Genomic DNA, 72,089 nt, shown 5'->3' with positions numbered 1-72,089 from the left:
AAATGCCCATTCACAGTTGAATGGATAAAGAAGATGTGGTATATATATACATACAATGAATATTACTCAGCCATAAAAAAGAATAAAATAATGCCTTTTGCAGCAACATAGATGGACCTAGAGATTATCATATTAAGTAACTCAGGCAAAGACAAATACAGTATAATATCACTTATATATAGAATCTAAGAAAATGATATAAATAAACTTATTTACAAAACAGAAATAGACTCACAGACAGAAAACAAACTTATGGCTACCAAAGTGGATAATGGGGGAGGGTGAACTAAATTAGCAGTTTGGGGAAAAAAATGCTTGGTTTCATATTTGCAGCTCATTGGAAAATACCCAATTCTTTGAAAAATACTTCTTATAGTTTGCTCAGAATATGTATCTTTGTGGAAAGTTAGAATTTACATTTTATAAAATTTTCATGTATTTTTTAAAATGTGTGACACTGTGTCAAAATGTTTCCAAAATACTAAGTGCATAGTTATCACTGCTTTGTGGAATGTTATAACATCTAAACTCTGTGCGTGTGTGTGTGTGTGTTATTTTTTTTTATTTTTTTTTATTTTTAGAAATTCACGTTCTTTTTATTTATTTATTTATGACTGTGTTGAGTCTTCGTTTCTGTGCGAGGGCTTTCTCTAGTTGCGGCAAGCAGGAGCCACTCTTCATCGCGGTGTGCAGGCCTCTCACTATCGCGGCCTCTCTTGTTGCGGAGCACAGGCTCCAGACGCGCAGGCTCAGTAATTGTGGCTCACGGGCCCAGTTGCTCCGTGGCATGTGGGATCTTCCCAGACCAGGGCTCGAACCCGTGTCCCCTGCATTGGCAGGCAGATTCTCAACCACTGCGCCACCAGGGAAGCCCTGTGTGTGTTATTTTTGTAAATATGTATTGATATATGATTTCTACAGAAATGTTAATATTTCGTATTTTTCTTTCATGCTTATCACTGAATTCTACACAAGGATTATGTGAGCAATAGATCATTCACTAGATTAGAGGAACATCATGTGTTTAGTAAAAGCATGTTCTTCTCTCAGCAGTGGTGGGCTTATAGCATCAACTTTGTGACTTTGAATTCATGAAAAGAATTCACAGTGTATTGTGTTACCAAGGGGATAATTTCTGGCATGGCTTATTTATGATTTAATATTTCATAAAAATTCCTTTCTGCAATAGAAATACAGAATGCTACTGCTAAGTAAAACAAAGCAATTGTCCTTTGCTGAGTTGCTCTGGCGTTAAATGTTTTACAATTTAAAGAAAAAAAAAAGAATAATTATAGGTTCACATGCATTTTAAGAAATAATAGATTTCAGATACCCTAAACTAGTTTTGCCCAATGGTAGCATCTCACTTAAGTACAATATAACAACCTGGAAATTGACGTTGATACATATTTTCAAACTTATTCAGATTTTGCAAGTTTTACGTGTGTGTGCATGTGCATATTTAGCTCTATGCAAATTTATCACTTTTAGGTTTGCATGACTACCAACACAGTTAAGATGCAAACAATTCCATCACCAGGATCCCTCTTGCTATTTTTATAACCATAGCCACCTCCCTTCTTTCCACACCTCCCTAACCACTGACAACTTCTAATCTGTTCTCCCTTTCTAGAACTTTTTAATTTCAAAACTGCTGTATAAATGGGATCCTACAATCATCTGAGATTGGCTTTTTTCATTCAGCATAATTCTCTTCGAGATCCATCAAAGTTGTTGCATATATAAATTTTTCCTTTTTATTGCTGAGTAGTATTCCATGGTATGGATGCACCATTATTTAATGATTCATCCTTTGAAGGGCATTGGATTGTTTCTAGTTTGGTGTTAATTACAAATATAGCTGTTATAAACATTTGTGTATAGGACTTTGTGTGAACATAAGTTTTCATTTTTCTGGGATAAATGAAGGGTTTTTTTTTGTCAGTAATGCAATTGTTGGGTCATATGGTAAGAACATGTTTATTACTATAAAAAGCATGGCAAGGAAATAACAACATAAAACAAATTAATTCCAAATAACCGTTGATGATTTTTATTAAATATAATAAAAGATGATTATACACTTATGTTTTCTTCTGATTTACTAATACTGAGAAAATATTAACAAATAGCTTTAATTTTTAATCTATTTTTCTTTTGAAATCTTGTAATTGAGTACTTAAGCAATGGATCTTCCACTGGAGCTGGGGAAACATAATTAAAAATAAGGTCTCTTCCCAACTCAGAAAACCTTTCCACAAAGTTAGAAGAGAAAGAAAATAATTTTATAATTGAATAAGAATTAAACTAGAATGTCGTGGGCATCACACATAACTTGCTAAAAGATATTGCAGACAGAAAGAAATCTCATCTTTTCATATGGCCAAGCAGATACAATCCATTACATACATGTTCTCAGGATGAATGATAAGTATCCCTGAAGTAAAAGGACTTGACAGCACCATTTGTCACACACAGTTCATCCTAAATTCACCTGGTAATTGGAGGTGACCATCCATGTTAACTAACAGGTTTTATTTGAAGGAAAAAATAAACTATCTTTATGATAGAAGGTAGTTTTGCAGCTAGGCACCAGAGAAATTTAGGCTCTTATTCTCCTAAGGGCACTGGGATATAGGGACACTATCTTCCCTACGATTACATTTCAAAGAGATGGTTCCCAGGTTCTTAAGAAAGGCAGTCCTGGGTTGTAAAGCTGGTAAGAGGTTTATTTAGCCTTTAAAAAGATTTACATACTTTTCAAATAAATGAAGACCTTACAATTACGAGTACTCTAAAGTAAATGATCTAGGAAAAGGGAAGGGATGGGGCATCTCTTCCCTTATTTTCAATAGGGAAAATTAAGCCTCTTAATTTTAGTTCATATCTACCCTTACAGGGAACATTTTTTAAGCTACTTCTCATGGGTTCTAATATACACTTGTTTGAGTATCATTGTTTTCTATATTCTCTGATATTTTAATTTTTATTTCCTTTTCAACCCAACTGTTATTTCAGAAATAAGTTTGATTTATAATCTATAAAAATAACATTTAATCTATTTATATTTATTAATATTATAGATATGTCTAGTCATAAAATTATTTTAGTATATCGAACAATGTTTTTGTTTTAATATTTCTTAATTTTTTTCTATATCTCACATATGATCTGGACTTTCATTTCACTTTAATCATTCTGTTAATTCAGGAGGTTTATAGTATGTATCAATTCTTTCAAATTTATTAACATTTATCTTTAGCTTTAAATTTAAGGTTTAATGCTTACAACCATGGAGATGTCATTCACAATTTTACTCACTGAGTAGTGTTTTTTTTTAATTTTAATTTTTAAATAATGAACTGAATTCTTGAATGTTGAGAATGTTTGGTTCCTTTATAATGATTTAAAATGTCTGAGTAATACTCAGAAAAATCATCGGTCTAGATAGTCATTCACAGTGTTATGCACTTAACATTGTTGTGATGAAGACTGAAGTGAGCATTTTTGCCACTTCACAACTTGTTTTTCCTGCAAAGTAAATTAACATTAAAACAAAAAGTAATTTCTGGTCATCTTTCTTTAATCTTGTAAGAAGATCTCATCCAGTGTAATCAAATTTTCCTGTGTGCGCTGCTCCTTCCTGTGATCTGAACTTCTTTTCTCTTCCTTTAAGATAGCAAGTTTTTAAGTCAGCCTTCTCCTTCAGCTATGTGTGTGTGTGTGTGTGTGTGTGTGTGTGTGTGTGTGTGTGTGTGTGTGTGTGTGTATTTCAGCCACACTCTTTGAAAGGACAATTTCTCTCCCATTTGTTCATTATCCTACAATAATCCTTAATATGGCTTCAATCCCATCACTTTATTAAAATGATACTTGGTAGCGCCATCAATAACCTTTAAAATTCTGGATCCAATTGTTTGATATTGCTGACCATGTCCTTCTGCCTAAAACACTCCCTTGGCATGAATGATAACAGTTTCTCCTGCATTCTTAACTGTTCTCCTTGAGCATTCTAAATCCTCTTCCTCCAGTCACCCTTTCAAAGCTTTCTTTTTTTCCTCCAAAATTTCTTTTCACACTGTACATGCTGTCATAAACATCCCTTAACATGATAATGTTGGTGGAATATGGAAACAAAGTTACTTAAGTAAAATTACTCATGGAAGATGTTTTAAGCTGTTACAATATTAACTCATGATAGATGTAAGATAAGGTTGCCAAAAATAATGCATAAGAATGATGATATAAAATATAATGAAAAGTGGAAATAGTTATTTATCAGTATGAGAATAGATAAGTAAAAATAGTATATGCACATGAAGGAGCAATATAATGTAATTAATGAATGAACTTAAATTATACATGTCGACATAGGGACTTCTCAGATACATATTAAATACAAAAAGCTGGTTATACAAAGAGACCAACAGTATGTTAAATTCACGTAAATTAAAAACAAATATTATTATATATTTAAACATACATAAACTGGGTAGAGGGTAAATACCAAATTCATAATAATGATTGCTTCTAATAAGGAGGGGAGTGATAATAAGTATAATAATAATTAAAGGAAATAATAATACATATTAATATTTAATAATTAATATTAATTATTATTAATATTTAATAATAATAAAAGGGAACTTCAGTTTTATCAATTATGTGTTATTTCCTTGAATTAAAAAAGATCTTAAGCAATATGACAAAATATTAACATTTGGTAATTCCAATTATGGTGTCACACAGCTGAATATTACATGAGTCACTGTACTCTTTGATAGTTTAAAACATTTTCCACATTTAAAAAATAGTGAATGACCGTGATAGTATAAACTAGAGATATTTGGCTGTGAAAGGCAGCAGAAAACATGGGTAGAAGCTGAAGTGAGATGTGGAGTTAGGGTAAAACACTTTTTAGAATGGGATTGCTTCCTGCGTGTTTATATGACTGCTGGAAACACCCAGTAGAAAGGGAGAGTGATGAGTAAGAAATAGAGAGCAATGACACAAATCTCTAATGACCCAAAGAGCCAAGTCCTTGAGAGGGCAGGAGGGAAGCGATAATGTTAGCACAGTAAGAACTGAGGAAATGAAAGTGAATAAATGAATAAATGACCCGTTTAATGCTCTTCAGCAATCCCTCTCAGTATGCCTTATTTAATTAACTTTTCAACTGTCCAAAACAATTTGACTTGGACCACTTTCCTCATGTTCACAAGTTCATCACGTTCTCTTGTTTTTAAACCAGAAAATATTCCTTCTTTCTCGTAAGAGACAATAAAGGCCATGGAATTCATTTTTCAGCTGCTGGTTTATATATTTATTGAGCACTTAGATTTCAGATGCTGTTGTATGCAATAAAGAAATAGCAATGAAAACTATAGACAAATAATCATATAGTATATTATTAGGTGATGACACAAAGAAAATCACACACCATTAAGATGACAGTGTGATGCAAGGTTAGCTGTGGTATTCAGGAAAATCCTCTTTAAAAGGTGTCATTTAAATAGTCATGAATGAAATGACTGAGGGGAGGCCATTTACCCAGAGAAGTTAACTTGAGAAATTTCTTCTGAAATGTATAAGGATACATTTCAGTCTTCACATGTCTGAAAAGGGATGGGATTATTAGATCTCGGTTCTTTTCTCTCACAATGTGGACATATTGTTCCTCTGTCTTTTCTTGTTTCCTGTGTTGCAGGCAGTGGAGCATTCTATTTCCCAGCTTATTTTCATTTACTTTTGTTACCTCTTTTATCTTTTCAAACTCTAAAATTTTTTTCCTTTTAATTTAAACACTTTACTGAGATTGTAGAAAATAGATATTTATCTTGTACTTTAAAGTTGCCTAACAGGTTAAGTCATTTTAGTTTGATGTTTTTCTTCAAAGCCCAGGGAGGTGTTCTACTATAATTTATTTCTTCTCTACTTTTCTCATATATTAAAGGAGTCTTGTCTCCTGATCAACAGTAAAATTTACACTTGGACCCAGGACTCAATTTCTTTTAAGATCCGGAGGACTTTTCTACCATCAGTTATCTCTTTTTCTCCTTTCTCCACTATCTCTACTTGCACTTTGTATCCATCATATGCACATGCTTATGATTCACACCATTTTAAAAGGCACTTTAATAGTATTTTATCATTTGCATACAGAAGTCAATAGTGTCATTTCTTCTATATTTCTTGATGCAATTCAATAGACCCCACTTTGGCTTTTAAAATTCCTCTCCCAAGTTTATCGAGTTTTTTTTTCCTTTCACATTTTTTTTTGTTTGTTTTTTAAAAATTTTTATTGGAGTATAGTTGATTTACAATGTTGTGTTAGTTTCAGGTGTACAGCAAGTGAATCAGTTATACATATATATATATATTCACTCTTTTTATAGATTCTTTTACCATATAGGTCATTACAGAGTATTGAGTAGAGTTCCCTGTGCTATACAGTAGGTCCTTAATAGTTATCTATTTTATACATAGTAGTGTGTATATGTCAATCCCAATCTCCCAATTTATCCCTCACCCCCTTTCCCCTGGTAACCATATGTTTGTTTTCTATATCTGTGATTCTATTTCTGTTTTGTAAATAAGTTCATTTCTACAATGGAATATTACTCAGCCATAAAAAAGAATGAAATAATGCCAGTTGCAGCAACATGGATGGACCTAGAGACTGTCATACTGAATGAAGTAACTCAGACAGAGAAAGACAAATATCATATGATATTGCTTATATATGGGATCTAAAAAAATGGTACAAATGAAATATCAATGAGTTTTTAGTTACTAAATCCAAGACATTTTCAATCATTTTATTATTTGATATGCCAAACTTCTAAGAGTTTTGAGCCTTCCCTTTTTCTTGAAATTCCTTCTGTTACTTGCTGTGAAACCACTGTCTTTGATTTTTCTAGAAATCAGAGGTAAATTTTTCTTAATTTTCTTTGCAGTTTGTTCTTTCTTCACTTCACTCAAATGTTGGTTTTCCCAGAGTATTATTTTTATTTTTTTCTTCTCTTCACTTCAAAGTTTCCCTAACTAGAGAAAGTCAACTAATATAGTCAACCACACAATGACTTCCAAATTTATAGTTCATTTAGAGTGACTCTGTTGGATGCCAACAGACTCTGTGTTCTAAAAGCAACTAAAAATAATAGGTAAAAATGGAAATGAATATCTATAATCTTTTCTTCCAACCAAATCTGCTTGCCTCTTTCTTTCTAAGCCTTGATGACTAATACTTATATGCAGCTAGTTTTCTGAACAAAACTATATTCTGGCCTGGGTCTATTCTAGTTTTCCCTGTTTCAATAGACCCAAATTCAAGCAACACTAAATTATGCTGATTTCTACCTAATTAATAGTGTTTGAAACCTTCTACTCTTTTCAAATCATATCTCCAGTGCTCTAGCTCACTTCGAATAAAGTAAGATAGTCTTTCAGTTTCCACTATTGATCTCTTCCAACCCACGCTACACATAGCCTTCTGTATAACCTTGTAAAACATAAAACTGATCATATCAATCTCTGCTAAACTTTGATCAACTCTATTTTCTTCAAGTTAAAAGCTGAATTATTTAAGATACTATACAAGTCCCTGCTGATTATGTTTACTGCCGGTCTCTACAGTCTCACCTCTTTCCACTCCACTTCTAAAAATCATTTCTATTCTTATTAAATGTCCCCAAACGTGTCATGTTTGCTCCTGTTTCCATGTCATTAAACATGGTGGTACAACAACCTGGAATTCTTTATCCTCTTCTTTGCCTGGACATCTTCCACTCACCCTTTACAACAGAGTTTGGCAATACCTTCTCCAGGAAGACTTGCCTGATACCTACCCACTTGCATTTCCTAAACTGTCGTCTGGGTTATCAATAACTAACTTGTGTTTCCATGGTGCCTTGAGGAAAACCACTATCAGAGCATTTTTGGCATGATGTTATTTTTTGTTGCTGTTTGCTGTTAATTTTTCTGTTTCTCTCTACTAGTTGCTCAGCTGTTTAATATCAAGAATATATACCTTTTAAACATTTTAGTTTGAAATGATTCTATGTTAACAGAAGTGTTGCAAAAATTGTTCACCCAGCTTCCCTTCATGCTAACATCTTACATAACATAGTATACTTAGCAAAACTAAGAAATTGACATTAGTATAATACTATTAATTAAAATAGGGACTTTATTAAGATTTCCCCAGTTGTTCCACTAATGGCTTTTCACTTTGCATCTCTCGATTGCAAACTCTAACCTCCTACTTAGTCACCAGATTGTAGCTTCTTCTGTCTCCTTAGTCATTCTTTCCCCCACGCTTGGTCTTCCAAATATGTTTTTACATTTCCACTCCACAGTTAATCTTTTCCTATTCTACTTCTCCTTCCTTATTTGTTCCTGTACAATATCTTATTTGGGTTCCTACAAGGAAGATAAATTGCCACATAGGATAGATCCACTCTGGACACCTAGTGGAGCAATTATGTAGAATATTACAGAATAAAAATGAGCTTGGTTTGGTGAAAAAAATAGATAAAGATGGGATAGACCTAATTCGCTGTACTTGGGTGAGCTACTGAAGAAACAAGGATCTGACAATGCCTAGGAGCATGAATTCATTGAAACGTAGAGTTGATTGGAAAATATTTATAAATCACATTGAAGATCCATATGGATAAATAATACCTATCTATCTATCAATTCATTACTACCACCCTCTTGAAGCTGAGGACATAGAAGAAGATAACTAAATCTATTGTTCACTTTCACATGTAACAGTCAATGGAAATACAGAAAGCCTTTCTGAGCCTGGCCCTTGTTTGGTAATATTATTTTCTACAGTGTTTAAACCAGAAAATAACAGATAATAGAGACAAAGCAAGGGAAGCACAAGGGAACCAACGTATAATCACTCAGCACAAGTGTTGGCAAACTTTTTCTATAAAAGCCTACGTAGTGAATACTTTAGATATTGCAGACTATGTGATATCTTTTACAATTATTCAACTTTGCCATGGCAGCAGGAAAGCAGCCAGATAATACCCAAACAGATGAGCATTACTCTGTTCCAATAAAACTTTATTTACAAAACTGGACAGAAGTATGGATTTGGCCCAAGGGTGGTAGTTTGCCAACTCATAATTTAGCACAAACAGGTTATATATAAGAGGAATCATTTCCAAAGTGCACAATAATTTCAGGACAACAGGCTGGATACTAGAAGCACTTAAAATCCAAGTTCTCTGTCTCTTAATTCACATTTGCCATTCCCTACGATAGAAATGAAAACAACTAGTCATCTACAAGCCATAGATTTCTGCAATAATTTTAGTGACATTAAGGAATCTTAAAATCTATAAGAAATACATTTGATATAATGATCTTGCTCTTTTAAGCAATCATTTAATTTTGTCCATTTCTCAATGAGCATATAAAAATAACGGAACATTTTTCTTGTTTTCTTTCCATTCTATTTGTTATCTAGCACTTGACTAGGAAGAGAGGGCCAAAGGGGATAATTTGTCCTCTTATTGTATATATATTTATGTTTGTGTGTGTGTGTATATATATATATATATCCATACATATGTATATATATTATATATATGGAATTCCTTACATATATTCCTTGCTCCTTAATCCTTCCAGCAAGAGGACATTGCCATGAAATTGCTCTTAAAGATAAAAAAAAATTAAAAGAAAATAAAACAACCTGGAAGTATCTTTTCATAGGTCACCATTATTCAGTATTGGCAAAGATGTTAACCATAGTAGTGGGTAGGTGGTAGGGCTGAGTTATTCTAATTTGTGTTTGTAGTAGAGTAGGAGAGATTAGTATATAGAAGAGATAAAATTGATCATGATATCTTTTTCTATCCTAATAATATAATGAAAATAACAGTACTATAATATAACATGTTGATTTTAGATGCTTTGAACAAAATTTATAACACGGAAGAGGTGAGTAATGTAGTATTATCCCTTAGAAGAAGCTCTGTAATTGCTAAGAATGAAACCATTCCAATTCTAAACACCTTCCTAACATTTCTTCTTGTGCCAAGCCTCTGGCTGTATGAGAGACTGAAAATGTTTTGAAATCAGGAAATTATGTGATTTATGGAATTAATTGTTGATAAACCCAGATTATTCCTCAAAATTATTCCCCAAAGTGAAGCATCCAGACGTTAACTAGTCTAGCCTAGTCCAACACATTATTTTCTGAAATTCACTCTTCAGTTCATTCTTATGTTTGGCAAGGTGTGAAAACTGATTGGGAGCCTCAGTCATACAAATATAAACACCATGAACTGAGTGGAACTCTTTAGTGATGGCAACAATAGAGGCACAGTAAGTAGCAAGACTAACTTGGAGTGAATTAGGGGAAGTCTTTAAAAGAAGAAAAGATGATTATATTATTAAATTATTGTTAAATACTTTTAAACAGACTTAGTACAGTTGAAGAACAGGTTTGTTTGCTTGTTTTGAGTTTTAATAGCATAAACAGACACAGGAATGTCATGCTGCTACAAAATGGATTTTTAAAAGATTTAAACTGAGACTCTGACCAGGAAATGACTTTTCCATCAACATGAATTTAAAGTACCCCTCGATTTATAGCAGCCAGCAGAGAGAATGCAAACACAGTTAGCACAGCCAGGAAAGGAAATTTCATAACTGAAGAGACAAAACATTGTAGAATTATGCAGCCATTTCCTTTAATGAACACTTTTTTGCACTCATTGGAAGAAAGCTGCTCTCCTTAGTAATAGCAATGATGAGTACTTAAATTAAAGGGAGTTTTAAATTGGTTACAATGAACATCTATACAAATAATAAAGAGTGAATAATAAATGGCTGAAAATGAAGGCCACAGCCAACAGCAATTCAGACATGGTGAATGAGCCACTTGAGACTGCCTAGAAAAGATCAGGGAAATCTAGAATTCAGATGAATTGGAAAAAAACTTTTTAATTAATTGTATTTGATGAGAGTTTCCAGCAATTTCTTAAAGAAGCATAGGGACTGTAAATCATAAAAATCATTAAAGCTATTAAATAACTATCTCACAAGAAAAAGAAAGGCAGAAAAAAATAACAACAACAATAACACAGTACACCCAGATAATTTCATAGGAAAATTCTATTAAACTTAAGAGATCAGATAATTTCAATGTTATATCCCAGATATAAAATAATGAAAAACTTTAAAATAAATTCTGTGAAAACAATATAAAATTGATAATTAAACCAGAAAATGAAACCACCAAAAACTGATAGAGTAGCCTCACTAAAAATATCCATGGAAAAATCCTGAAAATTTCTAAAGAAAATAAAAACAAACCAAATTCACTGTCTATATTAGCAAAATATGTATCTTGATTAAATGGAAAAGGATCCTGACAAGATCCAATGTCAATTTCTGATAAAAATGATTAGTGAAATAGGAATTGTTGGATGCTTACACACAGACACAGACACATTCACAATTATTTATTGGAGAAACACTAGAGACAATCCAACTAAGGTGAAGGAAATGGCAACATACTCATGATCTCAACTGCTATTGAACATTTTTTGGAGATATTAGCTGCTATAATTAAAGAGAAATCAGTAAAAGGTATAATAACTGGAAAAAGAGAGAAATTAGTTATATTTGCAGATGATACGATCATATAACTAAAACTTCCTGACTAGTTCATATACACAAAGAAAAAATAATTTGGTAATGTACCAGGATACAAAATAAACCTACAAAAATCAATAGGGGAGCAACAGGTAATCTCATTCATTGCTGTCTTCCACTTTGGGAGATAGTTTTGCAGTTTCTTCTGAAGTTAAACCTTAGCACGTGACCCAGCAATCACACAGTCACACTCCTAGTTGTTTACCCAAGTAAATTGTAAACTATGTCCACACGAAAGCCTGTATGCTAATGTTTGTTTCAGCTTTAGTCACTGTATGTATATATATGTATATGTGTGTGTGTGTGTGTGTATATATATATATATATGTATATATATATATACATACACATACCCCCAAAACAAAAAAAAAGAGAAAGCAACCAAGATGTCCTTCAACAGTTTCAACAGGGGAATGAATAAACAAACTGTGGTACATCCACACAATGGAATACTCTTCAACAATAAAAAGGAAGGGGCCATTGATTCATGCAGCACATAGATGAATCTTAAAGGTATTTTGCTAAGAGAAAGAAGCTAGACCAAAAGGCTACATATTGAGATTCCATTCATATGATGTTTCTGAACAAGCATATCTATAGGGACAGAAAATATCAGTAGTTGCCAGAGACTGGAGGAATACGTAGGGTGGTTGTCAACAAAGTGAATGAACAAGGGAATTTTAGGGTGAAGGAACTAATTTGTATGGTACTGTGGTAGTGAACACTGTACATTTGTCAAAACCCACTCTACGTTACAAAAGAATGAACTTTAATTTATGCAAACTAGAACAACAATAACAAATCAATCAGATGTCAAGGGATCCCTGAATGAAATGTCAAGTTTGACAAATAAATTTGACAATTTTACAAATGTATAACATAACTGCACTTAAGTGGTTGGGGTCAAAAAGGAGCTGACCTAATTAACTTTGTAAAATGGTGTTTTGACTACAAACTGTCAGTGTAAAAACTAAAGAAATTATACATAAACACTGTACACCAGTGGGCAAATTTGTTTCTTATGGGGGTAGGAGTTAACAATTCTGAACTGCTTTACAAGTATACGAGGGTTGAACAAATACGTAAATGAATGGTAAATGTTGGAAGCCAGATTTCTTACTGTCAGGGAAGTTACAGGAAAGCAAGAAGAGAGGCTAAAATAAAATTTGTGGTATTGATTAGAGTCAAAAATATCAGTATTCACTCATATTTAGCTTAGTAGCTATATACAAAAATGATCATATATATATGTATGTGTACATATAGGAATTAATATATGCTGAGAGGGCCTAGAGGCAATGACACCCAAGTAGCAACAAGCAAACCCAGAGCCCCAAAGCTTGGCTTCTAAAAATCGCTCTCAGGTAAAGTGAACCAGGTCCTTGGAGAAAAGGCTGATTCCAGGGTGGCGGCAGAAAAGGAAAAGTAAGCCTGGATTCTACTTTTATGTCATAAGTTTGGTATGCAACTTACTTCAGAAAGTAAGGAAACGCTTAAAAAACAGAGGTGGCAGCTTGAAGAACTTTCATTGGCTCAATGTGGGACAATTTTAGCATGAAAATGAATTATGATAATAATGGATTTTAACATAATGAATTAAAATGTGTACACTAGTCCACATGGGTAATTTGTTAAAAATAAATTAAACCATGAGGCAAGAAGGGAAAAATCTTTATGGAAGGTGGATAACTAATTAATATAGAAGGAATGGCAGATGGATACTGAAACCATTGGCTAAACTATACTGAGAATGGGATATTCACAAAGCCTTGGAGTATCACCCCACAGATTACACGTTAAATAGATTGGCAAAGATGCCTTTATAATGGAGAAATATGGTGTATATCACCTTAACCAAGTGATTAAACTTATAATCACTGATAATGGGATAAAATTGATATTAGGAGCATTTTTGCCAACATTTAAAAAAAATCTCAATCTAATCAGAAGGAAACAAAGAGTTCTGATTTGAGACTCATTCTGTGAAATGACTGGCCTGAATAATTTTTTAAAAAATGAATGTAATGAAAGACAGCCAAAAAAGGCTGAGGAATGGCTTCAGATATGACAGCTAAATACAATACAGTATTCTGAATTTTTGAATAAGACTTCAATGGACATTATTGAGAAAACTGAGAAAATTTTGAATACAGTCATTATAAATATAGATTACAATATGCTATCTATAAAATTTCTTAAATATGATCATTATATTGGGCTTAGGCTTATGTAGAAGAATGGTATTATATTGTTCTTGGGAGACAAATGCTGAAATATTTAGGGGATGAGTTGTTACAATGGTTCAGAAAGAGAGAAGATCCCTTTTATCTATCTATCATCTATCTAACTATCTATCTATTATCTATCTATTATCTATCTATCTATCTATCATCTACAGAAATAGAACAGAGGAAGAGAGACAGAAGCAGACTGAAATATAAAGAATATGTGACAAAATGTTAATAATTCATTAACCTAGATGAAGATATATGGGTGTTTATTATACTACTCTTTCAACCTTGCTGTAGGTATAAAGTGTTTCAAAGAAAAGTTTCAGGGAAAGAGTATATCAATATTTATTTGATTTTTTGTGCATTTTTGAGCAGCAGAAACCAATATTCTCAGAAAATCTTAGAAGTAACCCTCATATATAAGCAGCCATAACAACTGTACTGGGTTGAAGCATGTCTCCCATGCAATCACCCCCTTGCCCTTCCATTCATGATCTCTGAAACAACTTTAAGGAACCCTGCATTTTTAGGTCCTGTTTAAAGATAACATTTCCATTCTGTTACACACTTTAAAGTGTCAGAAAACTCTTCAGTCTTTGTAGAAAGATTTTCAATAAAATGTTTTAAAAATGTTAACATTTTGACCCTTAAACGGATGTCACTCCAACTTTGGGGAAAGAGTCATTTATAAACAACACTATTTTATTTGGCACCTAATGTGTGACTGCAACATCCTCATTACTTTGCATGAATAATCCATAAATCCAACAATAGCTCTGTTAAACAAATGTTTTATTTACTTTTAACCAAAAAAAAAAAAAAAACCAAACAGTTATATTGGTAGTAAATGACAGATCCAATATTCAACCAGTATCTGTTTCTTGCAAATCTTTTGCTCTTATCAATGCATACAAATGAAAAAATTCTAATTTTTCAAAAATAGGCTGCAGGGTAATAGAATATGATTTATTATTTAATAAACGAAGTATACGTATAGGAGACAAATTTAAATTGGGTTCTTTCGACTCCACCTACTAAATTTTGGTATTGTTCTTGAAAAGATCTGGTCTACTGAGGTATTGTCTATAGATATAAAAAACTTGACGGAAGTATTTGAATAAGAGATTTGATAGTCAGGTAGTTCTATAATTGGTCTTTAGGAAAGTTAATTTGTAAAAGCTAAGATCACAGAACTAGACAGGTTTCACTTTACAACACTCATATTTCACTCTTATCTTCCAGATCATCACTACCCTTCCCTCACTATTTCAAAATTAAAACATAAGACAGGGTGCTTTATTGATCTTTGTTGATAAATTAAATTCACTAGATACCACAGTGTGCATTATACAGGCATCACTAAAGTACTCAACTTAAATCCTTACTCTATTTTAGTCTTTATTTTATATATTACTTTAATAAACAGAAATTCCAAATAGAGTGAAATAAGTATCTCTCCACACACACACACACACACTGTGATTTTTTAACAAACATAAGGCTCAGTAGTACTTCTCTTTAATATTTTAGATTGTTGGTGATCATATCTTTACTGGTGTTTAATTCCCTAGGAAGGATGGGCTTTTTAATAAACAAACAAACAAACAAATAAATAAATAAAGCTGGTAAGATGAGTTTTATATGCATTTTATCCAAAATTAAAGATCATTTCATTTTCTACCCTAACCAACTCAATATAGAAGAGCAGTTTCTAACAACAAAGAAGTGGGGGTAATATAGCTAGCCAAAGGAAGTATTTACAAAGAGCACATGCTGGTAGAGCATCTGAAAAATATTGATCTTAGAAAGAAAATGGAACAACACATTGATCTGGGAAGAAAAAAGGGTCAGCGAGAGCCATAAAAAACAGCTCGAGAGGAGGCTTAGCAATAAAGAAGGGCACATCTTACTGACAGAATTGAAGGAAGACTGAAAATGTGAAAGTACAGAAATATTTTAAGGTGAAATTGCCAGGCAGTCTATATTTAAAAGTATAGGGCAAGGTCATCAGTAAATAATAAAGTATGAGTGTTTTAAGGAAAGCATTGACATGGAGAAAAGCACTAAACTGGGTGGATTTTAGTTCCAGATAAGCATCTAAACAGTGAGAATTTTAGAAATCACTATATACTACAGAAACACGGTTTTCTCATACTTAAAATAAAAAGCAGCGATAGCCACATTCCAGCAATAGGACTGTTGCAAAGATCCACTGGGGAGCTTGTTAAACAGCACATGCTCTTCAATGCTCCTCCCAGAAGGACTCGGTTTTAAGAAGCACCAGATTTGGGATCCACTGGATCAGACAACTGTTAAGGTCTAAATAGCCAGTATACTTCCTAAGATATGTTCTATTAAAAAAACTACAGAATCATGGAAAATTTCAAGTCACACTGAGAACAACAGAATATGGTAAGCTCTTATTAGAAAATAAATAAAACTGAACTGTGGCTCTCTTGTATACTGTATTTTTGTGAATCCCTCCTATATAGCAAACATGTTATCTAATCCATTGGTCTATAAAATACTCTTGAATCTTTTCTATCATTCCACCTCCCTCAGCAACACCAAACGTCCACACACAATCAGTGACCAAATCCTGCTAATTCTATCCACTTATCTCTCAAATCTTTCCTGCCCCCAATCCACAAGCTAATGCCCAGTTTCTGTACTCAAAATCTCTTGTTAGGACTAGGGTAATAATCTTCTAGCACTCTTCTCCACCTCCAGTCTCACATCTCTAATCCATTCTCTATACTACCAAAACAACAATCTTTCCAGTCATCACAAACGTTTGCTTAAAACATCTTAGTAGCTCCCAGTTTTCTACAGGGCAGAGCTTCCTCTGGGTAGAGTTTTCACACTGTGAAAAGTGATCCAGTGATGTGTCAGAAAAGTAATTTACTTGTTCAAAACCAGCATTTTAAATAAAATAAGATAAAATGAAATATACTAGAAAGAACAGGTTAAAATATAAAACATGTTAGTATGTATTACCTAGTAAGATGCAATATTTGGTGAAATTTTAATTTTTTGTGTTTATGCTTGTGTAATATAAAAAGTATTTTACTATGAATTGTGTTTTAAAAAGTTTGAAAAACACTTCTGTAGATCATACAGATCCCTTCATACTCTTGCTTTTGCCTATTTTTCTACCCTAAAACTCAAAAGTTTCAGCCAGTAAATGAATAAGCAGTAGAATGAATAAGCCATACTGTTTTTCACCTTGGGACAATATCATAATATTACCCAGATGAAATATTTCCCCTCACACTTGGAAAATTACTACTCATTTTTCAATATACATCTTCTGCTTCCATATACTCTCCTCTTTGTGATCCCTATTACTCCACCTCCCACTGGCTGCACTGAACTGGTCTGAAATAGTTTTGTGATGCAGATCTCCAAGAGTATGAGGTAGGCAATAGATGGTTATTTCCCAGTAACCTGAAACTAATTAGGCACAAGCAATCTCTCCCACCAAATTCCCCCAAGAATTCATCAGTCACATAACTTTTATGAGCTCAGAAAATCCTCTTTCCTTTCTTTTGCTTAGAGCAAATTCTACAATATTCAAATTGCATAAAAGGGAGACCAAGCCTCATCTGAACTGGTTTGTTTGCAATCAAGCCGAGAGAGCAATGCCTCAGTGTATAGAACATATATTAATTAGGCTGGCTAAATTCTTATGCCTATTAATGCAAATTAGAAGGATGTCTCCAAAAATCCTTTGTCCAGACAGTGTATTTCCAATATTATTAATTACACCAATGAGGACACATACCTAACAATAATTAGCTAATAAACCATTAATTTTACAAATGAAAACCAATTATAGTTATGCAAAAGAGCTAAACCTCTTGTGTTGATCAAGTTAAAGATAGCCAAGGCTTGTAGCTGTCTCTAGAGTGACATTTCAGATTAAAATGTATGTGACTACTCTGGACAGTGAATTTCAGATTGGAGAATTCCTAAATTCTAATTTGAACTGTTGTTTACCTGATATCACCCTGTCTATGATTGAAGTATTTTAAATGATAACCATTATTACACCAAAATAATTATAATTAATATGTCTTGGCTGTTGGGAGTCAATCATGATATATTTTAAAAATTAATTCAGTTTATAAGTACACTAGTAATGATGAGTATGAAAGTCCAGAGTAAGTGAGTGAGTGTGTGTGTGTGTGTGTGTGTGTGTGTGTGTGTGTATGAGAGAGAGATCTATTCATTTGAGTATGTTGCTACTAAAGAGAACACGGCATAAAGTTCACATAACAAACCAAGCAAAACAGTAAGAGAAAAATACTCCTCTGAAGAGAACTTAATACTATTAAAGCCTGTAGTCCATGTCCAGGCAAATTAAATAATTCTTTTTTCTATATTGCCTAAGCATCATGCATATTTTACTATTGCAGGTATTGTAATAGCAACAGAATGTTTGAATACAACACTTCTCTCCCCACATTTGAATAAGCTTTCCACAGTATAAATGTCAGAATACCAAAGTGACCGAATCCTTCACTTCCATGTACAGAATTAAGTTTCCAAGAAATTCTTTCCTGTATCCTGGTAGACCCATGAGACCAATGAAATTTGTAAGAAGGGGTCAGGAACCATGAAAAGAAGTGATTGGTGAATAAATTGCTTTAGAGGAAGTTGTTACCCTAATCACAGTTCCCATCCTTCCTTTTTAGGGAAGGGGAAGAGGAAGTAACCTATGGAACATGCCAAGGTTAGGTGCCTAAGTGAGGAAAAGAAAACAGACAGTGGACTGAGGACTTCCAGAGGCAAGGGGAGGATAGACTACCTGCTTTGGTGGTGGAGCCAGAGAATGAGGGCTGCTGGACTGTGTTAGGGAAATATAATTAAAAACAAAATATCCTCCCAGCCCAGAAATCCTTTCCACAAAAGAGAAAATAAAACAATTCTATTATTGAATAAGGATTAAACCAGAATTTAATGAAGCCCATTAAGGCAATCCACTAAAGAGACTGCAAAGACAGAAAGGAATCCCAACTTTTCACATAGCCAAGGAGATACAATGCATTGCATACATGATGTGAAGATAAACAATAACTAGTCCTCAAATGTGAGGACTTGACAGCAACATTCATCACACATAGTTCATCCTAGATTCACCTGATAATTGGGGTAACCCTCTGTGTTAGCTAGTTGGCTTTATCCAAAAGAAAAGTAAACTTTCATATCTTTACGACAGAAGTTAGTTTTGCAACTTGGTGCTAGGTGCACTATCCCGCCACTGGGAGATAGGGGTGCTATCTTCCTTGATTATGTATCAAAGAGATAGTCCCCAGGTCCTTGAGAAAGACATTTCTAGGTTCTAAAGCTGGCTTATTTAGTCTTTAAAAATAATTTGCATACATCTCAAAGGGACAGAAAAAGAATTTACAATTACAAGTTTTGTAAAAAAAATATTCTGAAAGAAAAAGAGGGAGGGTCTATTTCTCTTTTGGCACCAGGGAAAATTATTATTATTTCCTTCTGTTTAGATGTATATTTGCCCTTATAACTGAAATAAGCCTGCTTGCCTAAAATCTGTTGGGACAAGGGATGGGTGAATATTTCCTGCTGATCAGATGTCAAGAGAGAAAAATCCATGTGGGGTTGGTCAACTGTCCTGTCCTATAGGGTGTGAAATGACAATTACAATGGAGTCAGTATTGCTAAGAGAGCTAAAATGGAGCTGAGAAGCCAGGGAGAAAGTATGACTTATGTACATCTCAGCCCAGTGGAATGTGACCTTTGACCACGTTGTCTTAAAGCAGGCATTCAGAACACCTGCCAACATTTCAGAAACTCAAGATATTTATAAAACCCTCACACTAAAATAATTTGTGACAACCTATCCCTTAAGGACAAATATTTCCCTTCTTTGTCAGAATCAATCATAATTCTTGCCAGACAACTTTAACAACCTTGTGGTTCTTGCCTTTATAAGCCCCTAACTCATTCTCTTCCCTGGAACACTTTTTTTTTTTTTTTTTTTTTTTATTTATTTATTTTTGGCTGTGTTGGGTCTTTGTTTCTGTGCGAGGGCTTTCTCTAGTTGCGGCAAGCGGGGGCCACTCTTCATCGCGGTGCGCGGGCCTCTCACTATCATGGCCTCTCGTTGCGGAGCACAGGCTCCAGACGCGCAGGCTCAGTAGTTGTGGCTCACGGGCCTAGTTGCTCCGTGGCATGTGGGATCCTCCCAGACCAGGCTCGAACCCGTGTCCCCTGCATTGACAGGCAGATTCTCAACCACTGCACCACCAGGGAAGCCCTGGAACACTTTTAATTTTACCTGAATCTGTCTCCCAAATTGCAATTCTTAGGACCCCAAATAAAGCTCTTTGTTCTTTGCAGCCTTGATACTGATTACTGTTTAACAAGCGTCCAGTGGGGAGAGAGGGGCCTCAGCAAAAACGCCTGGAAGTCTCACACTTGATGCCCAGTAGCTGTGGAAGGAGCCCCCAAAGGCACCCAAATTAGAGGTGCTTCTGCCCACCTCAAGGAAGCATTGAAGAGAAGGCCCAACAAGAAATACATGAAGAGCATAAACAAATAATAGGCTTCTCTAACCTAACAGGCCCATCCAGGGAGGCCACTTAAAATATATGTAAGGCCCGAGGAAGTGAAACTAGCCAGCTACATAGGAGCATCCTATTCTCTTACTTCTCCTTCCTCCTTAGGTTCTGAACCTAGCAAGGAGCACACTGGTTGCTAATGACATGAGATGAGGTCTGAGAGAGAGGATAGAAAGCACCATCTCCCCTACTGCAAATGCCCAGCCTGAGGCAGGCCTGAAAAGAGAGGGAGATTTCCTGCTCCTAAGATGTATGGGAAACTCCTGTAGGGTACAACTACCTTTGCATATATGTTTGTTTTCCTGATTACAAATTTAATCTGTATTCATTACATAAAATACAAAAAAGTAGGAAGAGAGAAATGGGGGAAAAAGATAGCAGAAATTATGTATTATCCCCCTGTAATGAAGCATTTAGTATATAAAATGAAATTTTATCTCTATGGCCTGCTACCCTTCAACAGCCAAGACTATATGCATTGGGCCTTTAATACTAAGCTCAGTCATTTAATAGGTATGACATCGGACAAGTTATTTTACCTCTCTTTTCCTCAATTTTCTTAAATATAAAATGAGGCTAAAAATAACCTACATAATTGAGATGTGGTGAAGATTAGTAGCAGATATTTAACATAGACCATTTAACACAAGCCTGACATATAATATATAATTCAAATTGTAAGTTAGTGTTCTTAAAAAAACCACAGTTTTCCCAATACTTGAATAGTTATGGACTACTGAAAATTAAAAGTGCTTGCTAAGAAAGTAGATGTTAAATGTTCTCACAACACATACACACAATGATAGTTATGAGAGGTGATGGAGGTGTTAACTAACCTTACTATAGTAATCATTTCATATTATAAATATTTATCAAATCATCATGTTGTACACCTTAAATTTATACAATGTTGTATGTCAATTATATCTTAATAAAGCTGGAAAAATAAAAAAGAAAATGAAGAGTGTAAACCAGCCCCAATCCCTGAATGTGGATTTACTATAAATTTCAAATTGGCCTTTCCTGAAATTTCTGCCATAGTTTGTGTGCTGAATAACATTCATATATATATATACTTTGTGATCATCTCTGATTATTTCCTTTGGATAATTTATAATAAATAAAATTACTATGCCAAAGGATAACAGAATGATAATGGAATTTCCAAAAAATTAAAGAAACAATACTGTTTTTTATCTCTTTTTTCTTCCATTTTGCACAAGACCTGCCACATAATGGTCATTGATTAAAAGCTGAAAATATAATAATCTAAAACATGAATATAAGAATGAGTGAATTAATAAATGACTGTATGAATAAATGAGGTAGATATATAACTTAATTACTGTCTTTCTCGGGACACTGCTTTTTATGCAATGCCGTTTCGATTTTCTGATAGCTGGGATAAAGTAGTCTTATAGTATTTAGATATGAGCAGGTTTTAAGCAAAATTTTGCTAAAATCTTTAAATTAGACATAATACTTAGTAAACTATTCATATCATAATAAATATAAAGCTCTCTTATAAGGAATCTTTAACAGAGCAAGTCCATGCAACATTAAACCTTACTGTAGAGCTTTCTGGAAGTGGCCTGATAATTCTGTTTACAGAAAGGAATGGAGCTTTGGTTTTGTTTCATTACAGAATTAGCAGTTTCACTAATGACTAGGAAATTGTTCTTGCTGCATGTGAGTGCAAACATTATAAAATAAGAATGATTGCTTAGTTCAGAGGTTCCCAAAGTTTTTTGCACATTAGCATCACTTTGGAATCTTTTAAAAATTTCAAAGTTCAAGCCCCACCTCAGACCAATTAAATCACAATCTCTACCCTAAGCCAATTAAGTCATAATCTCTGGGGGTGAAACAGAGACATTCACTTGTTTCTTTTTTCTTTTCTTCTTCTTTTTTTTTTTTTTTTTGTATTTTACTTTTACTGAGGCATATAGGCAAGTTAGGGAACCAATGGCTTAGCATATGGTTCAAGTTTCTGGCTTACACTAGTAAGAGCAGGCACTCTGCAGTAATTTGAATACTCTACCATGCACCATTAAAGCTTTATTTTCATGTGTCCTAAATCTGCTATGGAGAAAAATATATCCTTGGAAATCCTAATGTGCATATTTATTATATTTTTACAATTGCTCTAGCAAGTGGCAAAAGTGTATTTATCTGTCATGGAAATAACCACATCTGACTAGACACGCAAATAGTATATTTACAACCGTTTAGCTTCATGTTATAATACTGTATAAATAAACCCCATGAATATTGTTAAGTAGTCCAGCTTACAAGGTTTTTTAATGTAACCTCAGATTACTTTTTAAGAAAACAGAAACTTTTACATCTCCTAAGACTTCAAATTATATTTGTAATAAAGAAGAACCTAAGCTTCTTTACCGTCATTCTCATAATACCTCTGTATCTCAAATTCTCACCACATCTTAAATGAAAAAATAACAATCATCAAAAAAATGATGTTCGGGCTTCCCTGGTGGTGCAGTGGTTGACAATCCGCCTGCCAATGCAGGGGACAGGGGTTCAAGCCCTGGTCTGGGAAGATCCCACATGCCGCGGAGCAACTAGGCCTGTGAGCCACAACTACTGAGCCTGCGTGTCTGGAGCCTGCGCTCCGCAACACGAGAGGCCGCGACAGTGAGAGGCCCGAGCACTGCGATGAAGAGTGGCCCCTGCTCACCGCAACTAGAGAAAGCCCACACACAGAAACGAAGACCCAACACAGCCAAAAATAAATAAATTAATTAATTTTTTAAAAAATGATGTTCTTACTCCATAGATATATTCTTAGATTAACAAATATCTCAAGGGAACATAAAGAAAAGACAAATACAATTATGCTTATTTGTTTACACAGGAAACATTTTCTGAGAATCATCTTCCTCCATTTGCTGGAGGCAATTTCATTTCCCCCCAGAATCTAAACAGAGAAAAGTGGAGAGGTAGGGGAGATAGGGCAATTCTGTCTTGGGTATGGTTTCTTTTTCTCTTGTTTGGCAGATGCTAGAGCTCACATCCCTGGGTGGGTCTAGAAGGTGGTTAAAGCTGATACCCTGCCTTTCAGGGCACTATTGGTGGTTATTCAGGGTTCCCTGCTGGACCCCTCTCTTCTCAGTTGCAATGATGTAAGTGGAAGTATTTGGTGACTCCTTTTTCAATCCACAGACAATCGTCTTTATGTTGAGGACCACTATCAATTACTAGGGGTCCTAAGAGATGAGAGCCAAGATTACCACACACTCATTCTGTCCCATATGGATGTGTCTGGTCCATGGGAAACAAGTCCCACGAGTTAATAATCTCCAGGAATTTTGGTCAGTGTCAACACAGCATCCACTCTCAACGCTCTTACCACAAAAGCTAGTTAGCCAACACTTTTCTTACCCTCTAAGTTTCCATGGGCCACATCCCAGGCCTGTTTCTTGATAGAGATGCAAAGAACAATTTCTCTGAACTTTTTTCTTTGTAAAATTTGTGTATGCAGAGAAGTGATTTTCATATACTCACTTAGGTACCTTGCATTTATTTTCTGATGCTTCAGTCAAAACTGAGTTCCATTCTAATATCTTGCTAGTTATATTGCTGTGATTGTATGTTCTCTCCCTAAGTCTTTTATGGAACAAGTTATCAAAAAATGCAAATCTACATACTTACGCTACATGTAAATAATCAAATTTGGAGCTGCAAAGCCTATTATGACTTTATTGATCTGTGCTCTTGAGGTCAGGAAGGTAGATATGTAGTAAAGAGCTATTAAGTGTTAATAAAAACAAAAGGAGAATGTACAGAACGTACAATATGTTCATCTCCCAATTGCTGGAAACATATTCTGCTCTCTTGATGTTCTCAGTCACATACTTTTACTTGGAACCTATTTATTGTAATAGCTCCACATAAGTCAACACAAGCGTTAAAAACAAATAATTAAAATGCCATTTCAAGATAAAATAACTCCTGGTATTCTAGGGGTTATCTTTATTCTCCTTAGACATTTTCTAATGGAAATGTAATTATAATACATGGAAAGCAAAGAAGTAAATCTCCATGGTCAGTCACTTATATTGAAATCAATAACTACAACATCTTGTCTTCTAAAAAATGTTCCTTTAGGTCTAATTTAATTGGCCATTTGCCATTTCATAACATATATCTATTTGACATATGATGGTCATATTTCCTGATCCTTAAAATGCTAAGGTTCAATATCTGTGTATTCAGTAATAACTAAACAAAAAGTTTTGGAGGTTGCTAAGTCAATAAATTTTTATATTTATGAATTTGTTATAACAATAATGGCTAACATTTGCCAAGGATTTACTCTAGGCCAGGTACTATGCTAAAGGATTTGCTTGCATGTTGACTTTCAATGTTACATAACCCTACAGAGCTAGTTATAATAATCATCCCCATTATGCAAGTTAACAGACAAAGGCCCAGAAGCTTCATAATTTCCCAAGGTCACAGCCAGTAAATACCTGGGTTCTATCCCTGGTAGGGTAAGTTCAGAACCATGTTCTTAGCCACCACAACTTACCACTCACTCTTATTTCCACTGTAGCACAGGCATCCCCATTCAAACTGGAATTTTTATCTAATTAAATGTTACATCTGTATTCAATACTTTCATTTGCATATTACTGTTACTTATTGTGGAATCAGATTTGGAAAAATTTTGTACTGTTGGACTACCTACAATATTGTTCCATAGACTATATATCTTTTGGTTAAAAATAAAAAGTGATATTCATCTATATGTGCTATCTAGATGGTATTTACCTGTGTATACCCTCATGACACATGCCAATGAGTGAAAATATCATTTAATGGAAAGGGCATGTGTTCAACTTGGTTAAAAGCGCCCAACATACCACCTGCACTATAAATGTATAATGCATGTTGAAGGGATGGGTGAACGAATGAATGAATGCATGAAGGTCTTGGGCTACATAAGAGTCAACTAATACAATTAATAAATGTATATATGAGATTGTGTTTGTTTGTGTGTGTATTTTGATATTTCAACAATTATATACAATCTTAAATTTGTTTTTCATTACTCCTTTAATGGAAAGATGCTCATTTGACTTTAAAGGAAATAAATGTGGACATAGTTCATAATTCCTTTCTTTAGCACCCAGAGAACAGATTTCCCACTGGCTAGAATGCAAATTATCAACAGGATTAGAGCTGTCCCTAATGCAAGAAAATAATCATGGTGTATACTAACATTAACGAGTAGAAAACTTAAAAAAAAACAAACAGCTGAAGTGGGGTAGGGAGATAAGAAACTTTAGTGTCAAAAAATGCTTCTTTCTGTATTGTTTAAAATATTCCCAGTTTATATTCAATCTATGATTGATTCTGTTTCACTTGAAAGAAATTTACCATACCCAAAGGGAGAACTGTAAGATTACCACTCTCACTACAATCAAAACATCAGGAATGAAAATCCCATCCACTGGCATAATAAATATTTCAATAATATATAATATATCCATATCAGTAATGCTGCTGTAAGTTGTCATTGATAACAGAGCTATTTCAAAGTTTAATTTCAACACTGCTTATGGCCTAGCATTTCAAATCAGACATCTAAGGATCCCTGACTCCTGCGTCATTAAATACAGATTCAATTCCAGAAAGTACATTGATATTATCTTACTATTCTGAACGTATTTTAGTCCGAGTGTGACATTATTGGCATGGGTTTTATAGTTTCTTATCCCTCTCATATGTTCTGTAAGAAGAATAGTATATTATGAGGATGACTACAAAGAATGGATTTGGTATTCGTTTATAAATCTCTAACAAAATTATTGTTTTATTGGTACAATTAGTGGTTCTATTAAGAAATAAAATAGATTCATTTATTTTTCTAGGGAAAAAAATAAATAATTACAGAAGTAAGATGAAGATAGCAGGAGTAGGGGTCTACTAAAAGATTTAGAAAACTTGAAATATGAGTGATTTACCAAAACATTTAACAACAATCCCTTAAAGGCCACATTGAACATCGGTAAGCCAGTGGGCTTTAGAAATGCTGTTCAGGAGAAACACAAGTTTAAGAATGTCATTTACATCATCATTTACTTGAATACTTTTTCATTGTCCTCAGAAAAACATCTGACAAGTGTTATGTTCACAGAGCAAGTCAACATCTACTAACATTTACTGATGTTAGAATTGTGGAATGGTGAAACTACTTCTTGTGTCAAAAAAGGACAACTGGGGCGAAGACAAAGGCTTCTCATCAAAATTATATTAGATTCATATAAGCCAGCAGCTGACTGCAGTACTTTGAATATGCTTTTCTGGTTGCTGAAGGTGTGAAAATGAGCCAGAGTGTGAAAAGTGCAACTTTTAGCCGGGACTTTTCAATAGCAAAGATTCTGAAATGTAAGAGCAGAAGTGCGTATTCCATTGCTGGTGTTGATAATGTTGAATATTCTCTACACATGAATGAAGCAGTAAAGAGCTGGTCCCCTAAATCTATTTTAATTCCTTCTCCCATAAGCTAACATTTAACTTGAACCTGGCAAAGTAAACCATTCCAAAATCAAATGTCCCTCTCCACTTTGCATAGGCACACAGAGATGGAGTAGCAACTAATGTTCATTTTGAGAATAGAATTGGGCACAGCTGTTCCAGTCAGACTTTTTGCAAGAAGATAAAATAAACTGTACATAAAGAGATGGGCTGAATTTTACTGTTATGCCCAAGAAATTAACATCTGGCTCAGAGCCTAAAACAATCATTTACGGATTACGGAAAATGACATTTCACGTTGCATCAGCTAAAATGTCATAAACATTTTAAATTACCAAGAGCAGAAAAATGAAACAAATAAAATTGTAGAAATAAAACAACTCCATTGAGGAGAGACAAATACTGCTCAAATAATGCTCTAGGATTCTTTTCTCGAATGGATACTTTTCCAGCTTCAGTAAGTAACCTGATATATGGTGGCACGTGTTTCAGATGGTTTAGCAATGACACATGCAAATTTAACAAACCCAGTCTATCTGATGAGCCAACAGTCTAATGTATATAGGCATCAACTATCAGTTATGAGAAGTAAGAAATATGTATAAAGAAAATATTAAACCATACACCTTCATAGTTGAATCAGCATGAAGAGTAATTATGTTGACTTTCTCATGTTAACATATTTTTAAGAATCTCTATCTTTGGCATTCAGATAGAGTGAATCATTTCACTCTATCAAGAGCATATAGAATAGCCTTATTCAGTTAAGGAATTGTGTACAAGGTAGAGGAGGAAACACAAGATGACTCCAACTATCACCACTGATATTTAACCTTTTAAATAATACAGAACTTCCTGAATGAAGCGTATATTAAATACTTACCTTCAACCACTAATGCTTGATCAAATCTCACTAACTGCAATAGTATTTACTTGACAATTTTAATGACTCAGACTAAACTTTGAGATCAGGGAAGAACTTCTAAATAGCCAAACTGATATTTTTAAGTTTGCTTCATTTTAACTGCTTCCTATAAAAGAATGACACCAGTGTTTCCAAATTAAGAGTACATTACAAACGGAGTTCTATTCTTAAAAGGAGGTTTCCTAACAGCAGATTAAGAAGAAAAAAAAAAAAAAGGACAAATTACACTCTGACACTAAGAATAAAGACATAAATAAAGAGTTACTTATTTGGGGGGGGGGGGTGTCTGGCGCAGCTGCACTGTTCAGACCTCGGAGCTTGGCTCCAAATCGCAGTGCCAGGCGATTTAAAATAAAATCAATAAGTAACTAACTAAAATTAATTTTAAAATATTAGCCCTTTGTGGTACACTAATGTTCTGGCTACCTGCCTCAAGAGCCCTTGAGTGTGTTTATAAAGAAGAGTATATTAGATATACAGATTGGAAATTAATTACAGATGAATTCATTTATTTAACAATCTTTTCTTAAGAGGCTATCATGTGACAGGCACTGTAAAAAGGGCCAGAACAATACAATGACTAAGCCCAAACAGACCTAATGCATATCCTTGAGGAATCAAAATTAAGAAATTACAATGGATTTCCACCACGTGTAGGAAAACAGAAGTCAGACTCCTCAACTGGTGGTTTAGAAAGTAGAATCTCAGGATGGGGAAAGGCTCCTGGTCAGTGACTCTAATTCAGTCTCTCAAATTTTATCTCCTTGTGTTTCTCACAATCTGCCTCCGCCACAAAATGCTTCCAGAATACAGCTCTGGCTCAAGTAGGTAAAAAAAGCCCCCCTCACTTGGTCTCTTGGTACAGCTGAGACCAATTGGGGTTTTAAAAAGTCTTTTCTAAATATTAATTAAGAACTACTTGGGAAAGAACATGAAGAATAAACACAAATATTTAGTCCAAAAGACATTCCTAGGACAAAACTTGTCGTTTGGTGGAGTGAGGAGCTATAAATCAGAGATTACCACGATCCTCTCCTCAGGTTTGATCACTTTGCCACTGGCAAAGCCCATTAACAATTCCCAGGAAACAGAAATGGAAAGTGAGTAATAAAATAAAGTCTAACCTTTTTTTTTTTCTCTTCTTCTGTGTTTGGTCTAGTTTCACTTGCTCATAGGGTTCCTGCTATGTGCAGAGGGCTCGCACCCGGCACTCCTCACCAAAGCTCCCATGCGAAAAGGCTGTGCTGACGGCTGTGCGCCGAAGCCGCGCGCCGGACGCTGTGATTCAAGATGGCGGCGGTGGGCCGTGTGCAGAGACGCTGCGCTCGGCACTGCGATTTGAAGCCATCCCCCCGAGCTGTGAACGGTGCACCTGCGCCAGTCCCCAGAGATCACTCCCCCCTCCTTCCCCCATCCCCCAGGAGAACCCAATAAAGCGGCCCCGCCCACGGCCTGCTGGGGAGAGCACGTTCTCTAGAGCTGAGCTCATAGGTCTCCATTCTATGATTCAAAGAATAAAGCTTTCCTTTGCTTCTGAACCGAGCTCGGTCTTGTTCTACTAGTTCGAATGACACTGGGCAGAGTGAAAAAGTATTCGTATTTTTCGGCAAGACAAGAAAAATTTAAACATAAATTTTCTCTGTCCTTTAGCCTCCTCTCTCCTCTCTACTGTGCATTGTGTATCTGCATTATACATAGACCAAACCTCCCCATCAGCAGAAATACTTGCTCAACCATAAAGAGCAACTTTCTCCTAGCATCAAGACAACCCCTTGAAAGATAACATACCTTCTTGATCTTGTAAGGAGTCACGATGACCCACTACTTTGTATTTGCAGATATGGATTGTGTAAACTGTCATTTAATGTACTGCCCTCTGTCTCAAAAAACTTATATAACTGTGCTTTGACTTCTAAAGGGTGGAATAGTTCTGGGAGATTTCTGAGAGATAGAGAGATTTTCTAATAAATTGGACTTCATAAAAATTATAAACACTTGTACTTCAACAAATACCATGAAGAAAAAAAAGGAGAGAGAGAGAGAAGACAAGACCAGGGTGGGAGAACATATTTTTATATCATATGTCTTGTAAGCGTCTTTTATGCAGGGTATACAAAGAATTCTTTGCTGTGGGATTTCAGAGGAGGGAGCTGAGCAAAACAGTGGACAGTAATACTGGGTCATAAAAATCACGTGGGAGTTGCCCAGTGTGTGAGTGGTGGAAAAAAGCATTCTGAGCTGTGAAAAATTTAAAAACAGAAACCTCAAATAAAGTTGGGAGACCAGAATGGGGAGCTTTCACACCCTGTGACCACAGCAGAGCCCAACATAAAGGAGAAAAACTTGTCTTCTTCCTGGCAAGGACTCAGCCAGTGAAAAGCCATGGACTCTGTTTATATGGCCCTACCAACTTCCTCTTCCTCTCTATAAGAGTTCTTCTTCCTTTGCCATGTCAGGTACTTGTACATGGGTCACCATTGTTGCAGACCCCAAGTACAATTCTCTGTTGATGCCAAATAAATCCATCTTTGCTGAAGAAATATCTGGCAGTCTATTTGTATCAGGTCAACAAAGCAAAGTAGATGGGACGTTTAAAAGGTTAGTGGAGTTGCTTCTTTTTTTTAAAACAAATGTTCAATAAATATTTGCCATAATGAAATGCATTTAGTAAACTGAGGCATTTAATGTGGCTAGGATCTGAGGCATCATTGAAAGACTAATTGAAAATAAAAATTGAGAGGTTGGAGTTAGACTCTTAAGGGTCTTGCACATCTTATAAGAAATGTGGACTTTATTCTTTAGTCAATGTTAAAAAATAAGAGATTTAATTTTTGTTTTGTTTTGTTTTAAACGGATAAATGGCAAATTGATTTCATGAACAATCACTTTAGGGTTCTATAAATAAATTTTGGCATGGGGAGAAACACAGCAGACTAAAGACTTAGGAGGCTGGTGATACAATGCTGCTGAGGCACCCTGTATTATTAACAAATAGAGTTAATTAAGAGAAGTACAGATCAATAGCCACTATTTTTTTTAAAGTACACTGCCTTCAGAATGCATTATTTAAGAAAGCAAAAGTACCTATAATGTATTTGAGATATTTCCATAATATTTTTATAATAATTTTCTATGAAAAATAGCTTTTACAATCTTACATTTTTATACCCATTGGCAAGAAAGTGAGAATCCTTATTACTTCGCATTCAAAACATGACATTAAACAGAATTTACATACACAACACATGTATATACACAAACATGGAAATGATAGATAAATCTATGGAAACATAGAAATAAAAGTAAAGTAATATGCAAGAGAGTTAAACAATAAATTATGAATATCCTTACACAGGTTGATTTGCAAAATATAGAATTTGTGTGTTTCTGAACAAGGTTATAATTAATATTTAGTAATTATTATGTTTTGACATGTTTTGATCTATTACGTATATGTCCTCCAGGAGCTTACAATATATTGCTTGAGGCCAGAAAGAAAGGGGTCACATAGAGATAGAGAGTCAGCGCCACCTCCAAAGTCACTTTCTAGTTTCATGCAAGCCATTTCAACACTCAATGATTCTTAGAGTGGCCATGGACTGTTGCCTGCTTTGTGAATTTTTAGCAACTTACATTGCTTTTATTTTTTTATTTTTTATTTTTTTTTTTAAATTATTTATTTATTTTTGGCTGTGTTGGGTCTTCGTTTCTGTGCGAGGGCTTTTCTTTCTAGTTGCGGCAAGCGGGGGCCACTCTTCATCGCGGTGCGCGGGCCTCTCACTATCGCGGCCTCTCTTGTTGCGGAGCACAGGCTCCAGACGCGCAGGCTCAGTAGTTCTGGCTCACGGGCCTAGTTGCTCTGCGGCATGTGGGATCTTCCCAGACCAGGGCTCGAACCCGTGTCCCCTGCATTGGCAGGCAGATTCTCAACCACTGCGCCACCAAGGAAGCCCCTACATTGCTTTTAAATTAAATGATAGCAGCGGGAGCATTCATATGATTTGGATTATTGTTTCCAACAAGATGAGCCTATCTTAAGTCTTCATCAGTAAGAGATCTTCCCTTCTCTCCTTGTGGGTCTTTTTAGAACTATAATCTAGTTGAAGTTGATTGTTGGTATACCATAAATGCCTAAACATAATTCCTTCTATTGACCAAAGAATATCCATCTTCTCTGGCCATGTCCTATTTTTTGACCAAAGCTATAGGTTTGTCAGTCAGCAATCTTAAAAAGTCACAGCATTAGTCAAAATATAATGAGACCAGAGAAGATGGACAATTCAATACGTTTATTTAGTCAAATTTATTAGGAAATGTTCAGAGTGCACGTCTCCCTAACAATGTGTTCCTTGAGGCAACAGTCAATGCCTTTTTGCTGTTTGTTTTTCCCAACTTAGTATGCCCAGCACCAAACACATACATGGTGTATAGAAAGCCCTCCCCTGAAAGAAAGAATGAAAGAACCATTTTTATATAAAAGCATACCATATGTCTTATGCAAAAGGAGTCAGTTCTTTATACAAAATTTCAATGCACTACTTTGATACTATATAAATATTTAAATATGATTTTGTGTGCAATGTGGTGATAGAAAATAGGAACTAAAGATCCTATTTCTCTTTGTTCTCCTGATTTTTTAGCTAAGGGCAAAGTTCTACAAATAAAGATAATTTATTGATGCAGTTGGGTTAGTGTCTTAAAATCAGAAACAAAATAGGTTTTTTCCATGGAAATGAAGTGCTCCAAAACATAAAATAGTCCTTCTGATGTGGTTTACAAAGAGGCTTTAATGATTTCCTTCCAATGAGATTTCTGAGTTTATGCTGAAGTAGGTCATATATAAGTTCTCCGATGCACATGGACTGTGAATACAGTGTTATGGGTAGTTATTTTAATAAAAGTTAGAATCCGAGTATAACTTCTATGGTTCTCACCATTTCACTATGCAATTGTGCTATAAATTGCTCAGTCTTATTCCAGCTTCCTTTGGTTTCCTTTTTACTTTTTGCCCCTATGTAATTCTTAGCTTGTGTAAGAAATTCATATAGATATTTTCTTGTCTGAGATGGCATATATCTTTATTTTGTTTGAAGTTCCAAGTAATGCTGGCTTCTGGATTTGAATTATGAGCAAAGGCATTGTTCTTAACTTTCAGTAAGAGAGTCCTGCAGCAGGGCAGCTCAGAACAAGAACATGGAGGTCTGCATTGTGCCTGTGCTTTTTACTGACTAGTTCATTATGTATGAGGACATGTCCCACCTTTGTTAACCAGTCTGCTTACTCTTGCTAAATATCACATTCTTGAAAGGCTTTTGGAATTGAAAGCAACCTAAAACTCTGTTGAGATCTGTGAATGTCATCCTTCTGGTTAGAACTGCATATAGATCGGGCGAGAGTAGCAAAGATGCATCCATAATAGCTGTCAGCTAGGATGGTCATTAAGCTTTGTCTGTAGTCAGGATGCCTGTGCCAGATGGCATCTCAGGAACACTAGACAGAGCATGAGAAGCTGCCAAGATTCGTACTGTGCCCTTTTAAGTTAGGGCTGGTGGAGGAATAAAATAAGAAGAGGACCCGTGAGAATAAAACTCCTAGCAGTAGCTTTCTAGCTCCAGGCTCTTTAGCTTATATACAAAGACAAATCAGTCTTATATTTAGAAATGTATATTGCTTGTCAGTATTATCAAAATTATTCAAATTTCCAAAATGTATTTCTCATGACACTGTACTTCAAATGGTGATTTTTTCTGACTTTTGTGTCATGTTTAGAAGGTATTTCAAACAACATTTCTGATCAATGTTTTCTTTAAAAGTTTTTCCTTTCTATTATATCTTTATATTTGGAAATTGTATAGGCATGAGTTTGCAATCGAATTTTCTTTCAATAGCTAGCTAATGATTTTAGGACAATTTATTGTAATCCAATTTTCATGCTATTGAAATTTCATGTTTATTACACTAGGTTGTCATACATATTAGGTTCTTTTCTGGGATATTAATTGTGAATCAGAGTATAATATGTTCTTTTGCAGGCTAGTACCACACTGTTTTAAACATTATCTTTATGAAGTACAGTACATTTTAAAATTAGGAAGAAAAAAATCCCTTTTTCTCTTTTTTTAAAAAAAATAATACTCATTTTAGCTTTACCTACCTTTGAATTCCTGCAAATACATTTTTGTATTACTTTGTCAGTTTCTTTTAAAAAAATAGCCTGTTTGAATAGTGATAGACATTACACCAAATGAGCATAATAATTTTGTGATGTTGGAAGGAAATGAAGAAACTTGCTATTTGAGGAAAGAATTATTTTTCCAACAAGTATTTAGATTGGAGTACTTGTGGAAATTAATTTCTCTTTTTGAAGATGTTCATATATTTAATTTTTAATAGATGCAATAGTTGAACATACAACTAAATTTACAAAGATAAAAATATCATAAAGGAAATCTAACCAAGAGGAATTCATCTGTTCCACTCTACTTCGGCCACCCTTCCCCAATAAAATACACATATTGCAAGATTCTGGCTGCACTGGCCTTACAAAATAGCTGTGAATCCTTAAGGGGATTCTATTTGGACTTAAAGGTACTTAGGATTTTCCATGGTGCACTTGGGAAGGTGGCAGGGAGGGTGGTTAAAATCATGGAGAATTAAATTGCTTGTGGGAGCTGTGATGATTTGGAGGGATGCTTAATAAAAAGTAGTTTTGAGGGGAGATAAAACCTGAAGGCCAAGGAAATGGGCTACATGTAGAACTCAAGGGTGACTATTTCCTTGTACAGAGTTGAGATACCTAGTAGCAATGTCTTTGAGACTCAAGGGAAATTCCAGATAATTAACAGTTATAGAACAAATTAATAAATGACAATGAACTTTTACTTGTCCTCCAGTTTCTTTCTAAAATAACCACAAAATCTCTTCATCTGTTTTATGTGGGTGGTAATTATGGAGCTACTGAAGAGATATCACAGCAAGGTAAAGGGACAATTGTCTTATTTCATTCATTAGCTCCAGAGTAGTGGAGTCTTACTCAAAGTTTCTGGTAGTGACTAATGGTAGTAAAGGGAACTCAGGAGGAAATTAGCAGAGTTTCCAGGCTTTCCATACAGTGAAGATACATTCAATACATTTTTCATCACACAGGAAATATTTTTAGACTTGCTATGTGCCAACTACTCTGAGTGCTGGGGATACAGCAGGGAGAAGTATTCACAAAAATATCTGTCCTCATGGAATTAATATACTAGAGTAGGAAAGACTGAAAATTAACAAAATTAATAAGCAGAGTATATAATGCATCACTTGAAAATTGATATGGAGAGAAACAAAACAGGGAAAAGGGATAAGAAATTCTAAGAAAGTAAGAGGAAGTGAGGTCAGAGAGAGAACAGGCTACTGGATCGGTTAGCAAACGACAATGACTTTTATTCTGAGTGAGTCATGAACCCACTGGAAAGTTTTGAGCAGGGAAGTGTGATGATCTGAATTTTGTTTTAAAATGATCCCTCCTACTGCTTGGTTAAAAATAGACAGTAGGGGACAGAGCTGGAATCAGAAAATTGGTCAGGAGGGAATATAGGAATTCAAGCAAGAGCTATTAGAGGCTCAGATAAGGCTGGAAGCAATGGAGTGGTGAGAAGTTGTCAGAATTTGAATGTTCTGAAAGTAGAGCTGACAGAATTTGGTGAAATACTGTACATGGGGTGTATAAATAAAAGGCTTTAAACTAGAGCAATGGAGTTGAAATTAACTGAGAGGGGGAAAACTTGAAAAGCAACAGGTTTGTTTGGAGAGAGTAGAAATCAGAAGATTGGTTTTGGACAAGTTATACTGCAGCTGCCTACTAGATATCCAAGTAGAGATTTTGTGCAGATGGTTTGGATATCTGAGTCTGATTTGTTAGGAGAGGTCCTGGATAGAATCATAAATCTGAAAGTTGTAATTATATAGATGGTATTTAAAGCCACAGACAGGATAAAATTATCAGAGGAGTAACTGCAGATAGAGATGAGGGCTGAGAAATGAACCAGTGACATTATATGATATGCAGCTGGAGGATAAAGTAGATCTAGCAGAAGAACATGAGAAGGAACATTAATGGGGTAGGAGAAAGACCAGGAGAGTGAAGTGTCAAGGAAACCAAGTGACTGAGTGAATGAATGAATATCCCTTGTATTAAGTGGCACTGATGGATGGGTAAGATGAAGACTGAAAATTTACCATCAGTGATGACAGTATGGGAAACATCTGCTAAGATTGCTGTTAGTAGAGTGATAAGTTTCAGAGAGAATGGGAGGAGAATAATTAGAAACAGTGATTATAAACAACTGTTTTGAAGAATTTTGCTATGGGCTAGTGCCTAGAAGGGAAAGTGGGGCTAAAAATACTTCTTGTTTTATCTGTTTTATTTTAAGATAGGAGAAATAAACATCTGTATGCTGATGGGACAATCCAGCATAGAAGAAAAAATAGATGATGTGACGAGTGGAGTGGAGCGATATACTGCTTGAGTAGTGTCCTGTGTAGGTTAGAGGAAATGGGATATAGTACAAAGGTGGGAATTTAGTAAACAACAGAAATTGTAAACCTATATATTGAAGCTGGTATTTGAGCTCTGAAAAGGGAAGGAAGAAATTTAATTGTTTCAAAGAGATTAATATTTTATTTTCTACTTTGCATTTTTGGTCATTGGAGGCATTTTACTGCATTTCATTTGTTTTGTGTTATTTTCATCAGATTTGATATCAAAGTGATGCTCAAACCATAAGCTCAGTTTGCAACCTATCCAAATTTTTTGTTTGTTGAAGAATTGTTTCCGTATCACAGCAACAGATGGAAAAGAGTTTATATGCAAGAGAGGAGAAAGCTTCATTTACCAGTGAAGTAGGATTCTCTCTTGAGAAATAGTGAGACTATGTGAAAAATTGAGATACAAATCTAGATAACTACTATATGCTCATTCAGTACTGATATGCTTAAATATATCTGTCTAGCTTCACCATCTGGAGATTGTCTTTTCATTCTCTGTGCAAACACAGTTTGAACACACAACTATATGTGCAAAATGATAGTCTATCTCACCCCAGTAATAATGATTAGACTAGAGGAAAATACTCAAACTGAATCAAAATTGTTTCCCTGGAATTTAGGAAATTATACTCATTCCAGTATAAGCCAGGTGCTTAAATTATAATGTAACAGCTCAGGAAATGTGGCATAGCCATGTGTTATGTTGTTTGGGCAGGCAAGCAAAAAAAAAAAAATCTTCCAGAAGTACTTGGGAAGTTACCTATTAGGAACTCAAAGATGAATGATATAGATTCATACGGCTGCCTGTTGCCATGTTTAAGTGCATTTCTCCAGCCTGATTTAATGTTCTACAAGATATTCTGTATCTTCATGGGACTAGGAAAGGAGTGGAATACCATGGCTACTGTGACAAAGCACCCATGTACAGGGGGAAATATTCAAAGGACTGTTCAATAACACTGACATGGGAGGTAGAGGAGTACTGTAGATGGGGAATCAAGTTTCAATTTTGCCCAGGGTTGAAAAGTTTTCAGTCGAGAATTTGAAGACATAAGAGGTTTCCAGAGAGTAGTTAGGAGCGTCCAAAAAGTGGCTAACAGTGGGGAATTAATCAGAGAGGGGAACCACAGAAAAGCATTGGTGATTCGTTACTAGACAGATGGAAGACTGGTTGGCATTTTGGTAGGTGATAAGTGATAATAGACCAGAAGAACATGGAGTTGCTAACCGTACAGTGGAATTGCAATAATTTTGTACTGTTGGCAAAATCTGACAAGGAGTTATTGTGATGTATAGTATTGTCAAAACTTGTCTCTGGTTGCCTAAAGAAATATCAGCCCTTTTAGCCCCTCTCACACTCACTCTGATTTCTGAAGGAATTAGCTTTGGAGGCAGGGACAAGTGAATCTTTGCCCAGGTTCCAAAGGATGGAAGGGCTGAGCTTTGGGCAGGGATTCTTCCCCTAATGTATGTGGCTCCTCTCTGAGGATTTCTCTATAAAGTCAAAGCCAAATACCTGAAAATGAGTCCAGTTCTATTCAATCCACACCCTGAAGATCTTTCACCTATGAACACTTAGGAAGTAGGAAAAACAGCAACTAGTGTCATTGGTGTTTACTTGTAAATTTACTATACCCAATAAAAAAAGCCTTTTTCTCTTTCCATTTTTACAGCCCAGTATCAAATAGTAGGATGAACCATGGGAATGAGCAAAGGAGAAATAAAATAGACTTCCTGTAAATTAAGTTATCCCTCTAAATCATCCTCCATAGTTACATTATGGCCATTTATTTAATATTTAATTAATCAATTTTTATTTCAAGATCGAGTTTTGGGCAATATAGTTTTGGAATAAAGAGAACTTGGGTCAACTTTCAACTCTGCCTCTTATGCTATGGTAGATCATAGGAGCCTCAGGGACTCGGTGCCATCATCTATTAAAGAAAGTCGTTCTCTATCTCACAGATACTTTTCTCTGCAATTAATTATTCAATACATAAAATACACCTGACGAGAAAATCAACCCAGATTAACATCTTATTAAATACTTGATTCCTTTTCTCACTTCTTAAGTCATAGGCACCACAGATACTTCCTCATGGATGGGGCCAGCTCCTGCCATACCCACACTATTTAATAGTGGCTGATCAGTTCGAGAAAAGACAGGTTCTTATGAACCCATTTATTTAAATTCTCAATATCTATAATGTTTGGGAGACATATGATATTGTGGAAAAGAAAATAATCATCTTCACTTTTTCATTACAGTTCAAAATGTTCCAAAAAATTTAGTCATTGCTCTTTTCTTTGAATAAGAACATGGTATTATGCCTATTTTTTAAAAAGATATTCTGAAGCTTAGGGATTCTCTTTCAGTGAGCACAATCCAACTAGTTAATTGTGTGCTTCTTGTTGTTGCAGTTATTTTGAATATTTTTCTAACATCTTACTATTCAAATATATCTGTCTCTTGGTACAGTTATTAAAAGAAAATAATTTGAGATTATGATCACAGATATATATGAACTATGAAAGGCATAGCAAATATAACTGGTAAGACGTTTGCCTCACCTTTTCACAAATCGAAAAAGCCATGGTGGCTGCTCTTAAATTGACTTAGTTCAATATGAAAATCAGAGAAAGTAACCAAGTCAGGGTTCCTTTTCATTATGCAATGCTCAACGATGTTTTACAAATCTGAAAGCTTTACCTTTTTGTTCATTTGCTATATGAATTAAACATTAACAAGAATAAAATGAGCTTAAAGCCTAGAAAAGGTCAATATATTCTCCAGGGAAAACTGAAGGTTATTCTTTTATTTTATATTTCTATAGCTCTCTAATTAACCACTTAAGCAATGCAGATGGAATATTGACACAGAGCCTTCACAGCCATGTGGGAAGAAGTCAAGAACAGTCCTACTTAATCTCTTAATATGAGCTCTCTCAATTCTAGTCTTACTGTCAGGATTTAGGCTCTTTCATAGCACATTGTACAAAGTATTCTTTAAGTTTTATATATTTTTTGAGCTTATAATTCCATTATTGGAAACCTGACCAATGTTTCACTCATTGATGAAAATTTTAACCACAGTTACCAATAACCAAGATGATAACTTCACTTTTGCATTCATAAATTGCACTAGATTAACTGTTGAATTTCTAAAGCCCAGGTTTGAAAGGTGAATATAAAATGATTCGTCTTAGCAATAATGGCTGAAAATGAGCTACAAAGAAGTAAAATAATTTTATTTTTTTTCTCAAAGAACATGTCTAGGAAGATCAGTTAAGAAAAACTAATGTATAAAAACTTAGTAAGTTTACAGTACTATTAGGTTAATGAGATGTTCCGATATTTGAATTCTAAAGCCAGTAGTATAAAAGAATGACACCTAGGTTTGAAAATGGCTTGTGACTCCATTCTACTCAGAATTGGCACCAAAATAAAGCTGCTAAAATTGTTAACATTTCAGGCTATTATGTCTTCAAAAGTCTTTGTAAAATTGACTCATGGGGGACAGATATCTTCTCTATAAGAGTTACTTAGCAATTTTTTTTGCTATTAAACATGATAGTGAGTATGGATAGTGATGACTACATAGTTACAATTTGGCTTATTACAAAATATTAGTAGCTGGTACTTTTTTCTGATACTTTCCTAATTCATTGTAACATTCAGAATGTAAAAAATGCATTAATAAATAAACTATTGGCAAACCAGATAACTTAATGAGAAGCTTATAATTAAATGATGTCTCCAAGTTTCCCCTAAAGGTCATGCCTCCCATATAGGTCATTAATAAGAAAATAACCTTAGTGGTAAGAAGAAGATATGTTTAATCACTTCAACTGAGTGGCTTTTTGAGAAAATGAACACACTGGAAAAATTTCTTAAAATGTACCAAAGAGACATTTTGCTTCAGAGACTATAGAATTTAATCCATGGGATAATAGAAAATCATGATTTAAAGGAAGAAATAGACTATATAATGAAATAATACCTAGGATTTCAAAGGGTTAGAGATTATTTCTAATAGATTATAGTCCATTTTTCCAAAAATATTAAATCACAAGAAAAGAAGAAAATATGGGTCCAGATCCTTTTTGTATTTATTGAATTGTGGATGTTAAGAGTAATTAGTATCAAGAAACCTGCTCAATATCTTGAATGTGAAGCTAACTAACCATAAGATAATTAGATTGGATTTCAAGCTTTCAAACAGAGGGAAATACATTTCTGAAGAACATTATACGAACTGAAATTAAAAAACAGTTGGATAAGTCAAAACATGAGACACTTATCACAGACACGCCAGACTGTTTTTTATTCATTTAAATCATACCTCTCTGGTTTACTAAATGTCGTACTTTTGAATTAACTGACTGATATAGATATAATCTCATGATGTTTAGCAGTCATGATTTACAATAAAGAATGATTAAAGTAATAAATGCAAATAAACTAATATTAAAGGAGCAATTCTGGTTCTATATCAGAGATTGAGCACAGGTATCTATCTCTAGTCAACCCCAAATTCCATTTGATATAAAATATGTTAATAAAAAACAAGAAAAAAGAAAGTTATGAGAGTACTAGAGGATTAAAAAAAGATGCATTCAGGAAATTTCAAATTTGGGGAAATTTCTATATGATAATAAGCAAATGGTATGATATCCTTGGGAAAAAAAGCAAAGGAAACAACATTTAATAAACCTAAGATATGTAGATTCACAGTCTTGATGGCTGTGAACATAGAGCTGGTTTACAGCTAGACTGGGAGAGCTCTATCTTTATATCTGGTGAAGACTGGGTTTCTGGTTTTTATTCTTGGCTAAAATAAGTGCAATGGATTTTGTGATGTGCTGTTTAAGATCTGAAATTCTCATGGGATACCAGGGGATGGTCTGCAACTGGCCTAATCTATTTGATAAGAATTGCTTGACTTGTTAAAGGACTTAAATACTGTGCGTCTTTTCGGGACTCTCCCAAAGGCAAAATTCTTCACAAGGAATTTGATGCCTTCAATTCAAAAAGGCTGTGTGGTCCTGTGTGTGCAAAAGAACTGGCCGTGTGTAGGTCACATTGTGGAATGTCTCTTGGAACTCCAATGCCTTCCATTATTGTCCATTTCTTGCTGCATCTTATCCTTTGCCTTTAAATGAAAGACATATATGAGTGTATTCTGTAGAGTCTGGTAAGTACTTTCAAATATCAGAATTAGAGAAAATAACTGAACTGAACATTGGAGCAACTGGAGGTTTTCTTTTTTTTTAACATTTTTATTGGAGTATAATTGCTTTGCAATGTTGTGTTAGTTTCTGCTGTATAACAAAGTGAATCAGCTATACGTATACATATATCCCCATATTGCCTCCCTCTTGCGTCTTCCTCCCAACCTCCCTATCCCACCCCTCTAGGTGGTCACAAAGCACCGAGCTGATCTCCCTGTGCTATGTGGCTGCTTCCCACTAGCTATCTATTTTACATCTGGTAGTGTATATATGTCCATGCCAATCTCTCACTTCGTCCCAGCTTACCCTTCCCCCTCTCCATGTCATCAAGTCCATTCTCTATGTCTGCGTCTTTATTCCTGTCCTGCCCCTAGGTTCTTCATGACCTTTTTTTTTTTTTTTTTAGATTCCATAAATATGTGTTAGCATACGGTATTTGTTTTTCTCTTTCTAACTTACTTCACTCTGTATGACAGTCTCTATGTCCACCCACCTCACTACAAATAACTCAATTTCATTTCTTTTTATGGCTGAGTAATATTCTGTCGTATATATGTGCCATGTCTTCTTTATCCATTCATCTATCAATAGACACTTAGGTTGCTTCCATGTCCTGGCTATTGTAAATAGAGCTGCAATGAACATTGTGGTACATGACTCTTTTGAATTATGGTTTTCTCAGGGTATATGCCCAGTAATGGGATTGCTGGGTCGAATGGTAGTTCTATTTTTAGTTTTTTAAGGAACCTCCATACTGTTCTCCATAGTGGCTGTATCAATTTATTGTTTGTAGATTTTTTGATGATGGCCATTCTGACCGGTGTGAGATGATATCTCATTGTAGTTTTGATTTGCATTTCTCTAATGATTAATGATGTTGAGCATACTTTCAATCTGTATATCTTCTTTGGAGAACTGTCTATTTAGATCTTCTGCCCATTTTTGGATTGGGTTGTTTGTTTTTTTGATATTGAGCTGCAAGAGCCACTTGTATATTTTGGTGATGAATCCTTTGTCAGTTGCTTCATTTGCAAATCTTTTCTCCCATTCTGAGGGTTGTCTTTTTGTCTTGTTTATGGTATCCTTTGCTGTGCAAAAGCTTTTAAGTTTCATTAGGTCCCATTTGTTTATTTTTGTTTTTATTTCCATTTCTCTAGGAAGTGGGTCAAAAAGGATCTTGCTGTGATTGATGTCATAGAGTGTTCTGCCTATGTTTTCCTCTAAGAGTTTGATAGTGTCTGGCCTGACATTTAGGTCTTTAATCCATTTTGAGTTTATTTTTGTGTCTGGTGTTAGGAAATGTTCTAATTTCATTCTTTTACTTGTAGCTGTCCAGTTTTCCCAGCGCCACTTACTGAAGAGGCTGTCTTTTCTCCATTGTATATTCTTGCCTCCTTTACCAAAAATAAGGTGACCATATGTGCGTGGGTTTATCCCTGGGCTTTCTATTCTGTTCCCTTTATCTATATTTCTGTTTTTGTGCCAGGACCATACTGTCTTGATTACTGTAACCTTGTAGTATAGTCTGAAGTCAGGGAGTCTTATTCCTCCAGCTCCGTTTTTCTTTCTCAAGATTGTTTTGGCTATTCGAGGTCTTTTGTGTTTCCATGCAAATTGTGAAATTTTTTGTTCTAGTTCTGTGAAAAGTGCCAGTGGTAGTTTGATAGGCATTGCATTGAATCTGTAGATTGCTTTGGGTAGTACAGTCATTTTCACAATGTTGATTCTTCCAATCCAAGAACATGGTATATCTCTCCATCTATTTGTATCATCTTTAATTTCTTTCATCAGTGTCTTACAATTTTCTGCATAGAGGTCTTTTGTCTCCTTAGGTAGGTTTATTCCTAGATATTTTATTCTTTTTGTTGCAATGGTAAATGGGAGTGGTTTCTTCATTTCACTTTCAGATTTTTCATCATTAGTGTATAGGAATGCAAGAGATTTCTGTGCATTAATCTTGTATCCTGCTATTTTACCAAATTCATTGATTAGCTCTAGTAGTTTTCTGGTAGCATCTTTAGGATTCTCTATGTATAGTGTCATGTCATCTGCAAACAGTGACAGCTTTACTTCTTCTTTTCCAATTTGGATTCCTTTTATTTCTTTTTCTTCTCTGATTGCTGTGACTAAAACTTCTAAAACTATGTTGAATAACAGTGGTGAGAGTGGGCAACCTTGTTTTGTTCTTGATCTTAGTGGAAATGGTTTCAGTTTTTCACCATTGAGGATGATGTTGGCTGTGGGTTTGTCATATATGGCCTTTATTATGTTGAGGAAAGTTCCCTCTATGCCTACTTTCTGGAGGGTTTTTCTCATAAATGTGTGTTGAAATTTGTCGAAAGCTTTCTCTGCATCTATTGAGATGATCATATGGTTTTTATTCTTCAGTCTGTTAATATGGTGTATCACATTGATTGATTTGCATATATTGAAGAATCCTTGCATTCATGGAATAAACGCCACTTGATCATGGTGTATGATCCTTTTAATGTGCTGTTGGATTCTGTTTGCTAGTATTTTGTTGAGGATTTTTGCATCTATGTTCATCAGTGATATTGGCCTGTAGTTTTCTTTCTTTGTGACATCTTTGTCAGGTTTTGGTATAGGGTGATGGTGGCCTTGTATACTGAGTTTGGGAGTGTTCCTCCCTCTGCTATATTTTGGAAGAGTTTGAGAAGGGTAAGTGTTAGCTCTTCTGTAAATGTTTGAGAGAATTCTCCTGTGAAGCCATCTGGTCCTGGGCTTTTGTTTGTTGGAAGATTTTTAATCACAGTTTCAATTTCAGGGTTTGTGAGTGGTCTGTTCATACTTTCCATTTCTTCCTGGTTCAGTCTCGGCAGGTTGTGCATTTCTAAGAATTTGTCCATTTCTTCCAGGTTGTCCATTGTATTGGCATAGAGTTGCTTGTAGTAATCTCTCATGATCCTTTGTATTTCTGCAGTGTCACTTGTTACTTCTCCTTTTTCATTTCTAATTCTGTTGATTTGATTCTTCTCCCTTTTTTTCTTGATGAGTTTGGCTAATGGTTTATCAATTTTGTTTATCTTCTCAAAGAACTAGCTTTTAGTTTTATTGATCTTTGCTATTGTTTCCTTCATTTCTTTTTCATTTATTTCTGATCTGATCTTTATGATTTCTTTCCTTTTGCTAACTTTGGGGTTTTTTTGTTCTTCTTTCTCTAATTGCTTTAGGTGTAAGGTTAGGTTGTTTATTTGAGATGTTTCTTGTTTCTTGAGGTAGGATTGTATTGCTATAAACTTCCCTCTGAGAATTGCTTTTGCTGCATCCCTTAGGTTTGGGGTTGTCGTGTTTTCATTGTCATTTATTTGTCAGTATTTTCTCATTTCCTCTTTGATTTCTTCAGTGATCTGTTGGTTATTTAGTAGCATACTGTTTAGCCTCCATGTGTTTGTATTATGTACAAATATTTTTCCTGTAATGGATATCTAGTCTCATAGCATTGTGGTCAGAAAAGATACTTGATATGATTTCAATTTTCTTAAATTTACCAGTGCTTGATATGTGACCCAAGATATGATCTATCCTAGAAAATGTTCCATGAGCACTTGAGAAGAAAGTGTATTCTGTTGTTTTTGGATGGAATGTCCTATAAATATCAATTAAGTCCATCTTGCTTAATGTGTCATTTTAAGCTTGTGTTTGCTTATTTATTTTCCTTTTGGATGATCTGTCCATTGGTGAAAGTGGGGTGTTAAAGTCCCCTACTATGATTGTGTTACTGTTGATTTCCCCTTTTATGGCTGTTAGCATTTGCCTTATGTATTGAGGTGCTCCTATATTGGGTGCATAAATATTTACAACTGTTATATCTTCTTCTTGTGTTGATCCCTTGATCATTATGTAGTGTCCTTCTTTGTCTCTTGTAATAGTCTTTATTTTAAAGTCTATTTTGTCTGATATGAGAATTGCTACTCAGCTTTCTTTTGTTTTCCATTTGCATGGAATATCTTTTTCCATCCCCTCACTTTCAGTCTGTATGTGTCCCTAGGTCTGAAGTGGGTATCTTGTAGGCAGTATATATACGGGTCTTGTTTTTGTATCCATTGAGCCTGTCTATGTCTTTTGGTGGGAGCATTTAATCCATTTACATTTAAGGTAGTTATTGATATGTATGCTCCTATTACCATTTTCTTAACTGTTTTGGGTTTGTTATTGTAGGTCTTTTCCTTCTCTTGTGTTTCCTGCCTAGAGAAGTTCCTTTAGCATTTGTTGTAAAGCTGGTTTGGTGGTGCTGAATTCTCTTAGCATTTGCTTGTCTGTAAAGGTTTTAATTTCTCCATCGAATCTGAATGAGATCCTTGCCGGGTAGGGTAATCTTGGTTGTAAGTTTTTCCCTTTCATCACTTTAAATACATCCTGCCACTGCCTTCTGGCTTGCAGAGTTTCTGCTGAAAGATCAGCTGTTAACCTTATAGGGTTATGCGGTTTCCCTTGTATGTTGTTACTTTTCTCTTGCTGCTTATTATATTTTTTCTTTGAATTTAATTTTTGATAGTTTGATTAATATGTGTCTTGGCATGTTTTTCCTTGGATTTATCCTGAATGGGACTCTCTGTGCTTCCTGGACTTGATTGACTATTTCCTTTCCCATGTTAGGGAAGTTTTCAACTATAATCTCTTCAAATATTTTCTCAGTGCCTTTCTTTTTTCTCTTCCTCTTCTGGGACCCATGTAGTTTGAATGTTGGTGCATTTAATGTTGTCCCAGAAGTCTCTGAGACTGTCCTCAATTCTTTTCATTCTTTTTTCTTTATTCTGCTCTGTGGTAGTTATTTCCACTATTTTATCTTTCAGGTCACTTATCCGTTCTTCTGTCTCAGTTATTCTGCTGTTGATTCCTCCTAGAGAATTCTTAATTTCAGTTATTGTTTTGTTCATCACTGTTTGTTTGGTCTTTAGTTCTGCTATGTCCTTGGTAAAATTTCTTTTATTTTCTCCATTCTATTGCCAAAATTTTGGATCATCTTTACTATCATTACTCTGAATTATTTTTCAGATATACTGCCTATTTCCTCTTCATTTGTTTAGTCTGGTGGGTTTTTACCTTGTTCCTTCCTCTGCTGTGTATTTCTCTGTCTTCTCATTTTGCTTAACTTACTGTGTTTGGGGTCTCCTTTCGCAAGCTGCAGGTCCTTAGTTCCCATTGTTTTTGGTGTCTGTCCCCAGTGGGTAAGGTTGCTTCAGTGGCTTGTGTAGGTTTCCTGGTTGAGGGGAGTGGTGCCTGTGTTCTGGTGGATGACTCTGGGTCTTGTCTTTCTGCTGGGCAGGACTGCATCTGGTGGTGTGTCTTGGAGTGTCTGTGAACTTATTATGATTTTTGGCAGCCTCTCTGCTAATGTGTGTGGTCGTGGTCCTGTCTTACTAGTTGTTTGGGATAGGGTGTCTAGCACTGGAGCTTGCTGGTCATTGAGTGGAGCTGGGTCTTAGCATTGAGTTGGAGATCTCTGGGAGAGCTCTTGCCGTTTGATATTACATGGGGCCAGGAGGTCTCTGGTTGACCACAGTCCTGAACTTGGCTCTCCCACTCAGCACTCAGGCCTGACACCCTGCTGGAGCACCAAGACTGTGTCAGCCACACGGCTCAGAAGAAAAGGGAGAAAAAAAAAAGAAAAAAAGAAAGAAAAAAAAAATAAAAAAAATAAAGTTATTAAAATAAAATATTATTGTTAAAAATAAAAAAGTAATAAGATAAAAAGAAGGAAAGAAGAGAGCAACCAAACCAAAAAACAAATCCACCAATGATAACAAGTGCTAAAAAGTATACAAAAAAAAAAGAAATGACAGAGAGAACCCTAGGACAAATGGTAAAAGCAAAGCTATACAGACAAAATCACACAAAGAAGCATACAGGTACACACTCACAAAAATAGCAAAAGGAAAAAGAACAAAAAATATATATATTAAAAAAAAAAGGAAGAGAGGAAACAAATCAATAAACAAACCCACCAGTGATAATAAGCTCTGAATGCTAAACTAATATAAACATAAAACCAGAAGCAAATTAGATGCAGAAAGCAAACCCCAAGTCTACAGTTTGCTCCCAAGTCCACCACCTCAATTTTGGGATGATTCGCTGTCTATTCAGGTATTCCACAGATGCAGGGTACATCAACTTGATTGTGGAGATTTAATCGGCTGCTCCTGAGGCTGCTAGGAGAGATTTCCCTTTCTCTTCTTTGTTTGCACAGCTCCTGGGGTTCAGCTTTGGATTTGGCCCCGCCTCTGCTTGTAGGTTCCCTGAGGGCATCTGTTCTTCACCCAGACAGGAGAGGGTTAAAGGAGCAGCTGATTAGGGGGCTCTGGCTCACTCAGGTTGGCGGGAGAAGGGTAGGGAAGGGTACGAAATGCAGGGAGAGCCTGTGGCAGCAGAGGCTGGTGCGACGTTGCAATAGCCTGAGGTGCGCCATGTGTTCTCCCAGGGAAGTTGTCCCTGGATCACGGGACCCTGGCAGTGGCAGGCTTCACAGGTTCCCATGAGGCGAGGTGTGGATAGTGACCTGTGCTTGCACACAGGCTTCTTGGTGGCTGCAGCAGCAGCCTTAGCATCTCATGCCTGTCTCTGGTGTCCATGCGGATAGCCCAGGCCCATCTCTGGAGCTCATTTAGGCAGTGCTCTGAATCCCCTTTCCTCGTGCAGAGAAAGAGACCAAACAATGGTCTCTTTCCACTTAGGCAGGTCCAGACATTTTCCTGTACTCCCTCCCGGCTAGCTGTGTTGCACTAGCTCCCTTCAGGCTGTGTTCACGCAGCCAACCCCAGTCCTCTCCCTGGGATCTGACCTCCAAAGCCCAAGCCCCAGCTCCCAGCCCTACTCGTCCCAGCAGGTGAGTAGACAAGCCTCTCAGGCTGGTGAGTGCAGGTCAGCACCGATCATCTGTGTGGGAATCTCTCCACTTTGCCCTCTGCACCGCTGTTGCTGCACTTTCCTCCATGGCTCTGAAGCTTCCCGCATGTCACCCCCCGTCTCCACCAGTGAAGGGGCTTCCTAGTGTGTGGAAACTTTTCCTCCTTCACTCTCCCTCCCAGAGGTGCAGGTCCTGTCCCTATTCTTTTGTCTCTGTTTTTTGTTTTTTCTTTTGCCCGACCCAGGTACGTGGGGAGTTTCTTACCTTTTGGGAGGTCTGAGGTCTTCTGCCAGCATTCAGTAGGTGTTCTGTCAGAGTTGTTCCTCATGTATATGTATTTCTGATGTATTTGTGAGGAGGAAGGTGATCTCCATGTCCGCCATCTTGAAGGTCCCCCTCTGTCTCGAAGTTTTAAAATTTAACTGATGCCTGGATCTAACTCCCAAGATTTTGCTTTAATTGATTTGGGGTATAGCTTGGATCTCAGGAGGTTTAGAAACTCCAGAAGTGATTCTAATATTGTGTTTATGGCTGAGAATCACTAGTCTGAACAAGGGTCAGGAGTGTTCACAAGGAGAACCTTCAGGGTAATAAATAAAGATAATTATTAAAGAATGGCATTTAGTGTAGCTGGGACATCAGACTCTTCCCTGTCCCAGTCTCTATAGAAAGGGGGAAATCTTGAGCCTCTGGGTCAAGTCACAGAGTACTCTAAGCAGTGTTTGTTTGTTTTTCACAGAATACACTGAGACAAATCCTGTTATTGGATATTATCAGTGGATGAATAACTGTTGGTGCCACAGAAAATTGTATTCCTGGAATCTGTTTTAGAATGTTTGGTCCATGAAAGATGCTGTTTTAGATGGAAAAGGATCCACAGACTAGCAGGTTTCATCAATGAAGTGCACAGCATCTCAAGACTGTTGGGGTAGATGGAATTAAAGAGATGGTCTATACAATTTTCTCATTTTAATTAATATCCCCAATAAAGAGACTCTTGCCTAAAGTGCCTAGGAATCAATTTTGCCAAATTAGATTGGTCTCACATGGAAGGCACTGAAAATTGGACTCAGACCTAAGACCAGAGCAGAATACAGTTGTATTTCTTTTTCTTATTTTTTGTATGTTTTTTCCTTTTCCACATACATTTAAATAGGAGTGTGTAGAGAAGATTATTACAAATTTCTAATATTTATCTGTTTCACAGAGATCAGAGGCACATATATTTTGGAGCATATTTTCTAGTTTTAAAAAATAACTGAAAACATAACTGTTTCCAATTATTTTTCATGACATGAAAATAATCAAAGATACAAAGATGTATCTGCTTTATATTCAGAGAATTTTCCACTCAGTAACAAATTTTACTTTAAAAACTTATTTTACAGAGCATCACTGTTATGGATGAATGTTTGCGTCCCCCCACATTCATATGTTGAAACCCTGTCCCCCCCCACCACAATGTGATGATATTGGGAGGTTGGACCTTTAGGAGATAATTAGGGTTAGATTAAGTCATAAGAGTAGAGGCCTCATGAGTGGGAGTAGTGCCCTTAAAAGAGTCAAGAGAGAGCTTGTTTCTCTTTGCTCTCTGCCATGTAAGGGTACAACAAGAAAACAACCTTCTATTAACAGGAAAATATGCTCTCACCAGAGAATTCATGGCACCCTGATCTCAGACTTCCAGCCTCGAGAACCGTGACAAAAATTTCTGTTGTTTATAAGGCACTTAGTCTTTAGTAATTTGTTATAGCAGCTGAACTAAGACAATTGTTATTTTTCCCTTTGCTCCCCCACTTTTTTCAGTGTGGATAATAAGTCCTTTTTTATATTAAAAAATATTGCTTCTGTTCCCTTTTACTGTATGGAGCAAGAATATGTTTAAATAAGTACCATTTAGGTAATTAGTTCTTAAAAAGAAGCAAAGAGAAAGGCAATAAACTGTACTTATAGGAAATCATGTCTATTTCTTCTATATATTATTTTTTAATCTTAAAAATCTTATATTTTAATAAAGTAAGAAAGCAAAACAGAAATGATTTTAAATATAAAATTCTATCTTCAGTTCCTGAAGTAGGAATAGTCAATAAATAAACAGATTTCATTAGGGGAAAAATTGTTTTTCAATAGGAAATCTTAGTTATTTAAGTTTTTAAAAAACTATGCAATACTATCCAGCTAGATATAAAATGTTACTATCAACAAGCAGCTCTTGTCTAATTTTCCAGAGGTATGTTTTTGGGGAGAGTGTTTAGTAATACACCAATCTGCAAAGGAAATGCCATATGCATTCCATGGGTACATTTCGGTATCTATAGCCTATAGCAAGCTCTTGGTCTATATCCATAATGAACAATGAAATCAGTAATTGATTTCTGTCACTAACTCTTAGATGACATATATAATTTGCTATTGCTTGTTGTAACATTTTCTAGTGTATATATCTCACCCTTCTAATTAGACTGTAAAATCCTTGAGGACAAGAAATGTCTTGTCCACTTTCCACTTCCCATAAATACCTAGAACACTGTCTGAGTCTGCCAAGCTAATTATGCATGTTGTATGAAGCTGCCTTAGAGTAGCTGGAGTCTAGCCAAAAGGTCACAGAATTTTGGTCATATATTACCTTAGGAAAAAACCTTAAGAGATACTCTTGTTCTTAAGCCTGCCTTTGGCATGCTTAATATTAATACTTCTTGTTTTCAGGCAGACGCTATTCGGGCTTACATACATTTCTGTTCTTACCTGAAGACTTGTAGTATGTCCTGTCTTACCGGGCAAAATATAACCCTGGTTAGACCTCATCCTCTGCCTTCCACAATTTGTTGCATTCCTCTCCTCCTTCTAAATTCACCTCTATTCCTATCAGTGGGTACATTTTCAGTGCTCAGGATGAATCAGTCAAATAAATAGAGAGGAATAATATTCAAAATATGTACTAGTTATGGTACAGGCCAAATCTTACCAAGTTGAGCACTAAACAAAGCAATGCCAGCCACACTTAACTGATACAGACATATTGGTGCACACTGAATAGATCTCACCCTTGAAAATATACAAGTTCATAGTAAAACAAAAGAACTAGAATCAATTTTGAAGACTGTATTAGTTTCCTATGGCTGTTGTAACAAATAACCAGAAACTAGACAGCATAAGGAACAGAAATTTGTTCTCTCACAGTCCACAGTCAAGGTGTTGACAGTATTGATACCTTCTTGAGGATCTGAGGGAGAATCCCTTCCAAACTTCTCTTCTAATTTGAGGTGGCCACCAGAAACCCCTGATGTTCCTCAGCTTGGGGCTTCATAATTACAATCTACACCTCCAACTTTATGTTCTTTATGGGGTGTTCTTCCCTGTGTGTGTCATATTTCCCTCTCTTTTCTCTTGTAAGTACACCGGTGATTGGATTTAGGTTCCACCCTAAATTCAGGATGATCTCATTCTGAGATCCTTAACTTAATTGCATTTGCCAACATTTTATTTGCAAATAAGATCACATTCACCAGTACTGGGGTTTAAGACTTGAACATATCTTTTGGGGGGACACAATTCTACCCAGTACAAAGACAAAATACTTTCCAGGTATTTTGCATACAGCCATATATTACATTTTAGTATCATTTTATAAGGGAATATTACTCTCCCTGCTTTCCATATGGGAATACTAAGGCATTTGAGTGCCCATCAAAATAGTAACTTAAAATTCTAGAATTAGAACTTAATTCATGGCTAAAAGTTCAAGCTTTCTCTCCTATACCAAGCACAGGAACTGAAATAATATAATAGATTCAGGGTAATCTTGTAAGTAGGAAAAAAGAGAGAAATATTCTTTTATTTTTAAAATTTCCATTTGATTTCAAAGATACACTGATTTGATTATAGATTTGGAAAATCTGTTACAAGCAGGTGTATGCTTTCTTTTTCCTTTTTATTCTTAGAGTAGGAGGTCTTGAAAGCAAAGAGGATCGTTATTGGAAACAGGCTGCAAGTAGACACCTGACTAGAGAAGGGGATCAACAGGAAGCCTGGCTGAGGGGAATGAAGAGAAGTGTGATGACAGAACAGCCCAAACTCAGTGTGACATTTCCATATCTGCAGAACTGTCCTCCTGCACATTTGCATTGGCCTTATCTCCGTATTATTCAGGGGCTCTCTCATTATTCCCAAGCCCTTTGGACTGTTTATGTATTAATGTTTCTAAGTATTTTATTCCATTGTCTAGTTTCTTCTTGCAACTTTTTGGTACTGTAAGCAAGATGTGCAAGCTTATATTAACATATATGAGTGCATTGTAAACACAACTTTCAATTGGCATACTGAATGTACTCTTAGTTTCTAGGATATGCATACTAATCTTAAAACATAAAAGACTCAAACAATTTCTAAATAACAGAAATATCTGAAATAAACTTTTGAAAACAAGGTTGAACTTACTAAAAGTAAAATTCATATGATAAAGGAGAATAATTTTAAAAGGCTTTCAAGTTAGCTATTCATTTTCTCTACAGAAAACAAGTTCAGTTTATAAAAATTAAAAAAATAATTGCAGAAACTACTGAAATTTGAGATTATTTGGAGCACTCTAAATCCTCTTAAGAAACTGTTGGGTAATAAAATGTGAACACAGACAAGTGGCAATATAAATAAACTTGGGTTAAGATTTGAATTTTTAACTACAAATTATTTTCAGAGTTGAGCATATTTTCATTTTTGAAACAAAATCTTATGTAATACAGTATTTGTGTTAGAAAAATATATTAAAATGTGCATGTGTATTTTCAAGACACTTTCTATTTACAGCCTGGAAGAGGTTAAGTTATGGAACTTTAGTGGTCTTGATTGAGTTCAGGTAGCAAAGAATTGTGTATAATGATAAATTAGTGTCCCACTGTTCAAATCTCATAAAATGTATTTAGGTGCATTTCAACATTACACATATTGCTATTATGTCTGATGTATCTGAACAGAATTATACTAGGTAACTGACTAGTTTGAGAGCCAGGCATGTCTTGTTTTACTCTGCAGGAATGAATGCTAAGCTCCAAATATGCTCCTCCTTTTCTAATTATACCGGGTAGTTCCACATTTTTTTCAAATAGTTGTGGGGATCATGCACTTAAGTTAGAGAAAAACAGTATTCTCACAAGTGTGATATCTCATATAAATGGAAGGGTATTTGTCCCATATTTTTTTATCTCTGCGTAAGACTCTGCCTTCAACCCTTAAACATGCAAACTCAGACATGAGCTGTGTGCGTAATCACTACACACACACACACACACACACTATGTAGAAGTGATGGATGGTTGGATTTTAGGTGATTGTGGTCACCTGACCTCTGTTCATTCTCCTTCCTCCTCCGCCTCCTCCTCCTCCTTCTCCTCTTCATCGTACTTCTCCTCCTCTCCTTCTCCATCTAAATCTAGACAGGACACTGAACCTGGAAAGGAAACACCAATAGTGTGTTCAGGACCTAGTTCTATTCATGTTCTCATTGCATGTTACATATTGAAAGGATTGAAACATGAGCCTCTTAACCTAAACAAAACATTCTTGTGCCTGAGCTTAATGCATTTGATTTTCCTTCAAAAGGAGGTATGGAATGAGTAAAAATTAAAGTTTCAGAACAAAAGGCATTAATAGGAGTTAATGTTTGATAAATAATGTCTATTGTAGGCAGCTGTTTATATTTTTACTCCATTTATCCTTATTAAATTATGTGACATAATAGCTTTTACATGATAAAATAGAGTTCAGCAATTATATATTTTATGAAGATCAAGACTCGGAGAATATCAGAAGTAATTTCAGGATCTGTATATTGGTCTTAGAAGGCAGTTGTTAATATAATAGCTTTCACAAATAGATTAGAAATCTAAAAGAGAAGAAAGAAATAATAGAAAATAGTTAATGAGTGCCATATGAACTTGGTCAAGTCTTTAAAGAAAAGTACAATATAGACCTTGTAGGTTAGCAGTGCAATTCCTCTTGCCTTAAAGTGCATTTTACTGAAATAAACTATTAACGAAGCTGTTTTGGAACATGATTAAGATTGCTATGTGGGGCTAATTGCCAGGGTGTGAGATTAAATTAATATGACAACAAACTTACAGTCCCATCCACTGTTCCAAACTGGAACAAGGCATTTTAGAATCAATCTAACAGAGTAGTGCTTAACTGAATCAGTATTTAATAACAGGAATCAGTGTTTAGAAACATCACAACACAGTAATTGCAAAATCACCTCCCAGACTTACAGATCTAGGCCAGCTGAATAATCACTTTATATACAATCTAAAATGTTAATATTATGCCTGTTGTTTATTGATTCTCTTACAGCTGAAGGGACAAAACAAATGAGAGTAATATCAGATACCATGTTTTAAAACATCAATGCAGACACTTTCTTTCACTGAATATAAAAAAATGAGATTCTTGTTATTGAATACAAATTAGGTGAATGCTGTGACAGTTAAGCCTCTTTTTCCTTACAGCTTGCAATAACTACTTTGCTTTTCAGGTGGGCAAAGCATTGTTTTTGTTTCTGGTTAAAATGAAGTTCTCACTTCTGTTTATGCCAAATTCATATTCTTGTTCACATAATGACTCTGAATAGAAAATGATGTCTTAGAGATAAATATTATTTTCACTAAATGAATTAAAACTGCAAGGACAAACATACAAAACAATCAATATTACCAAAAGAAAAGGTGAAGTAAACAAACTGAGAAATCATTCAATTTTGCATTTTCACAAAGCTTTTCAGAAATCCTCTTTTGCAAACTGCTAAAGCTGTAATAATTTAGAACCACTCTTCTTAATATTCACTTTATATCCTAAATTTTATTTTGCCTAGAAAGATGCTTGAGTGTATCTCTCAATATTATATAAGACAATGACAAAAGAAACATTGATTTCTGGGACCCCTGTGACTTACATCTAAAAAATAAAATATTAGGTATAGATCTATCATCTTTGGTAAACATTTTCTGAAAAAAAATCCATAACTTGTGCCCACAGAACTAGAGAGATGTAGCTAGATAGAAGACTTTCAGAAACTGATAAAGAAATTTGCATGTGATCTTCAGTAGTTAATTATCTTATATGAAGTATTTTGCTGTAATTAAAAGTAGGAAGAAACTGATACTACACTAAGCCTGTTATGTTAATACTTTACAAACCAAATTGACTTCAACAATTAATTTCCAAGCATTTTATTTTTCAAAGCATATTTTTATGTGAGTTGAACGTTCAAGTAGTAGTTTTTGAATTCCATCTGTCAAATGCTCTCCAGGTTGTCTGAGTGGCCTGTCCTATAGTACTTTTGTCATTTCTTTGATATTTTATTCAGCAAACATCAAGTGCCTGCTAGGCAATAAAGTAACCTGCGAAGAGAATGTGAATAACAAATGTCCTATGACTTCAAAGAGTTTACTTTGATGGAGAAGACAAACTTATGAAAAAGTAATCATGATATGACAAACACATGTTATGCTGGGAGTGTGAAGACATCAAAAGATAGGATCCAGAACTCAGATTTCTGAAACTTCGAATGTTATTCTTAATAAGCCACTTATTACTTATCTAGGGCCTCAAAGGAGATAAATGGACAAAGGATGTGGTTAACAAACAAAAAAAGAAAGAAACAAAAAAGAGTGTTTCTACTTGATGCTTTGTCTTAAAACCTCTATTTCGACACTGGCATGACTGGTCCACACAGAAACTTCTCTTTCTGATGACAGTGACTTGAGAATCAAAGTTAGTAAGATTTTTTTTTGACAGTTTCTTTCTGAACATACACCTGGACTTTAGCTCTTTATATTTCACAACTATGTTGGTGAGAAAAGATTTGTGAAAGAAGTGCTCACAATCCATAAAGACATTGTAACTGCAAAAACAGAAGAGTCAGCGAGGGTTTTGCTCCACACCTTGTGCAGAGCTGGTTTTTGGCATTTGTGCTAGACATTAGAGTTCTGAGGAAGGAGGCTGGGTCTCAGCTTGCTCACTTCTTGGACAGTGTAGAAGGAAGGAGCTCAACAGACAGACAAGAAAAATGCTGGGTCTTCCCAAGCCTTCCCATTGCTCTAGTCTTCTAGGAAAAGTGCAAGTCTCCTAAGAGACACGAAAGGCAAATCATAGTACTTGAATAATTGCGTGACATATTCCTATTTGGGGGTAGGACAAAGGAAGACTGGGAGAAGGAGAAAGGTGGGCTTCCCTATAGGCTAACAGATTATAATAGATATATATACATTACAATATCTATCTATACCTATATCTGTATCAATATTTATATATACACAAAGTGTTATTGTGCTTTGATTGGGAAGGAAGGGTTAAAGTGGTTTTCCTGGAGAAGTTAGTAAAGTCTTCAACTAAGAGGAGAATAGAGAGAACAGGTATCCCAAGTACTCCCAATGATATCCTGGATCAGATCTGAGCATCTCAGTAAACAGATCTGCTAACTAGAGACATTCTTTTGAATCTATATTTATAGCATTGTACATTTACCCTAGTATGTGATAACCACCCTATTACTAACACGTACTCTCTCTTTGGAAACTAAAGTTTATAAACCAACAATAAAAACCACAGCAACTTTGTCAAGATGACATTGACTTGTGGTTCTGCCTTTTCCTTGAATAAGCACTTATTAATTAGAGTTTTATTATGATATACCTTGAGAATAGTAATAAGTGCAGACTAATGTACAGGGAGACCCAAAATATTCAAAACTGCTTTGGCACTATTGTGAATGACTGTGAGACCATTAGATATACTTATCTCAATTCTGACCTCTGATCCTGCCACCTGGACATATCTGTATTTTGAAATGAAATACGGAATAGATTAAAGGCACTAGAGTTAGAACCAGAAAATCTCAGTTTATATTTCCAGGCTTACAGATCTGGAACTTGGGAAAACTGTCTCAATATTCTGTCAAGCTCAGTTTTCTGCTGTGATTATCTCTCACAAAGTCGTTATGATTAGCAAAGGAAAGAAACAAATGAAAGTTTATATCTGCATAAGAGTTTATTATTAATAGAATAGAATTCAAGATATTGTCATTTTCTTCCTGAGCTCATTTTTGGAATTATGTTTGTAAAGGTAATGGAAATTTTGCAAGTCAGATGAAAGATGGAATTAAGCAGAGCATTTGGATATAGGTGGATAAGATTATAAATATACTCTGCCTAAGACTTCTTTACTAGAATATTAAGTGTTGTCCTGTACTTTATTTCTAAAAATTGAATGCAAGAAGGAAAACAGAAAAGTACCAGTAATAATTACATTTTTACAATCTTAATAAAAATTATACATTTCCATGGGGTAAGTCATGACTTTGAATTTGACTGTATTTTGTTCATGGATTTTTAAAGATGTAATGTATATTAAAGAGGAACACTGTGCTTAAATATACTATAAATAGGTATCACAAATGAAATAAAGTGCTATAGACATGCAGTAGCCACAGAATTCTATATATCAAAGTATTAAGTGAATCTGTTTCTGTTCCTACATATAATAAAAAGGATAGTGTGTCTTTTCAGTCCTATTTTTGTTATAAAGAGGACAGCCTCCATAAGTTAAATAAAAATTAAAACGGAATTAAAAATTTAAATAGAATCACCCACTTAAGTGTAATCAACAATTTAATCCTCACTGCAAATATACAGAAAACATACTCAGGTTTTAATTATGGTACATATATCTGAGAGTCATCTGCTGCATAATTATGAGTGATTCTATTCTTTTTCACAAATTATAACTCATTAATAATACTCTCCCTTACTGACTTTCAGTTACATTTAATCTGAAGCACTAAAATATCTTAGACATGATAGCTTACAATCTATTTCTTATCTTAGGAAGGCATTTAATGGCATGTCCATCCAGAACATAGAGATTAGGAAGGATGAATATATACAAATATTAACTCCAGATTTGATATCTATAATACCAAAGTATTAGTAAATAACATGGCAAATGTCTAAATAAACCATCTATGACATTTTTAAGTTGTTCATTCTCAGCATTCTCAGATGTGTTCACTCTCTTTCTCTCTCTCCCTTTCTCTCCTTCTCTCTCTCTCCCCATTGATATACATATATTAAATATAATTAGTTATTATACTCACATAATAAATATATTGTAAATATGAATATACTGTGATTATAAGTAAATAAATATATTGTCTTTATCTTCCCCAGTTGTCAGGGGAAAATTGAAAGAAAAAGATGGTACCCTAAAAGTAAATCTTGTGAAATTATCTGAAGAAGTATAAAAGTGATGGCCAAAGTACTACCTTCAACTTTTAAGAGCTATCATTTTCATCCACAAGAAATCATAACTTATATTATGAACAAATTACAGGTCACCCTGTGGGATTTGGAATTACACCTCCCATAACTGACTGATGCAATATACCCAAGTTTATAATCAGAAGGCATAGCTGGCTTTTCCTAAAGAGAAATCACAGGAATCTCTCCATGATCTTCAGCCCAGAACGCTGTTTTACTTGAAGTGACACCAAAATGAGACTGGTCTTGAAATTTGTTGGAAACACTTCAGATATTATTAACTGCTGATACAGTAGGAAATTTACAAGGCATAGATCTCTGGATCCATGCTTCCTAATTCAAAAAATATATGCTCCCATAACAGGATGCCTGTCACTATCTGGAGATCTGAAGCTGAGAATCTCACACGATTTTTCCAAAGCCGAAGGGTTGAGGCAGGAGAAAGCTTTCCAGAATCTCACATCGAGCAGTAGATTTCCAGGTATAAATAGCTTTGGCCCAAGATTCCAGAACAAAGACCTCCACTTCTGGGAACTACTAATTGTCATACACTTCCTCTTTGGGTTACTATTATATTTTAAAATGTTTTCTTAGTTAATAGATTGTTAATTTTCAAAAATAAAAAGTTAAGATTTTTTCCCCTTAATACTAATGCCTTGATTTCCAGATTAATCTTTGATGTTTTCACAAAATCTGACTGACAAGATAAAACATACAACAGAAGAGATTTATTTTTAAGAAAATGGAGACCTGGCCTCTGTACCACTTTCTGGGTCATCCAGAGGCATGAAGAGGATTCAGATAGAATTTAGGATATGAGACTTTTTTTTCCTTAATAGAACTAGGGAAAATAGTTGGAGAGCTAAGCAGAGCATTTCATTGGTTATTAATGATTCTACTTATTTTCCATCCCAGCCCTATGTTTATTCTTTCCAGTCTTAAATGCTTCTGTGTAGCTGCCATCCCAAATGATAATCGAAATCACTATATAAAACAAAAGGTCAGAGGAGAAATTATTGAATGCACTCTAGACTCAATTATTTTTTATAAGAACAATGCTCATTAGTTCTTCAGACTCAGAAACATCAGCTAGTGGTGAAAATCTGACTCTGAAAATTGACCTCATATGTTTACCTTGAAGCCAAGTGCTGGCCTCAAGGAGGACTAAGAATGATCTTGAAAGCCAACCGTGACCCTTGTAGTTCCTACTATCCTCCACTTCCTCTCCTTCCATCCCTTACTGAAACTAAATTGTTCAAGCAATGTTTGCTAAACCATGACCTTAGTCATACTTTCCATCCCATGATCCATGCATAAGGACAGAAAGCATAAGATTCTCCATACTTTCTGAGAATATGAGCAGGGCCTAATTTTTAGAGCAAACTGAACTTTAACTGACTTTCCTCAATCTATCTTATGAAATCTTTGAGCTATTTGCTCCCTTCAGGACACAAATCTTGGACCTATTCTTGCGTTGCAACATTTTAATGAAGGCTTGAGCTAATGGGTTGTTGATTTTTCTCTTTCATAACATTAGATGTATGGAAAAGGTGAAGAGGCATACATGACTTTTCCAAGAGTAGAATAGACTGATGGAAACAGCTCAATGAGTTTGATTCACTGTTGTTGCTTAAAGCAGCTTGAATAGGAAATATCAAAGCTGCCATTGGATAAATCAAATCTTGAAAACATTCTAGAGTACAGTGAGTTGCACTTGCAGAATATTCTAGTTCTGACTTTAAATAGTGTCATTTATACTATCTCATTAATATTTTCATGTCATTTATACTATCTCATTAATATTTTCTTTAAAGAAATTCCATGTTCAAATATCATATATTGAGTAATTAAACATTATTAATATTAATTTCACCTGTTACTTTTTACCTTATTAATGGAGCTATTGAAATTTTCTTAATTGTATATGTGGCTCAAAATAAATATAAATTTTTATATATTTATATATATTGGATAGGGCTGCTACCCTAGGTAGTGCTACCTTGACTTTGTACATATTAAAGATAGCAATATGAAATGATACATAGCCTAAATGACTTTCAATAGCAGTCTATGGAAGCTGCTTCATGAATGAAGGGCCTATGAGACTCTGGATGGTGGCTGAAGCAAATCACCTTTTTAATTCTCTAAGTCCTTATGGTAACTCAAGTTATCTTGGGCTCTTTCTTAATAGATGAGTGATAAAAACAATTACAGGAAAGAAATAGTGTGTGAATGTTGGTAACAGCAAGCAAATCTGAGAAAAGATTACCTTCTTATATAGTTTGTCCTGACCTAAATATTAAAGGTAGGATACATTCAAAGGTGGGACATAACTTTACAGAAAGTGAGACTGAGCTGGGTTTAGTCCTGAAAGTTGTTAATATTTATTCAATATATTTTTATTGGTGCTTATTGTGTGCCTGGCCTTGTAAAGGTGCTAGAGTATCCTGAAAGGAATGAGAATAAGAAACGTCCCCAACCGGCATTAGAGACAAATAGAGACGATATATAAACTACAACTGCAAATATAGTGTTAATGGATCCGTAATAGGTACATGCACAAGTCATATTGGGTGATAGAAGCAGCAAATGACCATCTCTACTTGCAGTTGGGGCAGATGGTCAGCTAGGAATCACACAGTCTAGTACCTCTAGGGGTTCTGCTATCCTCCAATTGGAATAAGAAAGTAAATTTTTCTAGGCAACAACAAATCACAAGCAACATGTCCATTATTTTTGTAATGATGTTTTTGAGAGGAGTAGGCATCATTAGAAATGTTATCTGATAATATATATTCATGCACATTGTGAGTATTTTTATATGAACTTAAATATGGCTCATGGTTTTCAGCTTCCTGAGTGTTGAAACATGGCCTTTCACTTCCTGAGAATTTCCAGTTTGAAAGGAATTTGGGCACCAGGACTATGGTGTACACTTAACTACTAGCATTTTGGAAAGATTTGTTCTATTCTTTTAGTACCTGTTGACTGAAAACATGAAAAAAAAATTGTATTCTATTTTCTTCACCTTCCTATCATCACTTATTTTTACAAAGAAAATAACATTTCTTTCAAGTGTGGCCTCTTGGTTCAGTTTCTAGTGGATTCTCATAGATCTTTGTGCCTCCTAGTATTGAAAGAGCTCAAAAAATTCAATCAATGATTCAGAAATATAAGATTCCTTTAGAAGTCAAACCTCAGGTATATCAAAGGCATTTTATAGCACTGAACCATTTGAAAATTACCAACATGATTTGTTATACTGACATGTTATTTCATAAATTTAATAGTTTTAAAAAATTACATGGCCATGGTATTTCTAAGAAAATCTGTCTCCTTTCGTCTTCAAATTATTTTCTTTAGAGTTTTTCTTTAAGTTCCTTTAACCATTTTCTGACAACTTCCAAAGGAAAGATAGTTTTTCATTCTGACTAGGTCACTGATTTCTAAGAGTGATAAAAAAATCATTTAACTTTAAGTCTAATAGTAGATGATTCAAAAGCTTTATAAGCTTTATCTATTTTCTCTTATGAAGTTATCGTACATTTTAGACACCAAGGCATCATGACCAGAAGCTGATATGATTCAGAAAAATTAGAAATTCAAAAGGAAATTGCTATTAGCATTATAGTAAGCACTAAGGTTCAGGTGACCATATAGTTCAAGGGAAAACTATCATTGAGTATAATGAGGTAACTCTTAACATGTTCAACATGACTCAATTATATGTGAAAAATCAATGAACAAAAACAGTACAGTCCTTTAAAAAACAAAAGAGGTACAAATGAAATGAGATTTTACCTCAATTATATCCATTTTTGTCCAGCTAAACAGTTCTTAGAGTTCTTGGTGTCTTTCCCCCAAAGACCATTCCTCTAGAGTTGCATGCACGCACACACACACACACACACACATCCACAAACACACACTAATACTCAACCACACACATTTATGTGAAAAATTTATCTTTCTTTCCCCAACTCCAGGACTTTCCTCATCTGAGTGCTAATTGAACATTTGTTTATTTTAAATTATCATGCAACATATATTTACTAACAAGCTATTCTGTGCCCTTCTCTAAATTTGGCCCTATGGGGGTTATAAAAATATGAATACCATTGCTATCTCTCCTCTTCTCTCCCTTTCTTCATTCCTTCCTCATTTCCTTTTTCCTTCCCTTTCTTGTACTCTTGTCATCCTTCTGAGTATATAGTAGTACAGAGAAGTATAAATTCCCATTGGGAGATCATTTTCTCAGATGTTTTTAGGATACCATTATGTTTGGGTTTATAAACACAATTGACTTGGTAATTTAATTCATTCTTAGACAAACAATTTAAATTTCATCATTAAATTAATATTTAAAAGTAGCAGATTCAAGTTTGACATACTGATAAGCTGTTAATGAAAGAAATTGAGATAAAGTGCATCCTTTGAAGAAGTCTGCATTTTAGAGCAGTTTAAAGCCCAAGGGATGGTTTAAAAAGCAGTGTTATAATAATGAAACTAAGAATAAATATTTAAGTTGGATATTTTTAAGTATGTATATACCAATACTTAATGGGAAAATTAAGAACTCATGGAGACAGTTAATAATGACCTCAAAATATTTACTAGAAAATATGTGACCAGTTTATTTTATCTGGAGAGCTTGTTTCCCTTCGGGTATTGTTTTAGCTTTCTAAAGCTGCATAACAAATTACCACAAACTTTGAGGCTTGAAACACCTATTTGTTATCTTACTGTTTCCTATGTAGGAGCCCAGGTATAGGTTAACTGTGTCTTCTGCTCACAGTTAGTCTCACCTGGCTGAAAGTGTTGTCCAGGACTGGCATTTTGTCTGAGGTTCAGGGTTGGTCCTTTTCCAAGGTACTTGTTTGCAGCATTCACTTCCTCGTGATTGGAGCATGAGGTCCGCAGTTCCTAGAGGCTTCCCCTATTTCACATCACATGGCCTTCTCCACAACGTGGCAGTTTGTGTCTTCAAGGTTAACAGGAAATCTCTTTTCAATCTGCTAAGACAGAGTTTCATACAATGTGATACACTCAGAGGTGTAACTATCTGATCACTTTCACCATATTTCATTGGTAAGAAGCAAGTCAGTTTTACCTGCACCCAAGGGGAGGTGATGACACAAAGGTTTGGATAGCAGGGCCAGGAATGCTGCGGGCCATTTGAGAATTCTGTCTACCACAGGTACTTTACTATGGTATTCACAGTCTTTTCATCACAGTCTTCAGTTTCAGTTATGATGCTTTTAATTTCAAGAAAAATGATATGCATCTAAAAGTGGTTTTAAAATTAGGGCTTATTTTCTCACATAATTTCACTGTTGATTGATGGTGATTTTTGAATCAGGCTTTTGGTGTCATACTTAAGAATTTTTTTGCCAAATCAAGGTTTTAAAGATTTAGCCCTATGTTTTCTTCCAAGGGTTTTATAGTTTCACTTCTTCCATTTAGATATTTGATCAATTTTTAGCTAATGTTTTTATATTGTGTGAAATAAGGGTCTAAATTCATTCTTTTGCATGTTTCTATCCAGTTGTCCCAGTATGTTTGGTTTATTCTTCCCTGTGCTATGATCTGGAAAGTTCTACCAGGAAAAAGCTAAAGTAACTGTGGGGTTTACCTCTTATGTTTACCTTCTCTCAAAGATAATAGCCTTTTGCTGCCTGTTGTTCATTGTATGAGAAGAGGTGCTCCGTGTATTTTGTCCAGTTTTATATTTCTTAATTGTGGGAGAAAAGGTCCAAAACAAATACTTGGACATGATCCTCTCATACTACTTTTAAACATCAATACCTATACGATTTGTTTTTCCAGATTTTGGTTGGGAAAATGAGATAGTTTATACATGTTAAGACAGTTTTAGGGTAAAACCTGACATGTACCACCATTAGGATTTTGTGAGAATGGAAATATGATGATAAGGTTAGATGTCAGACAACATATAGTTAAATGAACATGTCTCCAATATCAGAAGAAAATTCACAAAATTTGGTGGTGTTCTCATCATTTCAGGAATCATTGATTAGAGCTCAGATTGGACATCAAAATTAAAGCTTGATTTTAAACAGAGAGATGTATAAGAAGAAGCTGGTATAGAGCCCACTTAGATGAATAAGAAAATACATTAAAAAAAAATAGGGAATAATGCCAAGACCCAGGATGAAAACTAGGAAATTATCTTCTTGGATAACTTTAAGGGAGACATGATTAGAAAACTAGCTTCACAATTGAGTTTTCATTTTGTTTGTTTATGTATTGTTCTGCCTCAGGTACAAACTGAGAACTGTAATGTAGCTAATAATTTGGGAAGTAGTTAAATCTACTCAAGATCATCAATCAGAAGAGTAGATAAGTTCATTTATTCAAGCTTGAACACTGGAAGAATGACAAACACAGCAAATTTGAGAAATAGGTAATAAGATTTTAAGTGAAGACACAAATAAATGGAAAGATATCTAATGCACATGAAATGGAAGAATTAATATCATTTCAATGTCCATACTACACCCAAAATATATAGATTCATGCAATCCCTATCAAAATCCCACTGGCATTTTTCACAGAAATAGAAAAAACAATGCTAAAATTTGTATGGAACCACAAAAGATCTTGAATAGCCAGAGCAATCTTGAGAAAGAAGAACAAAGCTGGAGACATCACATGCCCTGATTTCAAACTATATTACAAAGCTATAGTAATCAAAACAGTATGCTATTATCATAAAAACAGACATATAGATCAGTGGAACAGAATTGAAAGCCCAGAAATAAACTTGCACATATATGGTCAATTAACTTATGACAAAGGAGTCAAGAATATACAATAGGGAAAGAAGAGTCTCTTTAATAAATGGTGTTGGGAAAACTGGATAGCCAAATGCAAGGGAATGAAACTGGACCCCTTCTTACACTCTACACAAAAATCAACTCAAAATGGATTAAAGGCTTAAACATAAGAACTAAAACCATTAAACTGCTAGAAGAAAATATAGGGCATAAGTTCCTTAACATTGGTCTTGGAATGATTTTTGGATTTGATACCAAAAGCAAAGGTGTCAAAAGTGAAAATAAATAAGTAGGACTACACTAAACTAAAAAGCTTTTGCACAGCAAAGGAAACTAGAACCTACTGAATGCAAGAAAATATTTGCAAATCATATATCTGATAAGGGGTTAATATCCAAAATATATAAAGAACTCATACAACTCAATGGCAAAAACGAATCTGATTAAAAAAATGAGCAGAGGATCTGAATAGATATTTTTCCAAAGAAGACATACAAATGAGCCAAGAGGTACATGAAAAGGTGCTCAACATCACTAATCATCAGGAAAACGCAAAAGTGCACTATTAGTGGGAATGCAAATTGGTGCAACCACTATGGAAAACAGTGGTTCCTCAGAAAATTAAAAAATAGAACTACTATATGATCCAGCAATTACACTTCTGGGCATATATTCAAAGGAAATGAAATCACTATCTTGAAGAAATATCAGCATCCCCATTGCAACATTATTTACAGTGGCCAAGACATGGAAACAACCTAAGTGTCCATGGATGGATGAATGGATAAAGAGAATGTATTATATATATATATATATATATATATATATATATATATATATATATATATATATATATCCATAAAAAAGAAGGAACTCCTGTCATTTACAACAGCATGGATGGGCCTTGAAGGAATTATGCTAAGTGAAAAATATCAGACAAAAAAAGATCAAGATCTCACTTATATGTGGAATCTAAAAGAAAAAACAAAGTCATAGAAACAGAGAGAACAGATGGGTGGTTGCCAGAGTCGGGAGATGGGATGGGTGGGCGAAATGGGTGAAGGTTGTCAAAAAATACAAACTTTGTGTTATGAATAAGTTCTGGAGATGTAATGCACAGCATGGTGACTATAGTTAACAATATTTGAAAGTTGCTAAAAAAGTAGATCTTACAAGTTTTCATCACAAGAAAAAAATTTGTAACTATGTGAGGTAACAGATGTCAGCTAAACTTATTATGGTAATCATTTCACAATATATACACATATTAAATAATTATGTTGTACACCTTAAACAGATACAATGTTATATGTCATTTATATCTCAATGAAACTGGAAAAAAAAGAAAAGATATGCAAAAAAGATTTTATCTGGACACTGTGAGTTTGAGGTTCATCTGAAACATTACTGTAATATCCATCAGCAATTCTGAAACATGAGCCTCAATTTTAGAAAAGATATTGACTAGCACATGTAATTAACATGATTGTACATGATCTCCTCTGGTTGTGCTAAGTGTGCCAGTAATAGGTGTAGTTTTAAAAAAATTGCTGGGTTAATATAGGTTTAACAAGAGATGGATACCACAGAAAAGAGTTTTTAAAAAATTAAATCTAAAGTGAGAACAAAGTTCAAATGATTGACTATGGAGTCCACATGTGGTCAGGCACTCAAGGAAAAAAAGGACAGTAAGAAAGGATGATTGTTAATTATCAGGGTGAAGAGTTCTAGAAGAAAATGAAAGAGCATTTGTTGAATATTATCTATTTGGAGGGCAATTTCATGTATAATTTATTTTCTAATATTTACAAAAAATCTGAGAATCAATTTAAATTTATCCTCAGAGAAATTCTGTAATTTGTCCAAGGTGATGATTTATTATGACAGTCAGAATTTTAACCCCCATCTACCTGCCTCCAAAGCCCATAAGAATAAGATATTGGGGTCAGAAAGCGGAATTCATAATATGGGATCCTGGAAATAGGGCATCTCTCAGTGGTGCTGAGAGATCAGTTGTGCAACATCATCAAAAGCTGGCATGAAACCAGCTCAGATCTGTTTTCGTATGTTTGAGAACCAGAGCCAGCCAACTGTATCACTAGTTCTTTAGTGCCGTTTTGAAATTGTTGTATACTTTTCTGGGTAAATTATTTTTGAAAAAGTATCCGGAGCCTGCAACCTTCAATGGCCTTTGCACAGAACACCAACCAGCAGAATGCCATCATCTTTAGATTAAGGTGACTCTTCAATTTTTAAAGCCCATTTAAATGGCATTTCCAATACCATGAGGTGTTAAATAAGATTTAATTGTTTTAATACTTTCATAGTTTCATGGTTTATTTTTAGTAGTGTTAGAATTATTATTATAATTAATGTCATCACACTAAACTACGGGAATAACATCATTTAGTTCTAAATATATATCACACACATATATATATTTGTGTATATATACACACACATATATATAATTCATGATGAGGCAGTTCAATTAATCTTTTGCACATGCTATGTGTTGGTATCAGCAGCTTATTTATGCCATCTGCTTCATTTGCAGGATTTTATTCACTGATATTGTCAAAGAGAAGATCTGAATAAGCAAGACGGTGTTTGATTTACCTAGGTTTTGATAATAATCACGTGACAATGTGTGTGTGGTTGTATATGTATGTAATTTATAAGAGGAGAACATTGTGTGAGTATATCAATTTTATTTATGATGATATTTTAAAACAACACAGAAAATTCCCTCTTTAAAAACTGTTAAATGAGAATCCTGGTAGTTTTGCTTCTCTTAATAATATTTCTCAACTATTTTATAAAATAACCCTCTAACTGGAGGCAATGAATCCCTATTGATAGGATATGAGGGGAGATATATGTCAAAGTAATCCATTGAAAACTAGAATTTCTTTTGGTATTTCCTGTTTATGTGAACAAGTACAGAGATTTTGTATTTTAGTTTATACTAGATTCTTCTGTCAAGCTGCTAGTTATCCTGGTTTGAGAAGGCCTCAGTATCAAAATCTTCAGAAATGCATCACCAGCCCTTTGAATATATTTATCTGATTTATCTGATGTTGTGACTGTCTTGAGAGCTCTTTCTATATGTATAACATAATGATTATAAACCAAAGGCCTTTGAATTAATGAGATAAATATTATCAAGACTGAATTAGGAAACATTATACCTGGTTAGACTCTGCAGTAGCAAAACAAAACAAATGCTATTAACTGTTTTCAGTCTTTTGAAAATGTGGATATTTAAAGTCTCATTTGATCAACCAGTATTGGAAATGCTAGTTTGAATACATCCTAATAAATACTTCATTTGTTCTTTTCCCCAACCCAATATCAATTTCCTTTCACACTGCATCTTTATTAGGTTGTCTTTCTTAGAGGCTGATGTAGATTAATTTATCTGTCTGGCAGAATGCATAAGGAGGATTTTCTTAGACGTGTTGATGCTGAGCACATGGATACATTTTCTCATCCTGTTATCCTGACACCTTTGGAGAAATTTTCTTCCTAGCTTATCTCATATTCAGTTAATGCTTTTATATAAAGTGATACTTATTACCCACATATACATGTTTAAATATATAATTTTAAAATTTCCAAATTTTAGAGTAATGTCCAAATCAGACTCTCAAATGATAAAAACTGTAATCTGTAAAAATATAAAATAGTTAGATTTTGACTAAATCTTTAGACAACTGAAGAGTGTGCCCATGGAGAGTTAATATGTTTGTAATAGCTATTCCAATAATTTAGAACCTAGAAGGTAATTAGACCACAGTATCTATTAAGTCATTATGACTTTATTTTTACTTTAAGCAATTGATTATTATAAGAGGTATCATCATCTGTAGAAGTCATAATATCTGGAGTTGGTTCCTGGTTATTATAAAAGGAATTCAAGATAAAATTCATCTGAACTCATATTAATGCTCTATCTGCGTTGTGCCCTTCAGAATAATTTAACAAAGTGACTGGAAATTTTTTAGTTTGCATTAGAGAGCACAGAATTTATTGATTTTAGATACATTTAATAATAAATTATTTAATAATAAAATTAAATTGTGTATTTCCTGGACCTCAGGGGACTTTATGAGTGTAAAATAAACAAACATTGCTCATGGATCTATCATGACCCAGAAGATACATTTCCTGCACTCTACAGCATGCGTTTTGCAAATGTTCCAAAGCGCCTGGTGCCTGTGGCAGTAAATGTACTAAGCCATCAGCTGGTAAATGACTTTGGAAATTAGTTGGAGGTTAATTCTCTGCCTCATTGGCCCCCCAGAGTGGACAAACTCTAATTGATTTTGATAGCTTTTATGAAGCACTTTTTTTGTGGTGAATAATGGAGAAGTAGTCACGGAGACATCCTCTGGATATAGAAAAAATTAAATGGGTACCAATGAGATGTCATTAAGAGTTTATGTTTCTATGCTTAATAAACTCTCCCTACCTTTAACAGTTTTGCTGCTTAAAAAACAAACAAACTACAAATTCTAAACTGTCAAATGATTTATTTTTTTGCCAACTATATTTTATTTAACTCAATATTTTGAACTAGCACTAATATTTTGTTTCAATACATATTGTTGTAGAAAAGAAGCAGCTATGGCCATGTACATTAATTTGTACCTATAACCTCATGGAGAAAAGAATGCAGAGTGATCATCCTCTGGGGAAGTGATATCCTCAAATGCATCTTGAACAAAAGGAGTACAACATGACTAGTACATGTTCACTGTCATGGATCTTGTTCAAAAGTTACTTGAAAAAATTGTCTATGTTTTTCCATTTAAATAAATTTCTCTAATATCTCACTAACAAATCAATTATAATCTGTATCTTTTAGCCTTGTATTTTGCATAATCTAAACCTTTTAAAATCTAAGCTGGAATCTTAGGATAAAGAGTTCTGTTTGATCCTTAAAATGTACCAAAATAGTTGTCCTGATTAGTTTGATGAGTGGATGAATGTAAAATATCTAATTGTATCAAATGTATGTTTATGATGCTGTGCATCTTGAAAGAACTAAATCCAATTGTCAAATCCACTTGTGGGCGCTCTGATTTGAGAAATTCTAGGATATAACCACAATGACATAGTAAAACAAACGATATTGAGTAATAAATATTTACTAAGCCCTGTGCTAAACAACTTTTATACATTATTTAAATATTATATCAGTCTTTATGAATAAATTCTATTTTTTCCCATTTTACAGATCATAAAACAGAGGCTTTTAAGTAACTTGCCCAGGACTACACAGTAAGTTCTGGAGCTAGAAATCTAACACAAATATGTCAAACTTGAGATAATTCATCAATCAAAAAAATATTTTTAAAGGCAGATAGGACATTCTTCAAATAGTACACCATGCTAACATGTCAATTATCCAATCTGGGACTTCCCTGGAGGTCCAGTGGTTAAGACTCCACGCTTCCACTGCAAGGCGCAAGGGTTCAATCCTTGCTCAGGAAACTAAGATCTCACATGCCGCGTCACGTGGCCAAAAAAAAAAAACAATACAGGACAAAGTTTATTTCTATTTAAAAATAATTATCCAATCTGATGTCTCCCAGAGGCACTCAGTAAAAATAAACCCAACTCCTTTCATTATTATGCCAAAAACACTAGATTTACTACTTACTAACAGCATTCTTTATTCATGGGATTTGAATGAAAATTATGATAGCTACAAATAAAAATGAAATTCTGTCTTTGTCCCCAGTAAGCTTACAATCCATCTAAAAATAGCACGATCTGGAGTATTCAGATAAACTTTTCTATATTTATGATTAAAATGCTATACATAGGCTTTTGTGTTTATATTACAATATAATAATTGGGGGAGGGAGTTGGAGGAGATTATGTCATGCAATGCATCCAAATAATGAAGAGAAATATTTAATTGATCCTGGGTTACTAAGCCTGCAAGTCTCCCCTGTCCGGGAGGTTTAGTGCAATGGGTCCTCTTTTCCTTTCAATGTATTTTAATTGTTTCCAACCTGAATCTTTCATTTGCTGAGGGGTTGTTTATATGATATACAAAGATCACTGGAGCCAAACAAATCTATGAGTAATTCAAAACATTATTTCTCAGACCAATTTCTTGACTGTTAACAATGTAGAGAAAATACTTGTTACCACTGGCATGGGGTTAAGTGAGGTAATGGCCATAACACATCTAGGACAGTGCCAGGAACTCAATAAAGTATTTATCAGTCAGGTCAGGCTGCCATAACAAAGTATAATAGACTAGGTAAAACAACAGAAATTAATTTTCTCACAATTCTGGAGGCTAGAAGCCCAAGACCAGGGTGCTGGCTGATATGGTTCCTGATGAAGGTTCTTTCCTGCCTTGTAGGTGGCTGCCTTTTTGTTGGGCCCTCATATAGTAAAGAGAGAGA

This window comes from Balaenoptera musculus, chromosome 9 (assembly GCF_009873245.2).
Source record: "Balaenoptera musculus isolate JJ_BM4_2016_0621 chromosome 9, mBalMus1.pri.v3, whole genome shotgun sequence".
Classification (NCBI taxonomy): Eukaryota; Metazoa; Chordata; class Mammalia; order Artiodactyla; family Balaenopteridae; genus Balaenoptera; species Balaenoptera musculus.
Note: the sequence above shows the minus strand (reverse complement) of the source record.